This window comes from Myotis yumanensis, unplaced genomic scaffold, assembly GCF_028538775.1.
Source record: "Myotis yumanensis isolate MYYU_CA2020_CCGP unplaced genomic scaffold, mMyoYum1.0.hap1 SCAF_6, whole genome shotgun sequence".
Classification (NCBI taxonomy): Eukaryota; Metazoa; Chordata; class Mammalia; order Chiroptera; family Vespertilionidae; genus Myotis; species Myotis yumanensis.
In genome coordinates, this window is record NW_027223757.1 from 26,332,725 (window position 1) to 26,404,813 (window position 72,089).

Genomic DNA, 72,089 nt, shown 5'->3' on the forward strand with positions numbered 1-72,089 from the left:
TAAGGAGTCTTTCTATACCCGATTGACTTATAACCTCACCTTTATCATATATTTGGGTCTATTTTCTGTTCTATTTCATGATCTGTCTCTATTCATATTAGGGTACCTCCATTTCTTGACTATAGAAGCTTTATAGTGCACATTAAATCTGGTATGACTAGTCCCCTATCCCACATTCTTCTTTTTTTCTTCTTCTTCAGGTTTTTCTTAGCTATTCTTGCATTTTTAAAAAAAATATATGAATTTTAGAACCCACTTGACTAAATTTAGCAACAGTTATTGATATTTTTATTGGGATTGCATTACATTTATATATTTACTTGAGAACTTATTAATATCTTTGCAATATTGAGTCATTCTATTTAAAAGAAAGGGAAATCTTTCTATTTTTTGAAATCTACTTTAGTCTCTTTCAGGAGTAATTTAAAACTTGAAAAATTTCATTATGTAGGTTTTACATGTTGCTTGCTAAATTTATTCCTAATTATTTTACATTTTTTGTGGCTCCTGCAAAAGCATTACATTTTCTAATTGGTAATGGTTTTTATTTTGAAGGCCATTGAGTTTTATATGTTAACTAGAGGCCTGGTGCACAAAAATTTGTGCACTCGGGGGGCTGGGTGAGGGGGGTCCCGCAGCCCCGCCTGTGCCCTCTTGCAGTGTGGGACCCCTCGGGAGATAACGACCTGCTGGCTTAGGCCTGCTCCTGAGTGGCAGAGGGCACGCCCAATCCCTAAGTGCAGCCCCTGGTCAGGCTCAGAGCAGGGCCGATTGGGGAGTTGGGGCGCCACCTCATTATGCACAGAGCAGGGCGGATCAGGAGGTTGCAATGCCACCCTCAGTCATGCTCAGGGTAGGGCCGATTGGGGGGTTGGGGCACCACTCCCTGTCACACTCAAGGCAGGGTCGATGGGGAGGTTGCGGCACCATCCCCTGTCACGCACAGAGCAGGGCCGATCAGGGGGTTGGGGCGCTGCCCCCTGTCACTCACAGAGCAGGGCTGATCAGGGGATTGGGGCGCTGCCCCCTGTCACTCACAGAGCAGGGCCCATCAGGGGGGTTGGAGCTCCATACCCTGTCACGCACAGAGCAGGGCCGATCAGGGGGTTGAGGAGCTCCCCCCTGTCACTCACAGAGTAGGGCCGATAGGGGAGTTGGGGCACCGCCCCCTGTCACACACAAAGCAGGGCGGATCAGGGGTTTGGGGCGCTGCACCCTGTCACACTCAGGACAGGGCCAATGGGGAGGTTATGGCTCTACCCTGTCACACACAGAGCAAGGCCCGTGGAGGGGGGTTGGGGCGCCACCCTCTATCACCCACAGAGCAAGGCCGATTAGGGGGTTGGGGTGCCACCACTGTCACACTCGGGGCAGGGCCGTTGGAGAGGTTATGGCTCTACCCTGTCACACACAGAGCAGGGCCGATGAGGGGGTTGGGGAGGTCCCCCCTGTCAAACACAGAGCCACAGGGCAATCAGGGGATTGGGGAGCTCCCCCCTATCAGGCACAGAGCAGGGCTGATCAGGGGGTTGGGGTGCCTTCCCTGTCACGAACAGAGCAGGGCGGATAGGGAGGTTGTGGCCCCGCCCCCTGTCACACACAGAGCCGCAGGGCGATCAGGGGGTTTGGGCGCTGCCCCCTGTCATGCTAATCGCGGTGCCAGGAGCCTCACTGCTCCGCTGATCCCGGTGCTGGGAGGCATATTACCCTTTTACCATATAGAATAGAGGCCTGGTGGATGGGTAGGGGCTGGCTGGTTTGCCCTGAAGGGTGTCCTGGATCAGGGTGGGGGTCCCCACTGTGGTGCCTGGCCAGTCTGGGTGAGGGGCTGAGGGCTGTTTTCCGGCTGGCGAGTGACTAAAGCTTCCAACCGCTCCTTGTTTTCTTTTTTTTAATTTTTTTATTCTGGGCCAGCTTTAGCTCTGAGGCCTCGCTGCTGAAAACATCGATATAATGTTTCGGTCCGCCTGGCTTTCAGTCCGGCTGATTTCTGGGGTTTTGTTTAGCTTCTTATTTGCAACATAGTACATAGTTGCTTAGACTTGCAGCTGAGAGGCCGGCAAGTGAGGCGGGGAACGTTTGAGTCCGAGCAAGCAAGCCTCATGCTCGCTTCAGTGCCTGGCTGCCGGCCCCCATCTTGGCTGACAGTTAATTTGCATATACTCACTGATTAGCCAATGAAAAGGGTAGCGGTCGTACGCTAATTACCATGTTTCTCTTTTATTAGTGTAGACTTTGTATACTGATATCTTATGGAATTATTTTAGTGTTTTGTTTTATCACAAAACATTGAGTGGCTAAGGTTTCCCAGGGATTCCATCATGTCATTTACAGATAGATCATTAATAATAATTAATACAATAATAAATAATAATAATATTTTCTTTTCCAATTTTTATGTCATGTCTATCTGGGATCCTCCTCTGACCTTTTGTACTTTCCAATGCTGTTCTTGCTGTTAATGTAACTCAGGTCACCTTTGTCTTTTCTCTTTCAACAAGGCACTGGAATGAACACAGGGATGATACATTGCAGGCTCTACAGTCCCGTAGGCACGATCCCAGTGACGGCATTACAGAAAACAAGGAATGTGCCAGTATGTCCCCAGTGGAAGTTGTCATCTTCACCTCTAAATCAGGTCTCCCACTGCATTTCTAGGTATTGCCTGGGTGTTCCAAAACCTTGGTTTTTGCTCTGACTTTTATTTTTCCTTCCACCTTTACATCAATGCATCTGCCAATTCATGCAGATTTCACTTCAGCAAACTTTTTTCATTTTCCTACATCCAATGTCTGGTCTACCTGTGGGTACAAAGGTCCAGACCCATTGCTTCAACTGAAGGGTCGTTCCAGGTTCAGAAGCTCATCTGGGTTGGCTCTGTTCTCTGCTGCAACTGCATTTCAGTTTAAATTCTCTCTCTGCCCGGTCTTAACATTCTCACAGCCTAAAAGATGTTTCTGAGAGCACTCCTCAATAAACTTCCTTCATAATCTCGGAATCTCAATATATTTCTTGGGGAATTCCATCTATGATGTCTCCTTTCCATGCCCACTGCTACACCCAGGTGTATACCCCCGTTATTTCTTGCTTGGAATATTGTGAATGCCTTATCACTGGCTCCTCTCCTCACTGACTCCCCATCTATACTCAATCAACACAACTATAGACAAATTATTTATCCCAAAGCATAGCTCAAATCATGCTGTTTTCCTGCTGAAAAACCTTGGTGCTCCCTAATCCATCTTATTATCCTTATTGTGACCTTTCCTAATTTAGTCTCCACTGTTTTTATCTATCATCCTCTACTCCAGTTTGTACTCCAGAGCTCCATTTAAACTTAACTACATGCTTTTCCCCAGATCTACTACAAACATTTCTCCTTCCTGTTTTGTCTTAATTTTCTCTCTTCTATTGTATCTTCTTTATCAAATCCTAACCATATTTCAAAGTACATTTCAAAACACATTCTCCATGATTTCCCTTTTACCTCAATCAAATGTCATCTCTTCTTCACTAGTTATCCCAATGAAATTTGTACTTCTCCTTACAATGTACTTGATTACATTTACTTGTATATTTATTTTACCTTTTTATCTCTCCTCCCCATTTTGCCACCTGCACTGATAGAATATAATGTTCAGAGCAAGGTTTTACCTAAATTATCTTTATAGCACTTGAAGCAACAATTTCAATCCTTAATACTAAAATTTAACAAATTATTAATAAATTCGATGAAATGTGAGCTGCCAATTTTTTTTAAACCAGGGAAATGTAATATTTTAATGAGATAAAACTGTTTATTCAAAAACAACTTAAAGATATAGATATGACAACACTATCATATTCTTTACTGAGGTCATCAGTCAGTATAAATTGTAATTTTTCACAAAGTTGCAGTCAACCATATTTATCAAACTTTCAAATTATATATGTCATCTGGAGGAGTACTTCTCAAACTGGAGTTTGCATTAGGATCTTTGGAGGTCACATTCAAATGCAGATTCTAATTTATTCATCTCCGGTAGGGCCTGAGATTCTGCAGTTCCAAGAATCTCCTAGTTTACCCATTATTAGTCGATGTTGCTAGCCCATGGACTACACTTTGAGTAGCAGAACCTAGAACAGTGGTCATTATCATAGCCTTTTAAAGACAATATTGTTATATGCAATGTAGAAAAATTGCTGTTGAAATTTAGTTTTGATCATAGCAGGGCTGATAGTGAGACTTGTTGGTGAAATAAACCTTCTTCCTCTTTTTTTGTGGTAATTCATTGCTTCAGCTACCATTGTCTCTACTAAACAGTGGGTGCATAGCCCTGACTTTTGCCAGGGCTCAAGGGCCACCAGCATTCCAGGCTCCTGGTCCACATCTCTTTGCTAAGGAAGACAATAGACGGTTTCCCACATCTCCCCCTTTTCTTTTCCTTAAAAATCTTGAAAAGTGAATGCCGCCTAAAAGGGTTCGAGTCCTTTTAAGACTCTTCATTTCACATCTGCAGACTAGAAATAAACATATGAGAACAAAAATGACACAAGAAATAGTGGTTATGCTGAGAGGCAAATGTCATGTCCTTTTTAAATTGCTGCCAGGTATCCAAGGAATCAGCCTGTAGTAAGTTTCTTTCTGGGCCAACAGTTTTTTGAGTCCCCTTTCCAATGTCCAATAGTTTTTATGTGTACATGCCAGCAATGATTCTAGTTTTGGATGGTGGACAAAGGATGGCAATGCAGGTCCGACCTTCGGTGGCTAGGCCCTGGGCAATCTGCAGCGACGCACAGCTGCTGACTGTCAGTATGGCAAGGCGTCTTCACCATCTTCATCTCTGGACTGTTTCTCCTCTTGTCTTCGTGGCTGGAGCAATCTGGTCAGTTCCTCTCTGGGATTCATCGTTGCAGGAGTCCGCACAGGCTTGGAGGAGTTTTCTGGATAATCTACAAACATATTCTCGACCAGAGGTTAATAAAGGAATCTTTTTTATAAACTAGACTTGGGATTCTTTCTTTTCATTGTACCCAAACCATTTTCCTTTGGCTTATTTTGACACCATGTGTGTTTTCATGGGTGTCTTGTCTTCAGCATTACATGTGAAAAAATAATTTTAAAGTAAAAAATTTTCTTGATGTAATTTACTCACAGGAGATTATTCCACTATCCCCCTTCTTTTTTTTATTTAAATAATATTAAGAGGCTTTTGGAAATTTTACAATGCAGTCTTGATAACTTTTTAATTTTAATTTTCTGTACAGAAATATAACTGCTTTGGATTCATTGCATGTTAAGCAGTTTTTGAACTATGAGATAAACCATTAGTAAAAAATCAGTTAATGCTTCAGAAACAGTTTCCTCCCCAGTACAACTAAATTTCATGAGTATATATTTACTTTAATTAGCCAATTTAAATCAATCTGAATTAAGGTTTATTTTTTTAACTTTACTTGTCCTAGGTTATGGACAGTAAATGACGTTAATTAAATTTCTGCTATTAGTCTTTGAGTAACTTTTTTTTTTTTAATTTTTTTTTAAATATATATTTTATTGATTTTTTACAGAGAGGAAGGGAGAGGGACAGAGAGCTAGAAACATCAATGAGAGATAAACATCGATCTGCTGCCTCCTGCACACCTCCCACTGGGGATGCGACCGCAACCAAGGTACATGCCCTTGACTGGAATCAAACCCGGGACCCCCCAGTCCACAGGCCTACGCTCCATCCACGGTCAGGGCAGTCTTTGAGTAACTTTACATTAGCTTTGTTTAGGGAAGCAAAAACACAAATTACTTACTTTTCTTCTCAAGGCCTAATATATTGATTTTTTAATTACAATTAGACATTTGAAGGAAACCTCTTTTTATTTCCTTCCAGAGTAATATTTAAGCCACATTTTAGAGAGTTTCTTTGGAAACACACTTTTCTTTCTTTTTTTACACCAACAAATGTAACAAACATGGTTGCTTTTTAAGATTTTAACAAATACTGCCGCAAAGCCATATATTTCAAGTGATTTTACGGTTATGGTGACTGTAATTATTGTCAGATTTAGTATTGTAACAACAATTTTTAGTTTACCCTATAAATATTAGCAGAAGAGATTTCCAAATTTTAAAATTTCTTTCTTTTTTTTTTTTTATTAAGCTTAGAATTATATTTTTAAAGAGTATCCCCTTTTGCTTATTTGCATATACAGAGGGATCATGGATAGTCCCAGTAACTTTCAGAGGGATTTATTAGAATTTAATTGTTTATAAAAATATTGGCTTTTCATTTAGCTGAAATTATATGAAATCTTGATTATAATTTAAAAAGCTAATTTATAAAGTAATTAAAGTAGGTATCTTTATTAAAAAGGCAAAGCAAGTAAATTTAGTAAACTTATATATCTGATTCACAAGGCACAAACGCTGCCTCACCTCCAGCCTCTTTAAAATGCAGGCGGCTAGAGGCTTTTTGTCTTTTAAATTTACGCTGCTGAAAAATTTAGCTGTATTTAAGAAATATATTGTTACTTTATTTTGCCCTTTTTAGAAGCCAAAACCTTCATAACATTTAAAATATATGTATATAAGTAAAATATAGTTATTAATTTTTATTTGATAAAGCTTTCCATGCAATTTCAAGTATATTAAATTGGTTTAATTCAAAAAATATTTCCTTTAAGAAGAGAGAGCAAATTCTTTGAATCATTTCAGGGCCCATGAAATGCTCCAAAGTTATCCCAGGGTTAAAGCCTTGAAATTTAACTTGGAAAGACCATCAAATATATATAAAATAAATTTCTATACTTTAGGCATTTAGTTACCACAACTACATAATTTCTCCCAACTTAATTTGAACATTGAACTTTTAGAGCTGGCAAGTCAAATATTTAGCATTTCTTAGATTAAGCTGCTAGAGTTCGGTAGCCATACCAATGCAAATTAGTTACATTCTTTTTTCTGGAAATACGACCAGCCTCAAGGAGGGGAAGCCAGGAAGCAAGCTTGTCTTTAGAAGTTGCTACCAGCGAGGAAACTTACGTTTTGGGCAGGCGAGGGCCTAGCCCAGGGGTGGGCAAGCTTTTTGACTCGAGGGCCACAATGGGTTCTTAAACTGGACCTAGGGCCAGAACAAAAGCATGGATAGAGTGTTTGTGTGAACTCATATAAATTCAAAGTAAACATCATTACATAAAAGGGCACGGTCTTTTTTTTTTTTTAGTTTTATTCATTTCAAAAGGGCCGGATCCGGCCTGCGGGCCGTAGTTTGCCCATGGCTGGCCTAGCCGCTTGATTTTAAAATGACCATATTTTTTCTGCTGGGGGAAGGGCGACTAGCCCCTTCCTCCATTAGAGAGGCACAGCGAGTTTTCCTCCCGGGCTATTGGACCTTTATAATTAATACTAGAGGCCCGGTGCACAAAAATTTGTGCACTCGGGGGGGCAGGAGGGGGTCCCTCAGCCAGGCCTGTGCCCTCTCACAGTCTGGGACCCCTCGGGAGATAACGACATGCTGGCTTAGGCCTGCTCCTGGGTGGCAGAGGGCAGGCCCAATCCCTAGGTGCAGCCCCTGGTCGGGCTCAGAGCAGGGCTGATTGGGAGGTTGGGATGCCACCCTCAGTCATGCTCAGGGTAGGGCCGATTGGGGGGTTGGGGCACCGCCCCCTGTCACACTCAAGGCAGAGTTGATGGGGAGGTTGCGGCGCCACCCCCTGTCACGCACAGAGCAGGGCCAATCAGGGGGTTGGGTGCTGCCCCCTGTCATGCACAGAGCAGGGCCGATCAGGGGGTTGAGGAGCTCCCCCCTGTCACTCACAGAGTAGGGCCGATAGGGGAGTTAGGGCACTGCCCCCTGTCACACACAGAGCAGGGCGGATCAGGGGGTTGGGGCACCGCCACTGTCACACTCAGGGCAGGGCCAATGGGGAGGTTATGACTCTACCCCATCACACACAGAGCAGGGCCCGTTGGGGAGGGGGGGGTTGGGGCGCTGCCCTCTATCACCCACAGAGCAGGGCCGATCAGGGGGTTGGGGCGCCGCACCCTGTCACACACAGAGTCGCAGGGCTATCTGGGGGTTTGAGCGCTGCCCCCTGTCACGCTGATCCGGTGCCAGGAGGCCTCGCGGCTCCGTTGATCTCGGTGCTGGGAGGCATATTACCCTTTTACTATCTAGGATAGAGGCCTGGGAGCCGGCTGGTTTGCCCTGAAGGGTGTCCTGGATCAGGGTGGGGGTCCCCACTGGGGTGCCTGGCCAGCCTGGATGAGGGGATGATGGCTGTTTGCAGCTGGTCACACACCCTTCAGCCTCGGCTGCTGAAAGCTGGTATCTGGTTTGTTTGGGTTCTATAATCGAAACAATGTATAACTCCAGCTCTGAGATCCCGGCGGCTGAAAGCTGGTTTCTAGGGTTTTGTTTAGCTTCTATATTTGTTACAATGTTTCAAACTGCCAGGTCAGAGGCTGGCAGTGGCAGGTGGGGAACGTTGGAGTCTGCCAGTCACTCCAGCAAGCAAGCCTCCCTGTTCACTTCAGTGCATGGCTGCCGGCCGCCATCTTGGCTGACAGTTAATTTGCATATACTCACTGATTAGCCAATGAAAAGGGTAGCGGTCGTACGCTAATTACCATGTTTCTCTTTTATTAGTGTAGATATTATTTATCTATGTTTCAACAATTTGAGATTCTAGAGTTAATTATAATTATTTTAAGGCATTTTCTTTGGCAAATTTTTGTAATAGAGACAATTTACTGATTTTCTTGGTGTCTTTAGTGTTAACTTTTGAATGCAGTGCATGATTATTTAAATAAACTACTCTTTATTATGGAAATACCAATCTTGTTGCTAGAACCTCGCCCATATTTTTTCCCTAGGTCAAATCCGCCATCTTTCTGAGGAAAAAAACCAGTCTTAGGTTTTATTCTGTAGCATTCATAAAGAGATTAAGTTTAGCTCAAAACTATCTAATATCCAAAATCGAATGGTGTGTGCACATTTTTAAGCTAACTTCTCTCTTTACACAGAAATGCCAGACACATTTCTAATTTTTGTAAAACTTTTCATGGTGAGAAGGAGACTTTTCCTAGCACAGTTGGGAGGGGGACAGGATCACGACGTGTCTCCCTTCCCCACCTCCTGTTTGCTTTTCATAAGTTATTTGAGCATTCAGCCCAGTTTGTGTGGGCTTGCTCCTGACATTTCTCCAAAAATTCTCCCTTCCATAGTAAATAATCTCCTCCATCCAGAGTTGCACGGGCCAGAGAATACCAATCATAAGGAGCTAAGAATGCCTCAGAAATGTTATTCATAATTTCTCCTGTAATCCTTCTCGGATAGCTCTTTTCACAGGTGATTCTATTAATGGTGAATTAAACATTTCAGGATTAGAACATGGAGGTGGAGGGGGCCAAGAAGGCCATTCCTCTAATTTTTCTTTTTGCTCCTCTTTAGGAGTGGAGGGTGCAAGGGGAGGAGATTTATCCTCCTTAGCCTCTCTAAAAGGCTCTAGCAAATGAAATACTGTGTTCCACAAGGAGAAACAGTTTGGAGGCAAGTTTTTTCCCTGCTGCTGAGCTTTTTTCAAATTTTGACAAACTTTTTCCCAAACATTCAAGATCTAATGTACCTTCTTCAGGAAACCAAGGGTTATGTTCTATAACATCAAGCAAAAACTGTAAGAGAATACCTTCTGAAACTTTAATTCCTTAAGCATGCAAACCAAAAGTCTACAATAAAGTTTCTTACTTTTTAACCGAATTTTGCCCCATTAGCCTGGCTAAAAAAAGAGACGTTCCCACCTTACAGATCGAGATTTCTGCAGCTGACCATGGGCTTTGCTTTGCGTGCGGTGAATATCCCCCACCTATCTGGTGTCCCCACCTGTCTGGTGAAATCGTCTTCATTTTTTTTCCCCACTCTAGGTAGTATTTTCTCCTCCAGAGGTCCGTCGAGGCGCCAGATGTGAATGATCCCTGTCCCGTGTGGTTCAGGGTTCGGGCTCTGGAAGAGGGGCCGCATTCAAATGCAAGAGATGAGACAAGAAATAATAATTTGGAAATTGGAGGGCCTATCTGGTGGGGAAGTTGCTTCAGCTACCATTGTCTCGAGTAAACAGTGGGTGCATAGCCCTGACCTTTGCCAGGGCTTAAGGGTCACCAGCATTCAGGGCTCCTTGTCCACACCTCTCTGCTAGTGAAGACAACAGGCGTTTTCCCACACCGACTGTACATTTTTTTCTCTCCTGTTCTTATCCTGCAATTGAGGGCATATGGGTTTTTATTTTTTCATTCTGTTATTCAGGCTGTTTCACCCTTATCAAGATATAGCTTTTCTTTTTCGGTGCACTTTGTTTATTTTCTATGTACTCATTTTATTCACTGACACCTCTTTTCCGCCAAGTGAGAATAGTGATATTTTCCGAAGTCCCTCTTGATTGATATTTGATATTACTCTACAATTAGAGACAATAAAAGCAGGACACTAATTAAAAATAAGCTTTTGTTGTTAAGAATAATACTTAGGTAGGCAATCTGTAGAGAGAAAGAAATAAAAAATTGAATGGGATATCAAAATACATTTTTAAATTTTATCTATCTACTTATGTTCTACTTCTCAGAATCAGCTACTTATAAATAGTATTGTACTAGAAACGTTAATTTCTCCTGGTTGGGGACAGAGAATGAGTTTTCAACAAGCAGAGTGCGGTGTGGTTGGATAGAACAGTATAGGTTGTATTTATATAGAATCTTTTTTGAAAGAACTTTGAGTGCTTCATAAGGATTGCCTCATGAATCCTTCCATTATCCTTAGGCGATGAATGGAGTTATTGTTCCCACTTAACTAATAAAAAATTAGAAAAGAAGGAAATTGAGCTTCATATTCACCTGTGACCATACAAATATGAACTACACAGACTTGATTATTGATGCTAAAACTATACTTGTATAAATGATATATCTGTTCTGATTTTAGGCTATTGTCATTTTTCTTTGCCTTTGCATTAGACCTTTTAAAAAGTATCACATAGAAACTTTATGAACATTTTGTGTTATGAGATATCATCTTTAAACTTCTGCTGCTGTAATAATTCTATGGTAACAGGGCTTTGTTTTACCCCATTTATTTAGAGGTTACATTTCAGTTGTCTTAGCCACAATCCCAGGTTTGAATTAAGGCTGCCCTAGGTGGGGAATTGCTGTCACCAAGCCCATGAACCCTGCTCTGTAGAAGACAGAACTAGTTCAATCACCCAAACAATATGTGAAGAGTAAAACAAAGGGTAACAAGACACCTGTCCACTGATGTCAGTAAGAAATGACAACTGAAACAGGAGGGAGAGTTTCTAAAACACAGTTTGCTATGGATGATGAGATTATGTAGGAGATTTTGAATAGTCGCAGGGAAAAAAGCTGTTTAAATAACAATAGCCTAGTTACTGAAACTTGTTTATAATCCCTTTTTACAGTAATTTGGGAGTGTTTTGGGCCTTATTTATCACCGAGAAAGGAACAAAATGGCAGCGGTAAATATGCAAGGTTAATTTGATGTGTTGATAGATGTTAATGAGATTCAATTAGAATTAAGTTATATTTTATATCTCTATAAGACATTTGTAATTCTATTTTAAAGATTAATATCACAGATGACTAAGAAAGAGAAGTCCCTGAAGTAATATATATCAGAAAATTGAGTCATTCTTCCCCCCAAATAAGAATGAGTTGTCTTTTGTCCAATATAAGTCTGGAGCCTTAGCCAATCAGTGAGTTATGTGCTGGGCCTATGGCAGTTGTCAGAAGGTCTTGACATTGCTGCTAATGATCTGCTAACAAGAACACCTGGCAATGGCAACAGAGGTGAATGTTATCAGAGAAGCAGGTATGGGGGCCTTGCTGAGCTAGTGCAAGACTGTCAGAGAACAATAGGAATGGTGCCAGCCAGGCTTCACCCATTAATTGACCCTTGGATAGTTCCGGGCTCTAGGTTTTATGGACTCTACTTGGCATGGAATAAAGATGAACAGGGGTTCAGTTTGCTTATCTCCTTATATCCATACATAAATATATTCCAAGGAGGAAACCTAATTGTACTTTCCACAACCTTGCACCTGAGTCTTTCAGATCCCAGAATATTTTGGACCGGTGTTCATCGTATCATTTGTCATTATACCAAATAATTGTTGGCTCTCAGAGTACTTGAAAAACATGTTTTGGAGATTCTGTGTAACATTCTGGGTGGGGTGGTTTCTAAAAGGCTCAATCTTAAAAACAAAGCAGAGCTGTAAGACCAGTGATTAGTACTGATGCAACAGCTTCACAGCTATGCTGACTGTGCATGGTGTTGGGGACGCTCTAAAAAACCCAGGCTGGGCTGACATGTCTTTCACCGTAAGTTGACAGAAGAAGGCTAAAGAGTGTATGGGAGACATTTTTCATCTTTATCCTAATAAACTCAGTTCCTGCAAAAGTACTTTGATAATGAGAATTTACTTATATGTGTTTCTCTTTTTAAAAATTATAACTATTTCTTACATATAACAATAAATATAAAGTGAGAATAAATGATAGCAATAAAATGTATACCCCTGTGTTTACCAACCACCTAGTTTAAGAAAAAAACCATTTCTAATCTTCGTGAAAGTCTCTATAATGATTTCTCATTCTCCATCCCTGTAAAGGTAACCAGTATCTTGACTTTTTATTTATTATTCTCATTTTTTCCTTATTTTTTACAGTTTCTAAATGTATATAAATATGTCACATGTTAATACAAATACATATAGTGTATATATTTACTATATGCAAATAAATACAGTAAAATTATAAGCAAAAGTATATATATGTATCTCCCTAACAAAATAATGTTAGTTGGATACGTTTTCTAACTTTATATGAAAGGTATAATATTTTATGACTTCTTCCATGATTTGCTTATTTATTCAGAATTTTATTTGTGAGATTCATTCATGTGCATATAATTCATTGATTTTCTTTGTTACAGAGTAGTCAATTGCATAAATATACCACAAGTCATCTATTTACTCTGCTTTGATTGACAGCCGGTTGTGTCCAGCAGCCTATCAGGAACATTCTTGTATACATCTCCTGGTGTTCCTAGGATAGATTTTCTCTAGGTTATAAAAAGTGGAATTGCTGACGAGTGAATATGCACATCTGTAACTTTCTTACACGATGCCAAATTGTTTCCACAATCAGTGAATCAATTCACACGCCCACTATCAGTGGCTGATAGTTCCCATTGCTCCACATCCTCTCCAACCTTTGGGACAGTTAGACTTTCAAATTCCTGCCAATTCAGTGGGTGTGAAATAGTATCTTGTAGTGGATTTAGCATTATTTCCCCTTGTTTCTAAAAAGGTTGAACTTCTGATGATATGTTTCTGCTTTGGTGAAAGCATTTTGTATGCCCATTTTACTATTGGGTTGTTGACTTTTCCTGTCTGTTTTTAGGAGTTCTTTATGTATTCTGGACACAAGTCACAAGTGCTTTTTTTTTTTTCTTATTATGCATGCATGTTGCAAACACCTTCTCCCAGGTTGTTGTTACCTTTTCAATTTCTTTTGACACAGTCTGTGACTTCTTTAAAATTTGTACCAAAGTAAACAAATATTTTTTGCTTAACATATAATTAGGTAAAACTGGGTGGTAAAGGCCTGGGGAGAGGGGCAGGAGCAGGCTGGAGAGGTCAATGGGGAAAAAGGGGACATATGTAATACTTATTTCAACAATAAAGATTTAAAGGTAGATAGATAGATAGATAGATAGATAAATAAATAAATAAGAGGTAAAACTGGATTAATTATAATACTCAGAATGTTTATGCAAACATAAGAATCAAAGTTGGTGCAGATACATTTGTGTTTATTATTTTAAAAAGCAAAATGGCAGAGATGTTTCCTGACAAACTCTTCAAAGCAATCTATAGAGACAATGATATCTAGTCTTAACCAAATGGATTCCTTTATTTATTTATTTAACTGAGTCCTGTCATCATTTTGGGCATATCCAAAAAGTCTGTAAAAAAATAAAATATCAACACATCTCTCTCTTTCCTTCCAGCATCCAATTTCTGGGGAAAGCTGTTTATATTTTGTCTCCCCTTCCTTGTAATCACACACGCCTCTTCTGTGTGACTTGCTTGGAAACTGATCCTTCAAAGATTGCAGTGACCTTATAATTTCCAAATTGAATGGCCTCTTATTTAGAATTGCCAGATTTAGCAAATAAAAATACAGAACTTGAACTTAAATCTGAATTTCAGATTAGCAAATCATAACCTCTTATTATATGTATATCCCTAATGTCCTACTCTATGTCCCAAATATATGCCTTCATCCCTCAGCTCTGAACACATTCAGTTGAGCACAGGGTACTATTAATGCTTTAAGAATTTATATTAGTAACTCCCCTGTAGTATTTGGAATTCTGGGGTGAAACAAAGATATGGAAATGTTGGTATTTAGTTTGTGTGATACATTTATAGAACAGTGAGCTCTGATCACATTTCTTTCCAATCACATGCTATTCCACCAGTCTCCAGTCCTGAGATCCCCCTCCTTCTGCAGGATTCTCTCAAGGCAGTATGATTGGGAAGCAAGATTCAGGCTATCATATGTTAGAGAGAGAACTTTAGAGAATGTCTCTGACTAAGAGAATCTAACTCTGAAGAAAAAAGAGGTTAGGCTGAGGAGTGGGGGTGAGGAGGGTAGGGAAAACTTGCAATTGGGCCTGGGTCTTATCTCTCTCCCCTCCCCTAATCCTTCATCATACATTTTTACATTATCCCTAACTTCTCCTATCCTCTGCAAAGATATGCAAAAGACAAATACATATAAACCCCAGATACAGAAATTAAAGCAACAATAAAATATATTGGAAGGGTTTCAAATAGGTGAGGAAATACGGTCCAAAGCCTTCCAAAATAAATATACTTTTATTTGATGTGAACTTTTAGCTGCAGTAATAATTTCAAGAATAAATGATTTGAATTACAGTTTTCAATAACTTGGAAATAAGAGTAGTATGCCATAAACAATAGCACTAAAAATAGCCCCATATGACCAAAAAAACAAAACACAAAACAAAACAAAAAAATCAGAATTTCTAAAACCAGGAATCATTCTTTCCTTCAGGGTTCTAACTCTCTAGACATTGCTGTAGATATTAAAATTCAGTTCTTCATTCAAGATCCACCTCAATAGTCAGTATCTTCTGGAAGACTTCACCAGTCTCAGCAGTCTCAATCCCTGATTCAGAGTGAGTTTGCATTTCAATTCAGTACTTACTTTCCGTGCTGCTTCCTAAGTCCCTGTCCCCTCCTGAATCATCAGCTCCTTAAAGGAAGAGCCGATGCTTTTTTTGTAGTTATTTTCCCACTGTTTTTAGCACTGGATAGTGCTTGAAAACTGTTCGCTTGAACCTCGTTTAGCCTTAAAGCAAAGAATAAAGAATTCCTTTTGCTTATGCTTCTTGTAGGACAATGTTAGATCTGCATTAATAATAAAATTGATAATGTATTAATATCTCCAAAGTTATGCAATGATAATCTGTAAGTATATATATATTCAACTTTCAGAAAATATTGAAATATTTCAAAGGAGACAGTTGTGTACATGAGAGATAAAAACATTTAAAAAGCAAGGGTCTAAAAAATGCTTGACCCACTAAGCAAGGAAAGGTCATTTTTAAATGATGGCTTTTTCTCTTATCTGAAATGTCAGAAGACTTTTAATTTGTCTGCAAGGAGAAAGTTTAAGAAACAAGGAGTGTGGCCTTTCCTCCAAAGACTTCAGCTATATATTATCATGGACACAATTTATACATGTGGAAACTGGCGACATTAAGCAACTTGCCTAAAGGGACTCATTGACTAGAGCTGGGAAAAATCTCCCATCTTGTGCTGTAACCCTTGGACTGTGTTGACAGAAGTCAGGCCCTGCACACTGTTTTGTACGTGTAATACTAACATAATGTTAGCAAACAATAAAGCAACATCTGCTGCAGACACGGCCAGAGAAATCAGTTTTTTAAAAGCACAAAATGACCTGGGTGAAAGGAGATAAATCTGAGAAAGATGAGCCCTGTGGTTGCTAACATTTTTTTATTGGAGACTTCCCGAGAAATGAATGTTCATCCCCAAAAAGTAACTTGGGGGAACATCTGAGCCACCACAATGATTCCTGCACAAAACCTTTCTATTCCTTGCTTCTAAATGGCCTACTTGTTATCTGATATGGACACAGCTTGACTGAAATGATGAGGGGACAGAGAAGGAGCTGTGTTTCACACATGGGGAAAAGATGTATTGAAATACATGCTGAAGTAAGAAATAAGCCTGGCATCAAGAGAGTGTCTGAAAGAGTATTCCCCCATAATGTTTCTATGCAAAAAGTAAGCATATCATTCAGTGGTTCTCAACCTTCCTAATGCCGCGACACTTTAATACAGTTCCTTAAGTTGTGGTGACCCCCAACTATAAAATTATTTTCGTTGCTACTTCATAACTGTAATTTTGCTACTGTTATGAATCGTAATGTAAATATCTGATATGCAGGATGTATTTTCATTGTTCACGACCCACAGGTTGAGAACTGCTGACATTGCTAGAATATTAAATGGCCACCATAGGCTTTTCACAGTTTGGATAAAATATGTAAACAAATCTCCCATCTCAATCTCTTAAGACTCATTATGAAAACAAATATAGAAATTCCTTTTTCATTTAGGGCAGACAACCCAGAAGCACTGATCTAGCCACAAGAATGTGTCCTTATGGACATGACACCTGAGCCCCAGACTGCAGTGCTGCTTTATTTTGTCACACAAGAGCTAGGATTTGCATTTTACTTCAGATTCCCCACAAGGCTCTATTTTAAAGCTCTTAGGCAAGAGGTAATGTGGGGACAGCATTGTATTCATAAAGATTTCAAAAAATCCCACTGTTTGACCTATTTTGCCACTCATGCCTCATATATTGCAGAAAGTTTGATGCATACAGCAAGTTCATTAACACTTGAGATGTCTTATGTCTGTGCATTTATATGTGTGGGTACATTTATACATATAAACATTTTTTGGTGCAAATGCATACCTTTTCTAAACAACAGAATGAACAATCTGAATATCATCAATTATTTATGCACTTTGATATACACTTATAGTCAGATATCTTAAGAATTTACTTCTCAAATCCAGAATTTGTTAGGCAAAGAGAATTAGGTTTAAAATCCAAGAAAGATAACAGCAGTTAATTGTATAAAGTACAATGTGCCAGATTCTACTGGTATCATCACCAACTTGCTAGCCATGAATGAGAAATGTACTTTGGAAACTTTGTCAATTCTTTAAGGCCACTTATACATTAGTGTATTAATAGGACTAAGAATGCACCTATTAAAGAGTTAATTTACAATTTAAAGAAAGTTTTCTGGTGGCTGAATAAAACTCAATACAGTGTCATTGTCTGAATCTCATAAGAATCAGATAGTTTTCCAGCGGAATTTAAGGCAGTAATAGGGAATGGGTTCTACCCAACCATCTCCTGGTCATTTATTGATTCTTTTATTTGACTCATTTTTTCTCAAGTGCCTTCCTCTGAGCTAGGAACTGTTTTATGTGCTGGTATAGAATGTTGAGTAAGTTAGCCAAGTCCATCTTTTAGGAGCCTATATTTTAGTGAGGGAGATAGAACAATAAACAATTATATAGAAAAGTAGAAGATGATTTCCTCTAATAATGAATCATACAAAGAAAACTAAATGGGTCAACTTTTTGTAAGGGGAATCAGGGAAACCTTCTGAGGAAATAATATTTGAGCTGAGTTCTGAATGGTAGATATAAACCAGCTTCCTAAAGGTTCTAGAAGGCAAATATTCCAGGCAGTGGGAATGGTAAGATTTAGGCCTGAGGTAAGGCCTGAGACTGCCAGGCCTGAGTAGTGACCTAGAAGGGGGGAAGATGGTGACAGCAGAGAGGTGGGTAGGAGTTGGCTTTAGAGCTTATGGCGAGGAATATGGCCTTCTTCAACAATAACGAGCAAAAAAACCACTGGAGTGTTTTAAGTAGGCCATGAGCTTGATTTATGTTTTGAAAGATCACCCTGATTATTGGTGGAGAACATAGTTAAGGGACAGAAGTAGAAATGAGAATTTTAGATGAGAGTCTATTAAGGTTTACACTAGAGAGATAACCGTTGTGATGGAGAGAAGGATCAATAGATTAAATGGGTATGTGTTTGGGAGGTGAAGCCTGCAGGATATTGGGTTAAAGGGAAAAGCAGAATCTCAGAGGGCTGGAACATCGCAGTGAATGGTAGTTCATGAACATGGTAAATTGGAGAAAGATTGGGGGTGGGTGGGGAAGTTGCAGGTGAAGATGGGCTAGGTGAGAATGCAGAGTTCTGTTGGTTAAGTTACATTTGAGATGTTGGTGAAACATTGAGGTTGAAGTTAGTGATCAGGGAGAGAAAGCAAGGCTGTTTGTTGATTATCTGACCAATACACAGAGCACTGGGAAAAACCAGTGGTCAAAGCTTTGAAAGCCAGAAGTCAGAATTCCTAAAGCAACTTCCTCCTCGGATTTATCTTTAAAACCTTCTCCTTATCTTTAAAATCTTCGCCTTGCCTTTAAAATCCTCTTGATGCTCCAAACGGGGTGAGAGCCTGAGACTATTGACTTCAGGACAATTTGGAAATGTTCGTAGACTCAACTATAACAATACAGTTCCAGCACAATATCCCCATCCATCCCTTCCAGTGCGCCTCCCCTACCAGTCTGGTTTTCTTTAATCCACTCTGAACTACATTCCCGTGACAAATGTTCAAGGAAGAGAGCTGGTTGTACTTGTATTGCTCATTCCACTCATCTTTCCAGGAGAACAGGCTATGTTTATTACAAACCAGTAGAACTTTGGGTGGGAAATACCTCCCTCCCTGTACCTCTGTTATCAGAATGTAGCCAGACTTAAAGAGGACTGGTTATCTGTTAGTCATTTGGTATTCTAAACACGTGGGTGTGGACTCCCAACCTGGCTGTGGCTTGCCTGAATTGTAACCAACTTTGTCCCAATTATGTGGCTTAAATGTTGGAGAGGTTATGTTTTTTGGCAGTTCAACCAAAAGCCCAGTGCTTAGGCCAGAATATTAATAGCATTATAAATTCATAAAGATCAGACCTGACATTTTCTAAGAATGTAACAATAAAGTAAATGCTTTAAAATGAAATATATCAAAAAATATAAACTCAAAAATGAGCTTGGTCTTTTAAAGAATCATCAGAGAAACAAGGTTAATCCAAGCATTAAAATGTTTTCTCCTTTTTTAAAAAGACCTTCAGAAAAAGTTTTGGTTGCATAGATGAACATTCTTTTTTAAAACTGACATTTCTCATTTTTTATCAAAATTTGTTTATCCTTGTGGGGGGAAAAAATTCACAGGCTTTAGGGAATCACAGACCTGGGTCATATCCAGTCTCTGCTACATTCTGGGGTTATGACATTGGAAAGTATTTCTTTGAGCTTTCATGTGCTCTTTTAAAAATTAGGGAAATTATAACAGCCTCTGAAAATGTGCTGGCCTTGAATCCAGCAACTCTACTTCTAGGAATTTAACTGAAGGAAATGATCACAGAAAACCACAAAGACTTATCTATGAAGAATGCTGACTTGGAGCATTGACATACTGAAATTCTTTGAGTAGGTTTATGACGCATCCACATACAGGAATACCAAACAATGAGTAAAGATTATTTCGTAGAAGAAATTTAGTGACATGAAAAGCTGTTTAGAATATAATAAGTGAAAAATTATGAAGTTATGCAGACTGTGATTAATTTTGGGGGGAAAGAGCATATTTATATACTCACTCATAGAAGAAAGACTAGACTTGACCAATAACCACAGTAATGTCAATAGAGGTTGTTTTTGAGTGGCAAGACCCAAAGGAGATTTGTTTTCTTCTTTCTACTCTTCTAGATTTTTCAAACTTCCTTTAATGAACATATACTAATTTTACAATTATGAAAGAAGTAGTAAATGGGAACACTAATATCTACCTTAAATATTTGTGGTGAGAATTAATTTAGGTGAGATGGTTTATAAAATAAACTTAGTTTAGAGCCAGGCATGTGGTTGGTATTTTCAATTATTTTTACCCAATTTAATCACTCATCATAGCTTTGTCTCAAAATGATTTTCAACTTAAAACAAAATATTATGCTTTAACTGGTGAAGATGAAGGATATTGCAAAAGAGGTGTACCTGAAATGCTTTGAGCAATGGGGGAGACACTGAAATCTGCATTTAAACTTAGAGTGACTAACTTCTTTAGAGCATTTATCTGGACATATAAGCTTTGGATTGTTTGTTTAAAAACCTGTCATTACTGTATAGCCACATAGGGCACATAAACAGATGGAACAATATCTGACTCAAAGTGAGCAATTAGTCTGTCATGATAAATGCCCCCTCTTCTTCAGGCTGATAAAAAGTGTCTAGTCAGAGCCTCCTGTGTCATCCAGAAACACTGCATATGAACCCTGCTGCTCTCTCTTAGTAACATTTTTATCCTGCAGAAATGTAGAGGGAAGCTTTAGTGGGAGTGGTTGAAAGACAGCACATATTATTGCTCTCTCTCTTCCTGGACTGTTTATCCTTCTCCTTGTGGGCTGTGCTCCTCTCCCACCACCCAGGTCTCTCTCTCTCTCTCTCTTTTTCTCTACATACACACACACACACACACACACACACACACACACACACACACTCACACACTGTTTCCTATCTTCCTCTATCCCTTTCTATCTCCTTTTCCATATGCTGAGTTAAGAGCTCCTCCTCCATTTTTAAATCTGTTTTAGCATTTACTACAGAATGTTGTAAACATTAGTTTGCTTATCTCTCTTCTGCACTGGAGTTCATTGAGAGATCTGCTACCTTTCATCTCTCAGAGTATTTCTTTCTACATCTTAGCTTTTCTTTGGCTAAGTGGGAACATAATGCCTCATTTAAAGGTTTGTTGGGGGCATTCCATTGCATAATGGAAGTAGAGTTCCTGGCACATATTAGGCACCCAATAATGGAAGCTATTATAATGGTCAATTATATTATTTATTTGTGTTTGTATCCTCAGGGCCTGGCATGGTGCCTATTGTGTGATGGGGGAGAAATAAATTTCTGCCGAATGAATGAATTAATTTATAAGTTTACAGACTATGGCTTTAAAATAGAAGAATAATTTTTTTTGTAGTGTTTATAGACTTGAGCAACAATCCCACATGCTTCCCCTTCTCATTCCTTTCCCAAAATAACCTGTCTGGTACATGTCTGTGGGCGCTATCTTTCCTTGGGAAAATCAGTGGCTACTATATATGTAGAGAGTCTTTTGACTATGGCTTCACAGAGATAAGCAGCTTAGTCTCCCTTGGTCATCACCACCTTAATCTACCTAGTTTATTGTCCAGGGACCAGTTTTCCTTAGTTTCCTTCACCTCTCACCCTCTCTCTAAATCCAAGAAGTAGCTCAAAGATCTGACCAAGGTGAAATCAACTGTACTGCTGACTCCAGAATCCATCCTATGAGTTCCAATCTAGTCACCGCTCTTAGTGTTGACAAAACCTGTCAGCTCGTTGTCATTCTACCTCCTATCTTCCCCCTACTTCCTTTGAGGAATTATTTTAAGCCATTTGAGCCTCTGTGAAAGTTTAGTGTTTTTTCTAAGTCTTTGAGGAACAGCTGAGAAGGAATGATTCAGGGATGTGAACCATTTCACCATAATATGCCACAGAAACTATCAGTCTGGGTTACGTTTCAGCCTATTAAATTACTACATGCAATTGGGTCACTGTTGTCAGATACTAAATACTAAGGCACTCAGTAGCAAAATGCCTTCTTATGGCGCAGGTGAGACACAGCAGAAGCCATCCACTGTTGAAGAATATGCTGACCTTCCCAAGATCTCCTAAACACTCTGCCTTCTCTCTTTGCTGTTCTCTGCCTGGGTGCAGGGCTTTGTCCTTTGGCAGGACCGCTGTCTCCCTGTCTCCATCAGACTTCTTACCCCTTATCAGTCCTTGCCAACAGGTAGTCAGCTGCTGAGGCTTCCCCTCCTCCAGAGATCGTGTGGTGGGTCCCGGGCCGAGGGGGAGCAGACCTACAGAAGCCAATTACAAGGTGAGAGCCCAAGAGGTTGATTATCCCACTTGTTTTTAAGCCTTTCCTGAGACCCAGGCTCACCAACCAAAGGAAACTTCCCCGTCAAAACCCCTGCCGGTTTCAAGAGGTCTTCCCAGATTGTAAGAACACGGACTTAAAAAAAATTATCTTAACTCTTCTAGAACTTTATGTTGATTGTTCCCTTCTCAGTTACGCATCTAATACTGCCCCTGCTCCCTCTTTTCTTACTCACGTGTGTAGAAACCTGCACCTCCTCCATTAACTGTGCTGCTCACCATCTCTATGTCCCTGTCGCCTTGGTTCAGGGTACTGTTCTAGTAACAAACTATATTCAGTTAAACTGGAAAGACCTTCCTCCCTCCCTCCCTTCCTCCCTCCCTCCCTCCCTCCCTCCCTTCCTTCCTTCCTTCCTTCCTTCCTTCCTTCCTTCCTTCCTTCCTTCCTTCCTTCCTCTCTTTCTTGGCAATCAGAGAAGTGCCATGTATAATTATCACTTAGTAAATGCTTTTCTGTTGATAATGAAATGTTCCTTCATAATTATAGACTGTACCTTCCTGTAATCCAGGTACGACAGGTCATGGGGAAACAATTGGGGAGTGTTAAAGTGGATAAAACTTGGAGTCATATCTTTATTATTAACAAACTGAAAACTTGGATACAATTTTAAACAATCCCTTTATAGACACCAAACCAGCTACTATTAAGGGTTGGAAGAAAAAATAATTCCACAATTTTCATCATGGATTGTGGAGTTTGGATAAAGACAAAGAACTTTCTAAAATGCCAAGATTTCTTCAACCTTCAGGGAAATCACTACTCCACAATAAGGTAACACTTACTGATTTTTCTTGCCAGTGAAGACACCAGGTCTTTCTCTGTAAATATGTTTTCTCTTGACATATGAAATATTGAGAAAATCTACAAGTACGTTTTTGAGATGATGCCATAATCACTAGTTTCACAGGGAAAAGGATGACTGCACTTTGTTGTTTTCATTCCTGGCAATAATTCATGGCACTATTGAAGTAGGGCTTGAAGTTTTATCCAGACTTACTAGTAGCAGTAGGAATATAAACATGAGGAACTTTAAATTAGGTGCTAGAAGGGAATCAAGAGTACTTTTGCTTTTTAGGTAAGGAAACAGATCCTTAAAGAGATGACACTCGTTAGATGGCTAACCTATTGCAAACCCAGACCACTGGATCCCAGCCTAGTGACCTTTCCAGTAAATTGTGCTGCCTCTAGGAGCTCTTGGCACTGAAAGTGGGGCAGGACTTATGGGTGTTGCCTATTTTTAGAAAAGTTTTCATAGCGTTTCACTGGTGACTTCCCTTTTTACAGAGCTGTTGTGGACATAATTGGTATGTGCTTGGTGTATATCTAAAGAAATGAGACACTGTAATGAAACTTGAGTTCCAAATAATGTTGACCCATCACTCACCTAGCCCATAGGTGTCTGTGGGTAAAGAAAATTAAATAGGATGGCAGCAGATGTTTGATATGGGGAAGAAAGGCTGCAGATTGGAGAAAGGTGGAGGAAGGACAGGTTCTGGACTTTCTGCACCATGTTAGGCCTGGTGATTCCAATAGCTGTCCTCTGGGGTCCTGGCAGAGAGCGGCTGCCTCTCTTGTATTCTCTTCTTCCCATCCCCCTACTCCTCAATAGGGCTCCAGAAGTTCCTGTCTTCAGTCGAGGGGAAGAGATAATACCTCTCTTCCTGAAAGGAAAAGTTAAAAGAAAAAGAATATAGTACATAATCTTTTATTGACCAATTTCCTATTTTGTGAAGATGGTTGACCGTCTATTAAAAACAAAAATATCCCTAAACCTTTTGTAAACTCTCCCTCTTTTGAGTAAGTCCCATGAGGCCTTGGCGGTGCCCCCGAGGCAGTGTGGCTCCTGGGGCTCCTGGCACATCACCACAGAGTGACTGCGGGAGGCAGTTCCTAGTGCCTCGAAGGTCCTCTCCTTTGTGCCACTTGATGGAGCAATTCATGCTTTCCCTTCCCAAGGGACTAAACTGCATGTCTCTCTTCCAAAATTATGGAAACCTTAATTTGTAATAAAATGACATGAATGAGTTGTGGTAAGTTTTTGGCAGGATCTAGGAAATCATGGTTTCATTTAAGCATGAATCACTAAAACACAGATTTCTTAATGTAATTAACTCAAAGCAGCCCTTATTGTTAGAATTAAGAGATTTCCTCCACAAATCTCTTTGCCTTTCACAGACTTCTAGTATGGAGGTCTGGGGACTACAGCACAGAAAATTGTTTTAACAAATCTTCTGCTTTTCTCTCAAACATAGAATAAAGATGCATTCCTTCTCATTATCTTCTCTAAGATAACTTCTTAGGTTTCCAGAGTATTAATGGACTGACTAAGACATGCATAAATAGCCCTAGCTGGTTTGGCTTAGTGGATAGAGCATCACCCTGTGGACTGAAGAGTCCTGGGTTCGATTCCGGTCAAGGGCACATGCCCGGGTTGCGGGCTCAATCCCCAGTGGGAGGCGTGCAGGCGGCAGCCAGTCAATGATTCTCATCATTGATGTTTCTATCTCTCTCTCCCTCTCCCTTCCTCTCTGAAATCAGTGAAGGTATATTAAAAAAATAAAAAAAAAGACATGCATAAGTAAATGTATCAAAGGTGGAAAAAAAAGGAAAAGTTAAAGAATGTAATTCCAGTGAGGGAGATTTTTCAGTAACCAGGAGAGGAGCTGGGGGATTGCTATTGTTTGGAGTAGAGGGCACTGGGGTTGGGAATTTTGCTAGGATGGGAACTTAATGTGTACTCTGGTCCTCTTGCTCTAAACAGGACGGCCATTGGGTGCAGATGGGGGTTGAGCCCAGAGACGGGTTGAGAGTGCGAGGGTGTAATGATACATCATTCAGAGCTTTGCTTTGCTAATGCAACCAATTGTTACACAAAATTGCTTCTAAGTCACATAAGAATAAGTAGCATTTTTTTTCAAACAATATTTATTTCTAAACATAGGTAGACTTGACAGTGTTTGAGAAGCTGAAGAAAGGGAAATTGCTCTCCCCTCTGAAAACTTAAAATTTAAAAGATAACATGACTGGCAGCCTGATTAGTAGCTTTTATTTTTCTTTCCCAAAATAAAGGAAATGAAAAGACTTTTCCTTTTTATTCTCAGCCCCCCTGATACTGACTCTTTCTTTCTGTTGCAAGTTAGGGTTTGGAAATGAGGAAAAGTAAGGAGGTGTATGACTGTGCTTTCATTGTAGAGAAAAAGAGGCAGCTGATTAGACAAACAAGGTTGATTGGAGAAGGAGGAAGGGTAAGTTCATAAGTTAAATATTTTTTCTTTTAGGGTAGGATGGATCAATTATAAAACTTCCAGGCTTTCACATGCTAACACAGTCCATGTTTCCTATTAAGAAATATGGTAATAATTATTGGGTTTCATTCCATCTTTCAAGTAGGAACCTATGATCTTCTGAACTTCATATGGAATGCCTTTCAAACTGAGTAATGTCCAAGGAGCAGAGTGAAGCTTCAAGTCACTATTACTCCTATCTACACTAATAAAAGATACACATGCAAATTGGTGTCACTCCACTATGCCCACCAGCCAATCAGAGCGACCATGTTAATTAACCCAACAAAGATGGTGGTTAATTTGCATATCCAGGTGCAGAGCAAAGACTGAAGGCTCCGGCCAGAGTGAAGACTGAAGACTGAAGACTGAAGACTAAAGAGGCTTGGCTTCTCCTCTGCGGCTACAGCGGAGAAGCCAAGCCTTGCTGCGGCTGCAGCGGCAGGACCAAAGGCCTGGGTCCCAGGTGCCGGAGGAAAACTGGTGCCAGCAGCCAGGGGAAGGAAGGCCTATTGTGCGAATCTTCGTGCAATGGGCTTCTAGTATAAAGATAAATGCACAAAGTGGGATTGGTTTCAGAGGATACTTTAAAAAGTCATTTTATTTTTCTTTGCTTAGGTTAAACATACACAGGGCACATAATTCAGAAGATGCACAGTGAGAAGTCAGTTTCCCTCTAGCCTTTCACCCCAAAGACCATACTTATTATTTTGTTTTGTTGTTCTGTGGTTAGTCTATTAGTGGCTTCTTTATAAAACACCTTTTTAATCCTCTAATAATATCAGGTCATTATGTTCAAACATTTGCTACCCAGGAAAGTTGTTTGGCCCCTTTTTAGCAAAAAGAGGGGGTGTGACTTCAGATTTTCTTTAGAAAATGGTAGCACCTCATAACAACCCTGAAAGTTAGGTACAGCCAACCCCAATACCCAGATGAGGAAAACTGTGAGTATAGGATATTGTGTGATTTTTTTTCACTCAAACAGGTTGTTACTGGTAGGACCAAGTGTACCATGCTGGTGGTCTGGAGCACCCCGGTTTATTCTTTCCACCATGTAGTCGTGCTTGGCCAACACAGAGACTCCTCCCCAGTGGGTGTGCAAATTGGTTTGCCTCTTTTGAAATCATGCTCCAAAATAGCTTGTAAGAAAACTTCACTATTATACTACCAATATGCAGAGTTCCAACAAAATATTAGGTACATGAATAAAGATACACACAGGTCTACAGCCCTTCATAACCTCCTCACATCTCCCTGCCCAATTCTGATGACAAGTTTAATTGTTGCCATGATTCAGAGATACCCTCAGGAAGAGAGGCTGGGCTTGTCTCCTCCATTTGGCCACAGTAAAACAGGATAATAAACAGACTTTCTGCAAGTGCCAGGCAATTGTTTATCATCACTGGTCGTTCATATCTGCAAACTTGCCCCAACCCCAATGCATTCCATTCCTGCCTTGGGGTAGTATTTCTGGCAGCATCAACCATGAGGTATATGAGGTTGTTAGGGGCTCTTTCAGTTTCCAGTTGGGTTTCACTGGTTTGAGAATTCTTATTTCTGCACATCCTGGTCTGGTTATACATGGCCCAATATTTTTTAGGCCTTCTGAAAATTTGGTCATGATGGACATGCAGCATTTATTTTAGAATCACTTTTTAAATAGTGATCATAATTAGTTTCTGAAACATTAACAGGAGGACATGTTGTTCCCTGTGTGTGTGTGGTTTTTTTTACCATGCCATTTTGAGCTGTCATTAATAATTGTTTTGCATTATCTGTATCCTACTACCCTCACTCTCTAAGGATAATAATGTTGGCATTATTTTTAGTCTGTGTACATAGTTCTGAAAATGACCAAAGAAAGAAAGAGTACTTTTTTAAAGGAGATTGTTTATACACGTGGGCTTATCATCTGTTTTTACAAAGAATTAAGTGTTCTGCTGTTTATCCCTGATCCTGCAACACTGAGACATTCCTTAGAGCTCTAAATGGGCACCTAAAAATCAAAGCCCTCAATTATCAATGTATATAAGATGTCCTTTTCCCCCTTGTTATATTAAAAGCACAGAAACACATCTGACCCAGATTAGTATTTCTTAGAATTAGAATGAGTAGACTTTTAAATTGCTTTGTAACTATATTAAAGTTTGTTGAAAACACTATTAATTTTTTTTCTTTTCTCAGTCATGTAAGAAAGAAGGTTCTTAAGAGTAATATTCTTCATTTGTGATCTGAAAAGAAAAATTGTATATAGCATCTCAATTCTCCCCCAAGGAGGAATTTACAAGGTGACAAGAAATTTATCATAGAAACTCAGAACCACAGTGCATTGGTAGTTGAGGTTGAGCAACACTGGAGTCCCTTCTGCAGGCTACCACAGAAGAGGAGTCCTGGGACAGAGGCTGAGCCTGTCTCTACATCAGAGTCAGAGCATTGATTTGTGGTGTGAAAGCTCTGATCTTTACATACAGGACACATCATTTTCAAACATTCTCTGGTAGGATGTTCACATTTGATGTTACGGACTGAATGTGTCTCCCTAGAATTGATATGTGGAAGCCCTAACCTCCAATGTGATGGTATTGCAAGTGGGGACATTGGAAGGTAATTGCATTTAGAAGAGGTCATAGGGTGGGGCCTCTTATAATGGGATTAGTGCCCTTATAAGAAGAGAAAGAGAAACTAAAGCTCTCTCTCTTTCTCTCTCTCTCTCTCTCTCTCTCTCTCTCTCTCTTTCTCTCTCTCTCTCTGATATTTGTCTGCAAGCCAGGAACAAGGCCCTTAGGGGAATCACATCAACTAGCATCTTGACCTTGGACTTCCCAGTCTCCAGAACTAAACTAAATAAACTAAGTCAATGAGTTCCTGTTGTTTTAGTGACCCAGCCTATGGCATTCTGTTATGGCAGCCAGAGCTGACTAAGACAACCACTTACTTTAATGCTTCTCAGACAGTGAAATGTTGACTTATCATTTTAGTCCTTTACTCAGTGTTGCTGTTTGCTTTAATCTGGGCCAGTTCTTGCTTGTGACCTCGAGAGCCTATCATGTTATTCAGTGGAGACAGTTATTCTTCTAACATCTCCAAGTTTGTAGACTGGTGGTAGATTTCCCTAACCAGGGGTATTTAGCGTTCTTTATTGCATTTCTCTGATAATTAATTCATAACACTTGATCACCAATACTGTCTTCAATTCTATTTCGTTTCTTCTCCCTTATCTATGCTTCTCCACTAGCATCTTAGCTCTGTGAAAGTCAGGACTTGTTCTCTTTTGTTCCTCTCTGCATCTTCAGCAGCTAGCACAGTACCCAGCCCCAACAGGTGCTGAATGGAGGACTGAGTAAAGCACATTGCTGGGGTGTGATGAGGGTCTCTAGGTAAGAGTAACTCTGAGACAGTGTTCTCTTGGTCCCTGAAAAAAAACTAAGGGATTTTTTGGATGATGTTTTTCCCAGAGTGTCACTTTCCATCCCTCTCTCTGTTCCTTGTTTGGATGCTGTCAAGCTCATTTTCGTGGTTTGCTTTATTTTTTTAATATGTTTTTATTGATTTCAGAGAGGAAAGGAGATGGAGAGAGAGATAGAAACATCAATGAAGAGAGAGAATTATCGATCGGCTGCCTCCTGCATGCCACACACTGGGAATTGAGCCCGCAACCTGGGCATGTGCCCTGACTGGGAATCAAACCATGACCTCTTGGTTCATGGGTTGATGCTCAACTGCTGTGCCACACTGGCTGGGCTTTTGCTTTACTTTAAATGGGACATTCAACTGATCTGTGTCAAAAAAACAAACCAACACTGAGCTAGCAAAAGGGATTCCTCAGAGCCCTAAGGGAGCTAATGGAGCAAATTGAGAAACTGCTTGGCCACAACTGTAATATCAAATAGATTATAATTTATACTCAGAACCAAGAAGAAACCTAGCACAGACCCAGAAGATAATGACTCTGACTCTCCTCTGGTTTAGGTAGACCATAAAGCTAGGATCATTGAACACTTACATTTAGAAAAGGGGAGAAAAGATTCTCCATTAAGCAATTAGAAGCCCTAATTGCCTTGTAGTATGATGTAAATTTGCATACAGATAAGGAGGAAACTGTGGGTGGACTATATGTAGATTTTCATAATGTATTTGATAATTCAATTTTCAGTGGAGTACCCCAGTGGTTTGCTTACTGGGGCAAAGAGTGTGATTAGTCACAGTTGGAGAACCAACTTGCAAGCAGGCAGTGTAAGGTACGGTAAACAAGTTTAGATGGGGAAATGGAAAGGGAGCAGTGTACAAGTCCTTGTTATAAAAATTGTACTTACGAATGAGTTTTAGTTTCTAAATCTGTGAATGACACAAAACTTCCTTTGGAAAAAGACTTAGGGTCCTTAAAAAATAAACAAAACAATAGTTTAGGACTAGCCTAACTATTCTAGATACCAAGAACACAGATAAATTTCTTCCATAGTACTCACATAGAAAATATGTAACATAATAATAATTATATCCTCAATAGCATGTTTACAGTTAATAAAAAATATTTTTATGGGATTATGTTTATATTATCCTTCAACAGATAAATACTTCAGTGCCAAAGTTCAGTGCTTACCATTTATTCTTAGATTTCATGGAGCACAAGAGTAATCATACTCATCATTAAATGTATCAGATTTGTTGAAAAAAAATATTTTTGATTGGGAGGCAAGCTAAAAAAGAGATAAGTGCAGAACATTGCTAAATCTGTGTAAGTGGAGATAAAATCGGCAACTAGAACATTGGAGAGGTTTTCAGTCACAGCAAAAACTAATATTTATCAAGAGCTCACCATGTCCTGGCTACTCTTCTAAGCACTTGACATTTTTTTTTTTTTTTTTACTTTGCCTCCTAACCGCTATATAAAGTTGGTGCTATTCTTATCCTCATTTCATTAGTGATGGAGCTCAGATAATTAACTGGCTCAACATTATGCAAATAGTAAATGGTGGAGGTAGGTTTAAACCTAGGGAGCCTTATTCAGAACTGTGTGCCTTAGCAACACTCTAGGGGACCTCAATCAAATATGTAAAAGATGAAGGGAATAGAAACCAGGAAAGATATTAAAGATCCAGAATATTGTTCATTGAGAAAACTCTTCCAGGAAGAAAAAAAAAAAAAAAAGAAAAGAAAAAAAAAAAAACAGGGCATCAGGAAAAGTGCTGAAAAACCAAACCAAATGTTGTTCTGTTGGTTTAAAGTTAGGGTGCAATTACACCTGCATTTTTGTGGGCAATTCTGATCAACTTAATTTAAGAGGGACTCAATAGAAGAAGATTGGCAATAAAAATGGCCGAAGAGATGACAAGGGAAGTTTGGAGAAAGACTTTATAATAAAGGTTGAGAAAAGGCTGAGATTAATATCTATGAAATCATAACTGGCATGACTGAAGTGGATACAAAAATTATTCACGAAAATAGCTGGCAAAGTAAATATAGGACACAAAAAGGGTGCGCTGCACTTATTTAGTAGCAAACCCATGGCACCATTCCTCCAAGTGTTAGTGTGGGCAGAACATGTAACATCTATTGCTGTGCTTTAGCTGAACCAATATTAGAATAATTATAAACAGCCCCTGAAAATAGAGATGGATTCAGCCTGTGAGAGTGATGCCTGGGAAGGTCATCATGGGCCTTACCCAGCCAAGTGTTTCTCAAAACAATAAAAGAGAGACATAGAACTGAAGTGGTCAAATGAGGCTTTGAAGTCACACAGAACTGGGTTTAAGTTCTGACTCTACGGTTCACCAAGAAGTTATTTAATCCCTCTAAGTCATAGTTCCATCACCTGCCAACTGCATATAATCATACTTCACTGGGCAATTGGGCTTGGCACATAATTGGCACTGAAAAATGTTGGCTGTTATTATGATTAAGATGACCCATGTGTGTCTGTGTGATGTGCTAAAAACATAAAAAGCCTTTCTCTTCCGTTAGGCTGAGGATGTTGAGGGTTTTAATTTTTTTCTACCTTGAACTGAGATCCTCAGGCTCAGTTCTGAATTTCTGTTTGTATCTCTGATGCACGGTGGGAAATTGCTGCAACCTCCTTTCATCTTAGGAAAAGCATACCTTTGTGGCATTCCCTTATAAGTCACGGCAGCTTACATATTTATTTCTTGATTACCTTTCCTTAGTACCTTAACATTATATATTGATTTCCTAAATATCTTTTCTGTTTTTTGGTTACTTGGTTTGTTTCTGATGATCCTTCCGTGCCTATAGGGTGAAAGGAGAATGCAACTGTGTGTTTGCCTTTCTTGTGAAACTGGATTTTTTTGTTTACCATTTCTTATCTCCTAGAATGAGAACCCTTGAGTCTAAGGGCCAAACATACTGTAAGAGCAACAACAATCCTCAAACAAGCTTTCTGCAGTGGAAAAGACAAGCTGAATCAAAGGCGAAGTAGTGTGTGTTTGTTATGACTCACATGTTGTCCAGAACTTCAGTCCCTGCCCCATTTTGTTTAAATCAAGCATGTCAGGTGATCTGGCCACAAGACTGTGTGTGACACTGATGTATATTTCGCTGAGGCGAGGTCAGCAGTCAGAGCTGGAGAGCTACACTCTGGGGACTTCAGCTGTGACAGTTGCCAGAAAATTATCACTTATTCAATTATTTCCTAAATTTTAACAACATTTCTCATTCCTGGGCAATGTTTTTTTTTTTTTTTTTTGCCGGGGGTGGGGGGGTCTTTTTTTTTTTTTTCTTTTCTGTTTGCTTTGTGAGTAGGTGAGTCTTTTTCACTGACTGCAGTTAGGATTGGCCTAAGAGAGAAACAGGAAGAAAGAAGTTGTCCAGAACTTTGAAATTATGTATTTCCACTTCCATAAAATTTATAGTTTCAAGGAAGTAAATAGAGAAATGATTTTAAAAAGGGTGCAGTGACCAAAAACAATTGACGGTGGGAAGCAGATAGTTGATTAGAATTGAGATTATGGCTACTACTTTGTTATTTTTATAAACTGACGTCTACCTTAAATTATATAACTGAAAAAAATGTGTAAAATTAAAAACACATTGACAATAAAGCATGTGCACCCCATCCTCTATCTTTACTTCAGCTTCAAATTTTCTGGCTACAGTCATAAAAAGGAATGAATGGTCAATGCAGAACAACATAGTCTCCTTTAATCTTTAAAACTTCTTGATATACTTTAGCTGGCATGTACCTGGAGCCCGGGGCCGTCACCTACTTTGGGATGGTATGCAAGTTAAGTTTCAAATTCCAGGTTGCTTGTTCCACTTGAACAACAATCAAAAGTCTACCATAAAGACTCTCTCTCCCCCTTTTTTGTTTTGTTTTGCCTTGCCTTGTTTTTAGCCATCTAATTAAAGACTTCTTGATATAGATTAACTTCTCTCCCTCTTCAGCACTCCTACCCCATCCCCAACTGTTCTGATCGCCAGGGACTAAGCACTACAGGGCTTTAATGGATTTTCTACTTTGATGATAAAATCCTTGTTTTTCTTACAAAAATGATTTTCTCTGCTTCTAACAAATCTCTATTCCTGCCCTTCTGACTTCTGTTTCCCTGAATCCCTTCCCTACGTGTTTCAGGAAGGAGCAGTTAAGCAATCCTGCTATGCTTCTTCTGAGTAGCAAAAATAAGTCTGGTCTCTATTCCAGTAGTGTATAGTTTTAAAGTGCTGACTCAATAAATTTGAGGTTCCGGTTAGAATTTTCTTCTAGCAGCTTTTGTGTTTAAACTCATAGAACAAACCCCTTTTAACCTGTTGTATGACATACATAGAGTTTAAATTCTGCACCTTCTCCAATCCCTCCCCTCCCTCCCCCTTCTGCATTTGTCAAAACAATTACCGTCCCATTTCTTTTTGTAAAGGGCCCCTGGAAACACATTTTCTTTGGAGTCCGAGCATTTGGGCAGCTGTGGAAGCCATGTAGTTCTGTGCCCTTAAGTTCCCTGGGATTTATCCAGGGGAAGTGCATTGTTTGCCTGGAAGACCCATACCCAGGCCACACCTTCAGAGTCATGTGAGACTGGAGGTGAGAGAGAGAGAGAGAGAGAGAGAGAGAGAGAGAGAGAAGGTTCACAGAGGAAAGAAGTGATCCCCTTCTCTCCATTTACCAAGCACCTCCTTCCGCAGGTGGAGAGCCCAGGGCCTTGCCATTATTTCTCCTGATGAAAGGTATGTGGCACTTGGCCTGCTCCTCTCGTCTTCAAGACTCAGTAAAGGGTTAACACCCACTCCTACCCATCTCTGACTTCCAGATCCCTCCCCCTCCCCACCTCCCACCCCCTGTCAGTTGTTTTGTGTTCTCCCCTCTGTAGCTGGCCAATACACGATTGTACCACTTTCTTGTCTATCTCTCTCCAAACTGGGGAGCATTGCTTCTAGACATGGGATTCCAGGAGTCTTAGTAAATCTTTGTAGCCTCCTGTCTATACTTAGTAGATGCACAATTGTTAACTGAATGAGCAAACAAACTGTGGGAGCCCACAAAGCTCTTCTGACTTCCTGTACTACACCAGTCAGCCACATTTATGTTGAGCCAGACAGACCAAGCCTAATACTTCTTAAAATAGGAGATGCTTTGGAGGCGGGGGAGGAGGAAACCATTATAGAAGTGGTCTCCTGGTAAACAAAGTAGGAGCCTTTAAAAGGATCAGCAAATAAAAATGAGCTGGGAATCTCTGTTCTACTGCAAGTTGAGTATTCTAAACCCAGACTCAGGTCTGCCTTGCTTAATCAGCGTGGGCCAATCACAAATCCAGTTGTCTTAGGTTGTGCACATGTGTTTTCTTTCCAGTTCTGTGGTATAGTTGAAACCATAAAATGCTGCATGATCTATACCAATTGTCTTCAACATTTTTAACTGTGCACTTTATAAGTGAAAAAAATTTATGAGCTCACATCTTCTCTTTCTACATAAATTATACACATGCACCCTTAGAATGTATCCTGCACATTGTAAAACATCATACATATAAATTAAAAGATGAGATAAAAATATAAATAGGAATTCCAGGACTTTCTTCCCAGGCCTGGGTGGATCACTGTTGTCCCCTATGTGGAGAGCACACTCCAGTGTGGAGGTCAGTGCTGCAGCGTGACTTCTCCCACCTCTCCTACCCATGACTTGATGACTTGGACAAAGTTGGAAACCACAGGAGTGTGCTACTCATTTTTTGTCTCCCTGCCTAAATTTACCTTTCCTCACCACATAGCCTTGTTTATCTCCCAGAAATGTAGAGGTCAATGGGTGGTGCACTTTAAGAACAAGGTCATTCATTTGGTATATTGTATATTAATTCCTTTTAATTGCTAATGTTTTCTGGGAATATCTGATTTTATTAAATCATGTTGATTCTTCAGTGAAGTAGGGTTTTAGAGTTATCTTCATCTTTGAATTGTGGAATTTTAGCAGTTGGAGGAATTTTAGTGATGACTTCTAGTCTAGTTATTACTCAGTGACACGAGACAACTGAATAAAGAAGACAGGAGGTTCCTTCAGATGGCAGATAGTCCTTGTTGCCTGAAAAATTGACCTTTCCTCCTTTTCCTTAATTCTGTTTACCTTCCACTGAGTGGTCACATACTTGAGGGCAGGCAGAGACTCGTCTCCACCCTTGAGAGTGCATCCTGATTAAGGTAAGTCAGTTGTGGAGATTCTGCTCATGAGCCTTGCTGTTGTGGAGATTCTACTCATGAGCCTTGCTAAGTGATTGAGTTTATGCTTAGGTCTGTGGCATGGTCTTACCAAGCTTCTTGGATAGTTTCTTTCACTTTAGCCCTAGCCAGTTTGGTTCAGTGGATAGAGCATCAGCCTGTGGACTGAAGGGTCCCAGGTTTGATTCCTGGTCAGGGCACATGCCTGGGTTGTGGGTTTAATCCACAGTAGGGGGTGTATAGGAGGCAGCCGATCTATGATTCTCTCTCATCATTGATGTTTCTATCTCTCTTTCCCTCTTCCTTCCTCTCTGAAATCAATAAAAATATATTTTTTTAAAAAAGAAAGTTTTTCACTTTAAAAAAGGGACACAGTTAGTAGACATTCCCTTGCTTCCTCTAGATCTCATGTATCCATGTATGTAACATGGATACTTTAGCAGCCACCTGAGGACCATGGAGGGATCTAGCCTGCAAGGACAACCTGTCCAGAATGTGTGACAGAGGAGAGAGAAGGACAGTTATGGAGCTGTCAACTTAAGCATACTGGTGCTTTCATAACTCTGGGTTTTGTGATATGAAAAATAATAAATGCCCTCATTGTTTAAGCCATTGTTAGTTGCATTTTCTGTTATTTGTAGCCAAACACATCCTAACTGATACACTTATCCAAGGGGGTTAGAGATGTCAGAAATGGAACAAGAATCCAAAACTCTAAAATAGCAAGCACTATGTACTGCTTGGTTTTTATTTACAAATAATAGCTTAAAAGAATTCATTCATCCTGCAAGGTAAGTTTGTTCCTTTCACTCCAGGAACATTAGTGCCTGTAAACTTACAAGGTTCTGAGAGAATAAAAAGTATTTAATTATAAGGATGCTCAGCTTTTTTGCTTCCATTGGATGTCCAATTCTGGTGACATCTGAATGGGCTTCTTGTGGGAATACATACTTATTTTTCAATATTGAGATCCTCATGCAGGGATATCCAGGTATACTATAAATTTCATCCATTGGCAAATATAATTTGCCTACAGAGGCCTGAGCCAACAAATTTCTCAGTGAATTAGTGGCAAAATGCCTGAGCGTAGAATCAGGGTTTTTATACATTCAAACTGAAACTCCATCCAATGCCCATCCAGGCTGCTTTTACTGCTGCCAATTAGCTGGGACACTCAGAAATAACCCAGGAGCTTAGAAAGGTAGTGAGTGGTTTCAAATCACCCATAGACACCCATAGTAAATGGAAAAGCTTTTGTCAACATCTTTAATGGTTTGAGTTGGTAAATTATTAACAGAATCTATGTGGAGTTCTCAGCATTTCAAATATACTTACTTTCGGAACAAGAACATTGGAAAACAGTCTCTCCTGCCAACTCCCAGGCTGCAGGTGTCCACTCTGCTGTCCCTGCCTCCGTCCCTCCCCCAGATTATGTTGAGTCTTCCTTCTATTACAGAAGGGGGCTTCCTTCTCTCCACTTGGCCATGGGCTCTTAGCTTCTCGTGCAAGCTTACCCTTGTCCAGGCCTTGTCATGTGACTAGTTTAATTCCATTCAACTCCTCCTCTCCTGGTATGTGGGGGAAAGATCACAATTTGAAAAAAAAAAAAAAAAAGCAGCAAAACTTGGAGTCTAGTGAAGGCTTTTCCACTTACTAACTTTCAGTAAATCACTTAACTTCTTAGGCTTAATTCCTTCTCCTGTAAAGTGGGGACAGTCATACTGTGTGTGTGATCTACATCTCAGAGATGTTAGAATCAAATGATATAATCCTTGTGGATAGGCTGTGAACCCTATGGTTCTCAATATTTACAAACTGTACTGTTTGTGTTGATGTTTTTCCTTCTTAGGAGGTTGACACACATTCACTCAAATGTTCCAATTCTGACTGACTCAGGAGGCAGGAAGAGCAAGTCCACAGGCCAGTGAATAGAATGACCAGTATGACACATATGCTGGGAAATATAGAGTGTCGTGTTGTTTTTACACAGACAAACACTAAGAAGCAGATCCTGTTATTATTTTCACCACAACGTTTCCTGACTTATACCTAGCATGCTGGGCAATGTCCATAAGCTGGGGACATTCATTATTCATGGGAAAAGGGGAAAGGTTCAGATGAATGAAGCAAGGGTGGGTGGAAGAGATGGGTTATACGTTATCAAGATTTTTTTTAAAGAGCACTAGCTAATACATTGTTATGATTATGTCTGTGGGACAGGAGACACTGTCCTGAATCAGAAGACAATAAAATGTATTGTCTATTGCCCCACGGGTGTGACTCAGTGGTTGAGCTTCAACCTATGAACAAGGAGGTCATGATTCATTCCCGGTCAAGGCACATGCCTGGGTTTCTGGCTCCATCTCCAGTGGTGTGCAGGCAGGAGGCAGCTGATCAATGATTCTCTCTCATCATTGATGTTTCCCTCTCCCTCCTTCTCTGAACTCAATTAAAAATATGTAGAGATTTTAAAGTTAAAAAAAATGTATTATCTATTACTGTCACTAACTTGATGATGCTGGGCAAAATATGTAACTTCCCTGAGCTAAATTTTCCCCATTAATGAAATGGAAATGGTACCTACCTCAGAGGATTGCTGTGCATATTAAATGGGATAACACACAAAGTAAGTAGTGCCCAATGATAATGCTGTGTGTGTGTGTGTGTGTGTGTGTGTGTGTGTGTGTGTATGCGCGCACACACACTTTAATATTACTGTTTCTGGTTCATTGAGGAGTGCAGATTCCACTGATGACTTATTGATCACTTGTAAATTACAGTACTATGCTGTGAGGCAATGAACTCTGAAGGTACTTAGAATCTAGACAAAAATATAGAAAATATTTTTAGGTAGAAGCAACAAGAACAAAGGAACAGAGTGGCTAGAATGGCGAGCCAGTGGGCACTGGTTAGATAGCAAGGTAGTGTCAGGCAACCTTTTCAGGAATGCTGCCATTGGCTTCAAACCCATTGAATCTACAGGGGCATTGCTCATGAATTCTTGTTTCTTAAGGGAGCAACTGCAATGAGCAATGCCCAAGGACACCTCACTAACATGGCATGTACAATATGGTCTGGCCTCTCTTTGTAAAGAATTTCCTGTTGATCAACAACTTCTACTAGGTGGTTTCAGTATTAGCTATCAAGAAAAGTTTTCAAGATACCTGACCAGAGAAGATCATTCTAATTATAGGATAAAACACACATGTAAAGAGAAGGAATCTACAGAATAGATGAGCTGCATGTTTTAGGAAAGAACACCTTTAAAAAAATGGTGACATTCTGTGTTGTTGAAAAGGTGGGGTTGTTGTGAGGTTGGTGTATGTGCAGAGTAACGTTTGGAAAACCTGAAACCGTGATTTGACTGTGCTTTCCTGATGCGTCAGAGGCCCACTCAGCCCGGGGAGCAGTAGGCATGCCACAGGGTTTCCTGTTTGCCTGGCTGGTTACCCATCCTATTCTGATCTTGCTCCATCAAAGCAAGAATGAAGTGTTCAATGATTTTTTTTAAAATCCTCTTGCTCATCTCCTTTTGTATTTATGGATGGTGCATCTCCAGTTATTCCTCCTCAACCTGACTCCTGGTGAAAGTTTAACAATCCTCCCCTCAGTTGCCCAGGACTCTTTCTCCTCCTCACAAAGTCCATGACATTCTGGAGGAGGACTCCTGGGTGTCCTCTGCCCCTTGCTAAGTGTTAGGGCAAACAAAACTCTGACAGGCAAGTTGGCTGCAGCTGCAATTTAGAATTAGAATGAGAGAAAATATCAATGTGAATGCAAAAAAATGGTGGTGTTTTTGGAAAATGAGGTTGAATCATAGCTATATAAGGTTTTTATATGATCATAACACATCTGATAGAAACAAAGAGAGCCACCTGCTTCCCATCAGATACCTGCCAAGTCTTCAGGAAAATGAGGAAGACGATGAGGGTGGTCCAGGCAGGAGCTTCCACCAGTGGGAGCTCCCTGGAGGTAGGGACTGTGTCTCAGATTCCTTTGGCCTGTGCAGTGCTGGACACATCGGAGATGCTCAATCAGAGCTTTATGTGCATGAATAAGTGAACCAACTCCAAAAAGGTTTCACAGATTACAGGCCCCTTAAAGCAGATCCAGTGTTTTGAAGCCCAACTTCTAGATTTAGCAGAGAATCCTTGTGGCTCTGTAATGTCCCTGGACTCATCAAAGTTTTGGTAATTTGGTGTTTTCTTTGGAAGAAAACCCTTAGTTGAGGCCTGTGGCCAGAAAGTACCAGTACAGCTTTTGTTCAAGAAATACTATTGGTGGTTGCAGGGTCTTTTTATTCTCAGACTTTTCTTCTTTCCAACCCCTTGCCATTAACATTAGATGTAATTTTGAAATACCTTCAGAATTTTAACATTTATATTTTATATACAAATTATAGCATTTAGCATGTGAGCTACAAATATATACCTGTTTACTTTCCAAATAAAATATGTGTAATTTCTCACAGGGATAGTTAGAAGACAGTATTACATTTAAAAAATACACATTGTAACTTTGTCATAGTAATGTTGTTGGGGCTAGCATTGTTTCTAAGAAGAAAAAAAAAGATCTGTTTGTCATTCTGTCTAAATAAGAATGGGTGGAGGATGCAGGCACCTTCTTTGATTACAGATGGTGTCACTCAAGCATTTTTCTCTCTTTCATTTCTACCAACCCAAGAAAACAAGACAAAAACTCTAAAAACAAAACAATTCACAACGAAAGCAGAATAACAAAAACAACAACAAACAAAAGGATGTAGGTAGAATGCTACCAAAATTAGACCAGCAAATGAAGTTTTGGAATTTCATGTAGCTTGTATAAATCTAGGAAAGAGAAGCTTTATGTGTTGTTACCAAAGGGAAATGGGAGATAGGGAAAAAGGAGAGAGAAAAACAAGGAAAGAAAAAGTTGGTGTCTGAGCCAGTGTTTTTCAGCAGGGGCATTTGGAGGGAGGCGTCAATCCTGTTTTACAAATGCAATGCAGAATTCTGATAGGGACTTAAAAATGGGCTGGGCTCCTCTTGGTTGATTGTACATTTTATTCCCACTTCCAAAATCCCTAAAGTTTTAAACTTTGAGAAAGAGGATTTCTTCCTGTTACAGTTTATAAATGTCTTCAAGTGTGGGTGTATGGCAAACCATTCCAAATTTACCCTCAGAGAAATATTCTTTAATTTTAACTGTTCTGGTTCTCCATTTGATTTCTGTATGAGAATCCTCATCTCACTCTGCATGCCCTTGACCAAGAATGGAACCCTCAACCCTTCCATCTGCAGGCTGACACTCTAACCACTAAGCTATTCACTCTCCCTGGGTGAACTCATTAATTTTCATGGTTTTGACTGCTGTTTATGGCCTATATTTTACTGACATTTCAACTATTCTTTGGTCCTATGTCTTAATCAGGGATAAGATCTGCATTTAGATCTATTTTTCTCATTTAAGAAAATTAGGATAAAAATCATACTTGGTTCCCTTGATAAAATCAATGATACCATCATTTGTTAAGTTTCTTAATTTCACAAATATTTACTTGCCAATTATATACCTATTATGCTACGGTCTAGTGACCAAATAGGCACAGTCCCTGATCTCATAATACAAATATCTAATGACTAATAAAGATAATGGCTGTGGTAAAACTGCAAATTCCTGCAAATAGGTAGTATGAAGACCTTAGTTAGTCTGAACATCTAAAAATGACTTTCCAGGCAGCACTTCCTTTAACTTCCATTGGCTGCATCCCCACTTTTACCGTCTCAACCCTACTGGGGACCCTCTATTTCTGACGTTTGGCTTACTCCAATTGGATCCTCAGTGGACTGTATTACAGACCATCATCATATGGCTTCCACATTAATATTTTTTTATTATTTCTTTTTAGAGAGAGAGGAAGGAAGATGGGAGGCGGGGGGGGGGGGGGGGGGAGAAACATTGATGTGAGAGAGAAACATCGATTGGCTGCCTCTTGCACACACCCTACTGGGGATGGAGCCTACCACCTGGACATGTGCCCTGACTGGGAATCAAATCAGAGACCTTTTGGTGAATGTCGCAACACTCAACCAATTGAGCCACACCAGCCAGGGGAATATTCTTTCTTTCTTTCTTTTTTTTTTTTTTAAATCCTCACCCAAGGACATTTTTCCATTGATTTCTTCTTCTTTTTTTTAGAGAGACTAGAAGGGAGGAGGTGGTGAGAGCGAAAGAGAGATCTCCAGAAACAACGATGTGAGAGACACATTGACCGATTGTCTCCTCCACAGGCCCTGGGGAGTGAACCCACACCCAGGTGCACGCCCTTGACCAGGAATTGAACCCATAACCCTTTAGTCCTCAGGCTGACGCTCTAACCACTGAGTAACATAAGCCGGGGCCAGGGCAATATTCTTGAATGTCCATTTTTATCACTCACTGCACAACTTAAGACTCTTCAGTGATTCAGGCGGATTACTTTGCCTAAATGCTTTCGCTGTGCTAATCCAAAGCATTTCCATCACCACCTCCTTATTCGGCTTTATCTGGCACCCTCCATGCCCAGAGTGCAGCCTCCTTTCTCTTCTGTACCTTGCACCTTCTAGATTTCAGTGATTTTCAAACTGCAAACCCTTATTAAAGAGAGGGAAATAACAGGGGAGGAATACTAAAAGTGCAGAGAGGTGGGCTCTGTTTTATTTCTGTGTACATTGGATTTCCGGGTACGATTTCATTTGAAGACAGGGGTCTAAAGTGAAAGCACACTTGAAAATTTATGTATCACTTAAGTTTCCAGTTAAGATTCATCTTCCCTCAGCTGTTGTTCCCTATGAAGCCCCTGCCCCCCACACTGACTTTCCCCTCTGCCTTCAACACTGTCCTCCTAGGTGTGATGTGCTTGCTTAGCTATTGCCTTGTGTTCTACTCTTAATAAATTTGTCTCCTAGAGCCCCACTTTTCAAAAAAATCTCTTTTGTATTCCCTTAAGTGCATTACCTTGGTATAAATGAATGAATAAATCAATAGACACGCCATGAATACTCTATGGTTCTTTCAGCTAGTGGAAATTTTCTGTTTATAAAATTCTGTTTTTAATCTAGTCTCCATTTTCAGCAACACAGTAAATAGAAATAATCAGTATATCAAAAGTGACATTCTGTTTGGGTGTTACTGCCATATAAGAGTGAGCCCACATAGATGACCAAAAACTAAGAGAGAGGGTGTGTGAGTATTCGCTAATCTGTGTCATATAGGTTCAAACTTTGTTTCTTATATCTCTTAAGGCAGAGTGGGAATCTTTTTTAGGACCAAGGTCTGCTTTGTTAAGCTGGGCTAATGTGAGTTTAATTGGATCACAAACATTGTTAGCACTTATTATTCAAGGCTGTCCCTGAGAAGAGGACCCTGACACATCCCAAGTTCCCACTGGGAACAAACAACAAAGAGAACAAGTCCCTGCAGTGGCTTCGCCACTGAGCCCAAAAAACCCACATCTGATAAGCTATATAATTTGCTATAGCAATTTGTGCCAAAAATAAAGGCACACTTTTGCAGAGTCGCACATTTCTAAGAAAAAACTGAATTCTGCCTCATGCTAATCCAACTCTTTTTCTTTCTTTATCGAACTTGATGTTCATGGATAGAAAACACCAGGTTGTATCTTAGGTCCCATACCATAGATGTCTTTTGGCTGAATGGCTGTGTCCATCCTTCCATAGTCACCCCAAGCCACTCTTGCTGTCACACTGAAACCCGAAAGGGTGAGCAAAGGCAACAGCAGTGGTCTGTTTTACAACACCCCAGTAACATGATGTTTTTAACAGCAGAGCAGATTTTTGGCCGATGGCCCTGGTTAAAGGAAGAGAGGCACAGAATCTTCGAAGTCATCAATTTTAATGAGCACTGCAGCCATTCCAGTAAACTAGATCCCTTTGTTTTTGTTTGCCTGACAAAGAAACCTGATCCATCCAAGACATTTATTCCCTTTTAGTTCAGCACCAGGACAGGAACTCGCTTTTTCGCCACTAGTATTGGGCACCCATTGGTGATCCAAATTCTTAGGCAGTCTTTTGGAGGAGAAGAATAAAAGAGGCTACAGGGGGAAAAAAAACAAAACAAAAAAACAACAACAACCACAGTAATACATACAAACTTCTGAAAAATTCAGGCTCTTTTTGGCTCAGAGGTTAAACATGAATTGTTAGAGTTCCCTTTCAAAGTTGGAGTCTGCCAAGGTATCACATACACTTGGATAGCTTTGTGGATGTTACAACAGAAATAAGGAATTTCACCTGTATTTTCAAAGGCAGGGAATACTTAGTGGTGGTGGTGGTGGTGTGTGTGTGTGTGTGTGTGAGAGAGAGAGAGAGAGAGAGAGAGAGACAGACAGACAGAGGCAGAGACAAAAGAAGATGAGAGTTTAACTAATTTATTTATAACTTAATGAAATTTGAAGGAATATTTCTGCATTTTCTGGAACAGTCACACTAATTTCCAAGGTTCATGCTGAGATAAGCAGACAGGTAAATTGCTTAAGAGAAGATGTTTGTGTATCAGAGAACACAACCCAGTCTTTGCTTCTAATCTTTTTTTTTCATCTTTGTGCAAACTCACTGAACTCTTTCTCCAGATCTGAGGGCAACAGGCAGGCATTTGTTTTTAACTCCTCAAACTAAAGTGGAAAGTTCTTGTACAATTTGCTAAATTATCCTCCTCGTTAGTATAGAATTCCTAGGAAGGGCAAGCTGCCCTTCTTATGAATTTTTCTATCAAAAGAAATTCCTTCTCTTTCTTCTTTTTTTTTTCTGTTAATTTATTTTTTAATAGAAGGGGGGAGAAAAAGCCAACCCAGAAAAAAATTACACAAATGGCAAGGTAGTGACAGGGCATCTATCAAAGTGGCTCTGGAAATTCCAATTTTTAAAGTGCTATAAAAATATCATTATTAATGATGATTGACTGGCTTTTCAGAGCCAAGATATTTCAATGCTGCTAAGTTAGAGTTGAGTGCAAAAGAGGGGGTGCTAAAACGGCTTCAGGGTTCCCTCACTTTGTTTCTTCATTGATTTTTAAGTAACATATGAGCACAGTCAAATTGATGATTTTCATTTTGAATTAGTTTGGCCTCTGTCATGAAGAGCCTTCCATCTTTTTCCGACTGTCAATGTCTAATTCATCTTCATCAAGTCCCCAGCAGGAAGATTCAGATGTTATTACTTTTTGTTTTACAGTTTTATCATTTACAGGAAATTGGGGCACCAAAAAATAGAGCGGAAGCTACCCATGTTTTCAATAGAATTACTCAATGGAAGAAGATAAACTTTCATTGTGGGCCTAGCAGAAACTCCTGGATTGTGGCAGTCCTAGGAGGTAGGAGAAAGAGGCAGGACTATAATCCAATTTTTTAATTGTTTTTTGTTGGTGGTGGTGATGGTTTCTTGTTTGTTTGTTTGTTTTTTTTAGATTCCCGAAAAAGCTTAGCTCACAGTCTGTGTAAATCTGATAACTTGTACCTACGGTCCGTATAAACCTTGCTGTGCTTTCCATTTCACAGATGGGAAACCTAAGGTTAAAGACAACCATGCACCAGATTGACAAAAACTGCATTAGATTTCAGCATGGTCAACTATTTCCCTGAAAGTTCTGTGTTTTGCACTGTTTTCAGTCCTTGCCAAGACTGGGAAAAATGACAAGTATGGTTTTTTAAAGCACATTTCTAGAATGTGCTTGAAAAAGATCAAAAAAATATTGTCCTGTTTAGGTAAGGCTCAATCAAGGCCCAAGTTAGAGGACTTCTTTAAAGGACATGGAAAAAAACATGAACACCAACAAACCCAGTCATTTACTGAGCAAAATGGTCCCTTTTCTACCCCCTGAAGCCCCTTGATTCTCACCCTCTGCTTTTCACAGCTGGCATTGCCACATTCCCTCTGAACACTCACTCCGTCTCCAGCCCTCTGGGAGGACCAGTGTGTCCTCTGACAGTGTGCCAGAAGTGGAAAAAGGAAGAGTTTAAAAACTGTCAACCAGGAAAATTTTTGTTTGTTTGTTTTAAAAAAAGAAAATTTGCTAACCTAGCCAAGAAATTTGGTCGAAGTTACAGACTGTCAGTCTTTATAATCACTCTTTGTTCCTTTTCTTTTCTGAATCCCACGTTTTCACCGAGAGTAGATCATCTTTGGCATTATCCTCCCTGGCTCAGCTTAGCTTTCACTCCCATGGGGTCCTGCTGACTCTCTAAACTTTCAACTCCTAAATCCAGAGCTGGCTCCCCCAGGAAAGAAAAAAGCAAATTGAACAATAAAATTCAAGCTGTAGCTTCCGTTGTGACTCAAGAGCAGAAAATGTTTTCAGTGGCCAAGAGCACATAAGTGCCATTAATCACCAAGAATTTATTATTTCTCATTGGGGGCCCCAAACAAACACCATTTTGCCCAACTCCATTACCATCTGGGATTTGCAAAGCTTTTCTGATTGAGTATTTATTTACCTAGGATTGAAGATTTCAGAAATTCTTTCATAGAAATTATATATGCCAACGAGGAGAAAGTAACACTTTCTCTTCCTTTCTTTTCCTTTTCATTCCTCCCTCGTGTTTCTCTTCCTTTCCTTAGCAACCCTTTTGCTGTGTCAGCCTTTCTATGCATGATCAGTTTGCTGTGAGCTATGGAAAACCCCCACCTTAGGAATCTGAAGCCTAGGGTTAAGTCTTTTTATTTGTTGAGTCCAGGCTACAGATTTTTGTTTAGAGAAAGCCACCAATTTTTATTCTTTGAGCTGCATAGATAAATCAGAGCATTTCTGGGGAGGGATTTTTGCAAGCATATTGTCAGGAACACTTTTCTAGTGTGTCCCTAAAATATTAACTATTTGCATGTCCAACAAGTTGAGGAGATGCCTTTGCTTTCCCTTTTTTTCCCCCCTGATGTTTCTAGAGCAATAAATAAGTGGGTCAAAGAAGGGGTTATAAATTCATTTGTTGGGGATTCTTGGAATAAATTAGAATAATAGATTTGGGGAACCTAGGTAAATGTTTATCATAACAAACCCACATTTCTAATATTATGTGGAAGAGAGCTGCATTTTCCTTCATGCACAGAGATCAGATCAAAAGCTTGGGCTGAGCAATAGGGGATCCAAATTGATTCTCTGGTCTTGGGGGCATATAACTTCATGGAATAGCTGGACTATAGTTTAACTAGAATATTCAGAATGTGAGTAAAAATTAAAAATTATGATTCTTCTTTCTTTGGGTTGAGATGAACAGCTTTAATAGTGAAGAGCATTGTAATTTTATATGGTCCCTTCAAATAGAAAACTACAAAGAGAGGACAACTGCATTTGATGAACGCCTATGGTATGCCAGACAGAATATATATTTTCCCCATAACCCTGTGGAGTCAGGGGCAGGGGCATCATTATCCTATTTCAAAGAAGAAGAAACAGAGGCTCAGAGGGGTTAGGTGACCTAACCTATGTGAAACATAACAGTAGCAGTGCTCAGGTTTATGCGACTCCAAACCCATATTCTTTTCTGTTATAATCTATTGCCTCCAATATGTAGGAAGGCTAATTTGATATCTACCATAACTGCCTACCTAGACAGATGTATTTCACAGAGGATACTACCTCTTCTAATGATCTGCCAACCAGGGCTGGGGGACCATTGCCTTTAGCTAACCTGACTCTTCAGGAATCTTGAGGATGAACAAAGTGTCTTCTCTTAACTCTCTATATCACCCACGAGAAATGGGCAGCTCAGAGAGGCCACTCCAGAATTTCAGCTAATATCAGAGTTTTCAGGGTGAGGAGAAGATGAAGTAACACAAGCACTGTTGTATTAGGTGTAGTCTAATAAGCCCACATCAGCCTAGGGTTTTTCTGTGATCACCAGTTTGTGGCGCTCTCATAGGCTATTGAGTAATACAACCTCAACAGACAAGATCAGAACAAGTTCTCGGCGGCATGGTAGTGATTCTGGCCCTACATGCAATTGTAAAATAAGTAGGTTTATTTTCTTTCATCTCTATTATGCAAATTCACCTTTCATCAGGCACCCTGGACCTTCATACTCGTTCCACTTTCCCTTGAACACAATCTGCTTTGATGAGCTATCACTTGGAAAGAATCTAATCAATTACATCACCACTTGCAGGAATGACTGCCGTGATGGAATTTCAGGAATCAAGGCAGGCCAGTGCAGATGACATTTCAGAGCAACCGAGGTTTCCTAACACCCTTCAATGTATAGGGCATCGGTGAGCACCCATTCTTGGATCATTCATGGGTAAGGCTAATCATGGAGGGAGATGGAGAAAGACTAATGTAGATGGTGAAAGGTGCTTGACCAGAGTGTGCTTCTGGAAAAAACAAGTGTTCTCTTGCTGGCATGTTGTCACCCTGTGATCTTCCAAGTCTCTCTATTATGAACTCTGTCCTTTTTATTGAGGTTGGGGCAGGGGGAGCATTTTCTTTCCTGTAGCTGGGTTCTCAGCCTTTAGAGGAAGGCCAAGGTGGCTCTTTTAACCATTGTTAACTTGATCAAAATTTTTTTCTAGAAATGAAAGAGTAATTTTGAAAACCAACAGCTTAGGCACTACAGTGTAAAATGCAGCATGTTTTTTTAAAATTAGTCTGTTCATTGGCTGTAGTGCCAAGAGAACCTGATGAAGTTTTCCTAAAGCTGTTTCCATGTCTGTTTTTTAACCTTTTTGAATGGTAAAACTTGTACAATTAATTTTGGAGTTGAGGGAGTTTTCCTGGAGTGTCAGTAACTTGCCTATTCCGTTACTTATTATAGATACTCACCTAGGGCAATGCCAGTTTATAACATAACCCATGGAATAAAAAAATAGTTTCTAGGAAGGAGGTTTCTTCCACAGCCATCTCAGAAGCACTGCTAGTTTATCTAAAGAGTCATATCCTGAAAACAAAAGGACTGTTGCAATCTGTGGCAAGGTAGCTAGATATGTGTGTGTTTTTCTTGAGGAATTAGCCAACAAAGTTTACAGTAATTATCACTTGCTTCTCTCCTAAAGGAGAAGGTGAAAGTGCTTGAGGAACACCTCTGTAGATTCCACACTGCAAGAAGGATGTGTTGAAGAACACAGAAAGTAACCAGATGAAAAACAAGAAGGAGAAGGGAACTCTGTGTCAACAAGTAGGTATAATGAACTAAATAACTTTTTTCCATGTGAAGAAATTAGGCAAATTCATAATTACTTTTGTTTTAGTTGCATCCTTCTAGTAGAGCTTTGTTCTCTAAGGTTGCCTACCATTACTCAGTTATGAACTACAGGAGGGCATGCATCTTCTTTATTTTTGTGTCACTACCATCAAACATGCTGCTGGGCACAGAACCACCTTTCAAAAAGTGATTATTAAGTAACTCAATTTATTTTTATATTATAGCATTTTTATTCTAAAACAATAACTCCCTGTGAAATTGGGTACTCTTATGAGTCATCTCAGAGAATTTTGGGATAAGTGGAACCAACAGCCTGACCTAAGTAGGACTATATTAGTGACTAGTAAAGAGATGTCAACCTTGCTTACTGTAAATTGACTGAATCTGAAACATGAATATGGTGGAGCCAGAGGGGATGCCTTGAAGCAACATTGAAGACTATCACAATAACAACGTTCCAGAAAGACATGTTTCAGCTTGTCTAGCTTCATGAGAGTGCAGCCTATGCATTTGCATAGACTCCTGTACTCAAAGGGTCATGCATTTGTTTTGATGCTCTCCTGTTGAAGTCTTGAAATTTTTAGTATCTTTTGAACAAGGCATCCACAATTTCATTTTGTACGGGCCCTACAAATTAGGTAACTGATCCTGGCGCCTAGTATGATGATGGGATCTACATGGGCCAAGATCAGAGAAGCTGTACCCAGATAGTATCTGAGAACTGCAGGTGAAGCAAGAATTGGCTGTAAGTAGAATTCAACTTTTACCTGGCTGTTGAGTATGCTGCAAGCACTATAGAGGGCAGATTTCCCAGAATGGTGAATGATAGACTACTGGTCAGAAAGGACAGGCATCCTCATGGGGAAGAGTCTTCAGGGAGCAAATAAGTAAGTCTCCCTTTCCCCTCGAGTGATAGGAAAGACAAAAAAAACTTACTGAGTTGGAAGACTAGGATAGTCTCAGAAGAGTGAGGACCTACCTGCAAATTCAGAGGGAAATAGCCTGACATGCAGAGAAGACATCTTTAGGAATTCCTAATCTTTGTCCCCAAATAGGGCCCCCTTTGGAAGGTCAGACTGGTCACCTTGGGAAGCCCCACACAGGGACAGAAGATATTAGAGTGTTAGTTGTAGAAGGCACTTCAAAACCCATAAAACCTCACCTTGTTTTCTGAGTATTCTAAATGAAAGTCAGTAATTATATGCCAAGGAAAACAGCTAGGATACCTCTTAGACCTCTTGATTTGGGGGAGTAATTTTTTTACATTTCTTGTCCTTATCTCCATCTAATTCTTCATATTGATTGATCACACTGACTTAAAATGGACGGGCCTGTGTGCTTATTCTGAGGTGTAACAAGAAAGGGAGGAGGTGGGAGAATAACTTTGTACTCTGTTGTCTACCTTAGGGAGAGCCTACCTCGGGGAGAAACAAGTCATAGGACATAGAGTAGGAGAGGATAGTTTTTATGTTTGTTTTATAAGAGAAGATTAAATATATGTTGTCCATAAGAAGAAGATGTTTGGGACTGTAGCGTGACTTCGGGGTTGTCACTGGGAGTAGTTTGGAGGACTGTGACACAGCTGAGGATGAGCCAGAATAAATTAGTCTGCAAGGAAGCTTTATGAGGTTCTTCTCCTAGAGGGCAATTTCAGGCATATTCAAGAAGAGACATTATCTCAGCCTCGAAGAGATTCCCAGGCATTCAAAAAATGATGAAACTGTGTTATCTCAATCAAATAAAAACATACATGTCATAATGATTTGATAATGTACTTTCTGCTGGCTGGGAGGAGGTGGCCTTGTATGAACTTGGCATGGTCATGGATCTGTGTGCTGGCCTTCTTGGAGCAGGATTTTAGAGAGCCTGCCAAGATCACCAAACTCACCAATCCCCTTTACTTTGATTATTTATATAGGAACAAATGCTGCAGTTATAATAATTCCTCAATACATCTTTCGGACTAGGTAGGAAAGTGAAAAAAATTTAGTGGTTGGGTGAAAATGTTGTCCTCTCTTCTTTCTGTTTGTAGTGATGACTCTGGAAGAGAAAGGTGGATAATAGTTGATTACATAGGAGGCATCCAAAGGAAGAATTTGTCTTCGGGATCATGACAGGAATGTCAAGAAGATATACTATTGAAAATGGAAAAGGGCAGTGGATCAAAGTGGAGAAGATATTTAACAAGGATAAATGGATGCAGCGGAGGGAGAAAAATTAAGACCAACTACCAAGTAGGTAGTACAAACAGTGGGTGTGACAGAGAAGGAATTTGTGTAGTGGATGTGGTCCCTAGTAATTATCATTCTTTCATTCATTCAACAAAACAGAAAAGTTCAAAGAATAATATTTATGACTTTAAGAAACTATACATGTCAATACAAAGTAGGGGGTGATAAAATAACTCAGTTTTAAGTTCAAAAAATGTTATTGAGAACACTGAGAATTCATGGGATAAAGCACCCTAAAAATATCAAAACTTATCTAGGAGAAGGAAAATAGAATAGTATTATGTATAACTGAGGTATACATCCAGATATAAACCAAGCTAAAGCAAAGAAGGCATACGAGAAATGAACCAACTCTACTACCATGAGAATACAGTTCAAACCCCTTAGGAAGAGGAAAAATATGGATATTATATTTTTGGTGTTAAATCTTGGTGTTACTTGCCTTTTGCAGTAATGGAGAATTTTATTCTCTTTTGGAAAATTAATTTTGATAAAATTAAAGTATTTGATCAGCTCTTAACTTTTAACATTGATATTTTTAATCTCTAAAAAAAGAGAGAATACAAGAGAAGTATATATCAATATGGAAATCCTAAGGGATAATAATGAGGCAATAACCAGAATCTTGGAGTTCAGACTATTGTAAAGGTGACATATGTTCCCTTTGCCCTCTGTTCCTCAAAGTGTGGTTCTTGGTTAGTGTGGTTCCACAAATTGTTGTTGGTATGCAACAAGATGAAATAGGTATTTGGAAACTTTTATAGCAATTTTCATTATCACAACATTTAAAATTTTATTTTACAAAATTAAAACTGATCTCTTACTATAGATGTTTTGAGAAGCACTGTCCCAATTCATGATAAAATAGTATTCAAAAAGTGTACTATTGCCCTGACCAGTGTGGCTCAGTTGATTGGAGCATTGTTCATGCATCAAAAGGTGGCAGGCTCAATTCCTGATCATGGCATATACCCAGGTTGCAAGTTTGATTCCCGGTTGGGGTGTGTGGGGCAGGTAACCAATTGATGTGAATCAATCTCTCTCTCTCTCTCTCTCTCTCTCTCTCTCTCTCTTTCTCTACCTCTCTCTGAAATCAATCTATACAGAAAAAAAAGTGTACAGCTCTTTGTCTTGAAAGGAATACAGTTTATTAGGAAAAGGAATCTAAAGAGAAAAGGAAAGAACAAGGATATTTGAGCATATATTTGGAAATTATTCCAATGGGCCAAAAGAGGAAAGTCATGTAAAAAGTAGTGTGATTTTATTAGCAGCTCTCATGATGAGAAAAAAAGGGTGAAACCCATTTATTGAGTATCAGTTTTATATTTTTATTTCAATTATCTTATTTGATCTTTACCCTTCAGATAAGTGATATTATTGTATATTTTATTGAAGGGGGCATGAGGTTCAGTGACCTTAGTGGGTTGCATGGTGGACCCCAAAAAGTTATGTCCATATCCTAATCCCTAGAACCTGTGACTATTACCTTATTTGGCAAAAGATGAGATTAAGCTAATGATATTGAGAGCAGGAGCTTATCCTAAATGGGTCCTACATGCATCACGCGTTGCCTTATAAGATACACACTCAAAGGAGAAGACGAATGAATAGAAGAGGCAACATGGCCAAGGAAGCAGAAATAGGAGTGATGTGTCCACAATGCCTGGAGCAAGAAAAGACAAGGAAGGGATTGAGCCTTTGGAGGTATTGTGGCCCTGTTGATGCTTGCTTTTAGCTTCTAGCTTCCAGAACTATGACAGAATACATTGCTGTTGCTTTAAGCCACCCAGTTTGTGGTAATTTGTTAAGTAGCCTTAGGAATCTAATACAGTGACCTAAAATAAATTCTAGAAAATGAAAAATTTGACTTTTAACCTCAGCTCTAACTCCAAAGCCTTTTGCTACAAGCTATCACATAGCACTCTTCCAGACTTTATAATGCCTGGATGAAACGATTAGAATATGAAAGGATAGGGAGAGCACAGAGAAATAAAGATGCAGTCTCATGTCAGGGGGCTGAATCCTGGTTCCTCTATTTTCTGTACTTGTCTTCTTGAAGTCTCAATGTCATAAACCAAATTAACAATGTTACAGTGAGGGTTGAGTACAATGCCATCTGTGTAAATTTCTTTGCAAATTGTAGAGCACTATTCAAATGCTAATTACTGAGGGTTTTTTTCTTCCCCTAAGAGAGACTGAAGAGATGATGTTAGCGGTAACCTTTCCATCAATTTCTAACTATCTGTGCAGGTGCAATGGCACTGGTTGCCCACCTTTCTGCCATAGCAGAGAGCAAGGTGAGCACCCTGGTCTGCCCAGATACATGGTCCTAACATCACGTGCCTACAGGAGCAACACGAAGCCACCTGAACCTGTTGAGCAATTTCTATTTGAAAGAAAACCTCAGCAGCTACCATGCCAAAAACAAAATAGTTGTTTTTGGCAGATAATTTTTTTCAGTATTCAGATGGACAATACTAAATAACTCTATTCAATAGACCAGTTCATTTTTACTTGTTTACTTACACCCTGCCTTGTTCCAGAAAGGATTTAAGGTGGATTACCTATTAATACCACAGAAGATAAAGTGAAAAATAAGTGGTGAGGAAAGTAGGACAACAGGAAAATGAGACTCAGAAAAATAAATAAAACAAGGAGCATATTAGACTATTGTGCTCTATAGAGTCTTTTCCCCTCACCAGGCTTGGCCACTGAGTGTGTCTCCAGGCTTTCTTACTGTGAATATAATAAAGAGCTCTAAGTCAAGGTCCCAACAACATCCCCTCTAGGAAGTTATTTGAGTCTGCCCAGAGCACCAGCTTTGGAAGATGAAGGCCTCAAAGATCTTGACACTGAGCATAATCACAGTCATTTTTAGCTTAGGTTAAAAAAAAAAGTCAGTAAAGCATCCATGAAATTTGTATCTTAGAGGAACATAATTTCCTGATGTACTGTCTAATAGAAATTAGCTATAAAATTCTTATTTGCAGAACTGTTGACTAACTATACAAGATGATTAACTATAAATCATGTAAGCAAAAGGAAATGTCTACCAAAAGAAATGACTTTGGTTTCAGAACCATTCATCTGGAACATCCCCCCACACCCACCTTTTTTTTTTGGCGCCAATCAACTGGTCAAGCTTGATTAGTAGCCACTCTCTAATCTTAGTGTCTGCTTATTAGAGAATGTCTATTTTTCTATTCTCTAGAATCAGGGGAAATTCATCCAGTTTATAGCAAAGTGTCATTATATTATGAAGATTCAAATTAAAAGGAAAAGATCAGTCAGAGCATATGTCTCTGTTTTTACTCCACTGAAATCACTACTTGAAGATGAATTCAATTAACTTTTTGGAAGTGAATTGTGCAGCAAATTCATAGGGGCGAGACCTTCATGATGCTGCGATGCTAAAATGAAAGAGTTTACAAGAGTGATATTAACAGAACTGTCTCTCTTTGTTCTCTGGCCGGGGTTGGCAAACTTCTTCTGTAAAAGGCTAGATGGTAAAGATTTTAGACCTTTGGAACCCTATGTCTCTGTTGTGACTATTCAACTCTGCTGTTGTGCAAAAGCAGCCTTAACTATCCCATACGTTAATGGGTGGAGCTAAATTCCATTAAAACTATTTATAAAAACATAGGGCAGGAGATTGGCCCCTGAGCCAGTTTGCTGACCCTCCTCTATGTGAACTGTCGGGTTTTAAGTCCTCATTTAACATTCTCACTGTATTCTAAACTAGTTACCAAGAGAAGAGAATACTTTGGTTTGACAGCCTATGTCCCTGAAAATGAAAGAAAGGACCCTCCTTTCAGGCAAGAAGACCTTAATTTTTGACATAAATTATTGCTACCTACAAACCAGTTTTCTAAAGCATGGAGCTTTCCATTCCATCAATAAGACAGGAAAACTATGTTCTCAGCTTCTAGTCTAGCCTCAGCTTCTATATATTAGCAGCCTAGTCCCTTGACATGGTCTGGCTGAAACACAGATAAAGGAAATCACTTAATGGGCACAATAATAATTCATTACTCTTGATTTTAAACATTTCAGCCTTGTACAAGCCAGGTTATAAAAATATTTGTATGTACACATTGTTATCTACCTTTTTTAGAAGTACCCTCACAGAATGACAGTTTGATATCAGTCCTTCATCTTTTATTAAGGACTAGTAGCCCGGTGCACAAAAATTTGTGTGCTTGGGGGGAGGGGGGGTCCCTCAGTTATTAAACATTTATCAGCACAAAACTGACCAAATTGGTGGTGGTGGTGGTCTTGTCAGAATGTGTTATATTATGCAGATGAAAATCTATTTAAACAGATTTGACGTAGATATTTTCAAAGATAGAAGAATTGTCCCTGTCAACTATTTTAGTTGATTCATATCTTCAGTAATTGTCATCATTGCAAAGTTTTCAGTCCCCATATGGATTGCTGGATATAATAGGTCATGCGCTGTCCCTGTCCTTTGTAGCCTTTGTTATCTTAAGGACTTTAGTTTTCCATTTATATGTTTAAGTACCAACCTTACCGGCTTAAAAATGTAAGCTTTTAGCACTGCTCTCTCTGTTCTGTATCCTTAGCAGCTGCCTCTTCCCTGCCCCGCCTGGCTTCTCCAATCACCGGCCGGGGGGCAGGCAAAGGCGTCCCCGGTTCTCCGATCATGGGCTGGGGGGCAGGGCAAAGGCGGCCCCCAGGGCCACCTTTGCCCTGCCCCCCGGCTCTCGTCTGCCACCTGGGTTTCCGATCACCGTCTGTAGTAGGCGGCTTCTTCTGTCCTTCCCCTTTCGCCTCCCAGCATTGTGCCTACGTATGCAAATTAATCGCCATTTTTGTTGGCGGTTAACTGCCATCTTTGTTGGCAGTTAATTTGCATATTTCCCTGATTAGCCAATGAGAAGCGTAGTGAAGGTATGGTCAATTACCATGTTTGTCTATTATTAGATAGGATTGCATATAAAAGTAACCATTTGGAGAATGTAACCATTTGGAAAATGCTGTTGGAGACATTTTCCGTTAGGTTATTTTGTGTTCTTTATGTAAAATTCTATCTGTGATATCTCTTAGAGTTTAGAGGGACAGACAAGTGTGTTTCTTGTTATACTTCCTGTTACTAACCAGAGAATGCCCTGTAACTCCTCTTGTACCACACTCCAGTCCAGTGTTGTTTTTTAATCTGTTTCCAAAAAGTACAGATAAGTATATGTTCCATTGCACAGATGTTTAGCTGAGGTTTTCTTACCCATCCATCTCTTCCTTTTATTCTTGGTCTCTTCATCTTTTATTGGTTGCAACTGATTGTATTTGTATCTGTTTTTTTATTTTTATTTTTAAATCATCACCTGAGAATATTTTCCATTGATTTTTAGAGAGAACAGGAGGGAGAGGGAAAGACAGAGAGAAACACCAATGTGAGAGAGATACATCGTTTGGTTGCCTCCCACATGCCCCTGATCAGGGCTGGGAGCCTGCAACCAAGTGATGTGCCCTTGACCAGAATCAAACCCGGGACCCTTCAGTACATAGGCTGACACTCTCTCCACTGAGACAAACCAGCCAGTGCTGTATTTGTATCTTAATATAAAATACCATTGGGGAATAAATAACAAATGAAAAATAAAGTTTGAGCTTGTTGAATGTTTAGGACCACAAAAGGAGCTTTTCTTCTGTATCAGAAACTGGAAGAACAAGAAAGTGATCACCCAGCTGCCTGGGGGACAGATGGTATAATGATAACAGATAATAAAACTTATTAAATTCATTTTTTGCTTTTAAATTCTGCAGCAAGGAAAGTGGTCTTCAGGAAGGACAAAAACAAAATAACACCTTTAATTATTTTGGGTGGTTCTTTGTCTGTTGGCATGTGTTTTTTGTTTTGTTTTGTTTTTAACACCTGTCTCATTGTATTTTCACCCTGTGAGGTAGTCACAATAGCTATTAACCTACTTTACTAAGGAGGAAATCATGACTCAGCATTAAGTGCAAAAAGGGAGTTGACTGTAACTCTAAGTAAATGAGTGAACAGTAAGACAAAGCCTGGTTACTTTAATGAACTCTAGTTGCCAGCACTGGGTGTAAACTATGCCAGGCAACTGAGAAAACTGGGGTGTGGGACAAATAGTAGATGTTCAAAATGTTCTTTATGAATGAGTGAATGTAAGCTTAGGATTAATCTTAACAATTACTAAGATATTGCAGAGACCAAAAGATAAATAAATAACAAAAATGCCAATCCATTTTTTTAAAAAGAGATAGATTCCACAGTCCGTAAACAAGTCAGCTATTCTCAGAGATGACCCCAGAAAAATTCAAGAGTAGATTTTTAAGCTAATGGTTTGGAAGTATTAAAAGAATGTAGTGGTTTGATGTAGTCCCATTTGTTTATTTTTTTCCTTGTTTCTCTTGCCCTAGGCAATGTATCTGTGAAAATTCTGCTACTCGAGATGTCTGATATTTTGCTGCCTATGTTTTCTTTTAGGGTTTTTATGGTTTCATGGCTTACATTTAATTCTTTTATCAATTTTGAGTTTATTCTTGTGTATGGTGTAAGTTGGTGGTCTAGTTTCATTTTTTAGTATGCACCTGTCCAATTCTTCCAACATCATTTATTGAAGAGACTGTCTTTACTCCATTGTATGCTTCTGCCTCCTTTGTCAAATATTAATTGAGCATAATGACTTGTGTTGATTTATAGATTCCCTGTTCTGTTCCATTGATCTATATGCTTATTCTTGTGCCAGTCTCAGGCTGTTTTGATTATAGTGACTTTTTAGTATAACTTGATATCTGGTATTGTGATCCCTTCAAATTTGTTCTTCTTTCTCAAGATTGCTGCGGCTACTCGGAGTCCTTTTTGGTTCCATATACATTTTTGGAGTATTTGTTCTAGAGGGAAATATGCCTTTGGTATTTTATAGGGATTGCATTAAGTCTATAGATTGCTTTGGGTAGTATGGCCATTTTAATTATTTAAGAGAGGAAGGGAGAGGGAGATAGAAACATCAGTGATGAGAGAGAATCATTGATTAGCTGCCTCTGCAAGTCCCCCACTAGGGACCGAGCCCATAAACCAGGCATGTGCCCTGATTAGGAATCAAACCGTGACTTCCTGGTTCATAGTTTGACATTCAACCACTGAGCCACATTGCCTGGGCCATATGTGGCCTTTCTTATGTTAAGGTATGTTTCCTCTATACCTACTTTGTTGAGAGTTTTTAACATAAATGGATGTTTAATTTTGTCAAATGACTTTTCAATATCGTGATGATCATATGATTTTTATCCTTTTTTGTTAATGAATGCTTTGTAGATGTTAAATCATTCTTACATCCCTGGAATAAATCTCAATTGATCGTGTGTATAATCTTCTCAATGTGTTATTGATTTCAGTTTGCTAACATGGTTGAAGATTTTTGTATCTATGTTCATTAGGGATATTGGCTTGTTATTTTCTTTTCTTGTGATGTCCATGTTTGGTTTTTGTATGAGAATACTACTGGCCTGGAAAAAATGAGTTTGGAAGACTTCCCTCTTCTTCTATTTTTTGAAGAGTTTGAGAAGGATTGGTATTCATTCTTCATTAAATGTTAGGTAGAATTCACCAGCACAGCTATATGATCTTGAATGTTTCTTTATTGGGAGGTTTCTGACTACTGATTCAATCTCCTTACTAGTAATCAGCCAGATTAAGTTTTCTATTTCTTCATGATTGAGTTTTGGTAGGTTGTATGTTTTTGGGAATTTATCCATTTCTTTTAGGTTGTCCAATTTGTTAGTGTATAATTGTTCATAGTAGTCTTCTATGATCCTTTGTATTTCTGTGTTATCAGTTATAAGATTGCCTCTTTCATTTCTGATTTTATTTATTTGCGCTCTCTCTTTTTTTCTTGGCGAGTCTAGCTAAAGGCTTGTCAATATTGTTTATTTTGTCAAAGAACCAGCTCTTAGTTGCATTAATCTTTCTTTATTGTCTTTTTAGTCTATATTTCTACTCAAATCTTTGTTATTTGTCTTCTTCTACTAATTTTGGGCTTCATTTGTTCTTATTTTTCTAGTTCCTTGAGGTATAAAGTTAGGTCATTTATTTGAGACTTATCTTTTTAAAAAATTTATCTTTATTGTTGAAATAATTACAGATGCTTTCCTCCCTCATTATCCCTCATTGACCCCCTCCTCCGCACTCCTGCCCTCTCCCCACGGCTTCACTGCACTGTTGTCTATGGGTTATGCATATCTTGATTCTTGAGGCATTTATTGCTATGAACTTCCCTCTTAGAACTGCTTTTGCTGCATCCTATAAATTTTGATACGTTAGATTTCAATTTTCACTTGTCTCAAGATATATTTAGATTATTTTTATTCTTCTTTGACCTATTAATTATTCAGTAGCATGTTGTTTAATTGCCACATATTTGTAAATTTCATAGTTTTCTCTATATAATTAATTTCTAGTTTTATATAATTATTGTTGGAAAAGATGGGTGGTAGGATTTTAATTTTCTTAAATTTATTAAGACTTGTTTTGTGATCTAACATGATCTATCATGGAAAATGTTCCATGTGTACTTAAGAAGAATGTGCATCTGTAACTTTTGGATGGGATGTTCTATAAATATCTCTTAAGTCCATCTTGTTTAACATGTTGTTTAAGGCCAGTGTTTTCTTACTGATTTTTTTTAAAATTTATTTTTCAATTACAGTTGACATACAATATTATATTAGTTTCAGGTATACAACATAGTGATTAGACATCTATATGCTTGTGAAGTGATCACCCAGATAAGTTTAGTCTTAACTGATTTTATGTCTGGATGATATATTAAATGATGTAAGTAGAGTATTAAAGTCCCCTACTATTATTGTATTTCTCTCTTAAGGTCTGTTAATATTTGTTGTATATATCTAGGTGCACTATTGTGAAGTTGTAATGCATTGTGGAAGGAAGAATTCCCAGGGGAATTCTGAGAAGTCACTCTTACAAGTCAGGTAAAAAGTGAAATTATAATGAGTTATCAAGGTTTATTCAAATCTAATGTCATTTATAAACTCACTTTAGATTATTCCTGTTTGGATTTTCATTTAGCTCCAAGCAATGACTGGAGTACAATAAATGCTAGATAACTATTTATGTAAATGAATCTTCAAAAGGGAGAGGAAAGGATTAGGAGCTGGTAGTGAAATATCTATCAGAATATGTCACTCCTGACATAACACTCCCAGGATCATTTTGCAATCAGAGGCGTTAGTGAGAGGTTTTCCTCTACAGTGTTTGCACTCACTGTGCCCTTTGCTTAGAACATGTTTCCTCTTGGATTTTCACCAGACTCAGCCTCTTACTTTAGTCAGGTCTATTTAAAAGGCACTTCATCAAAGAGATGTATATCTGAAGTAGCAATCCCTTAAACTTCATCACTGCACTATACCCCTATTCTGCTTTCTTTCTTCATTTTTCATTTTCTTGCACACACACACACATACCACACCAAAATGTCATTTAAAGGTAAGCTTCTTGGTTGCAGGGATTTTGTTTTATTCTTATTTGTTATGAATTGAATTGTTTCCCCTCAAAATTCATATAGTGAAATCCTAACCCTCAGTACCTCAGCATATGGCCTTATTTAGAAATAAGATTGTTGCAGGTGTAGGTGGTTAAGATGATGTTATACTGAAGTAAGGTGGGTCTTAATCCAATGACTGATGATATTATAAAAGGGGAAATTTGGACAGAGACATGCACATAAGGAGAATGCAATGCTTCTACAAACCAAGGAATGCCAAAGATTGCAAACCACCAGAAGCTAGGAGAGAGGCATGGAACAGTTTCTCCCTCACAGCTCTCAGAAGGAGCCGATCCCACTGATACGTTGATCTTGGCTTCTAGCCTCCAGAACTGTGAGGCGATACATTTCTGTTGTTTAAGACATGGTGCTTTGTTATGGCAGCCCTAGCGAACCAATAAACTGTATCTCTCGAAAACTGTGACTAGATATAGTAGGCATTCGATAAACACTTTTCGAGTGAATGTCGAATGAATGAATAAATGGGTGAAGGAATGAATATATGTTACATCAGGAAAGTAATCTATCCTTTCCTGATGGAAAATGACAGCCACTACAGTTTAGAAGCTTTATTTAGTTCTTATCTGTTCTCCTACATTCGGAAAAAAGAACTCTTATGACAGAAAAATTGATCATATATTAGGAGTCATCAAGAAATCTTATTTAATCTGAATCGCTATTAAAAAATACAGAGCGACATGGGTTTTAGGGATCATTGAAATTTTAATTTGCCCTGAGGCAAAAGTCTAAAATGAATAATTTCCTGAGGTTGCTTTTAGATTTTGATTCTGTGTTTTTCCTTGACGAATTTATCTATTTATAGAAATCAGGTCAGTGAGACTGTGTGAGTTATAGGCAATGTAATTTCATTGCACTCCAGGCTCAACTATGTTTCAGAGTAGAATTTTCCTCATGGAGAAATTGGGCCATCAGCAAAATAACGGTATAGGAAGCAAACCAGAGCAGAATGCAGAAAATTCTCTTTATGGTTCAAATGTTTGGGTTTGTTATTACCTGAGATGATATTATATTTATCCATGTGCCTTCAGATAATGGCCTTTGAAGAAGGAGCTGGATGAACAGACAATAATTAGAACTTCAGAGAGTGATCTGGATGTGACTAGATTCATTAGTCTGGATTCTATCTGGAAAGCTCCATCTGGCCAGAGTGAGGTTACGTTTTCAATGTGTCAATACTGGCCTAGGTGAGCTCTCTTGAGCTAACCTACAGAAGTGGTGTTTGGAAAACCACTGTACAGAGTCCTTTTTAGGTCCCCTACCTTCCAAAGAAACTGCAGGGTCATATTCTTTGTTTCCTGGCATTCAGAGCCCTTGACTTCTCCTGTATGAAGCTTTCCCAAATGTCCTATTATTGTGAGTTAACAGCCTCCACTTTACTCTGTCTCCTTCTCCTCTTTAGAAACTCAAATTTCCTAAGATAGATCTTCACTCCAATACAAGACACTGTTACCTTGCTGTGAAAAACTCATGCATTCATAGGGGATGGGTAAGGAGGGTACATAATTTACAGCTCCAAAGAGAGGAGTTAGATTCTTCTCCCATTCATGATCTGCTGAGCTCTCTGGGGAGAATATTTTGAGCTGGAATTTTGGTCCTCTTGGCTTCCCCAGCTCTTGGGTTCCTCTAGCTATCGTCGCTTAACTTAAGTCCAGAAAGCTCACCACAATGTTAAATATATGAAATCAAAATCAGCAAAGAGCAGAACATGGCTTCTACTTTCTCACCCCTACCCCAGTTTTGCAAATGGGTCAATAAAAATAGTGTCCTTGATGTGGGCAATGGCGCAAATTAATACAGTGAAAACTCAAATAGAAAACAAATTCCCAGAACAGAGGCTATTTATATTTAAAGTCTTTGAATTGTGGAGAATAGTTAGAGAAAAAAAAATCTTAAATGTCATCTAATTTAATTCACTTACTTTACAGATTAGGAAAAAGGATGCTCTGAGTATGAGATCTTTTTCTTTGCAGATCCTACATTCTTCATGTAGTTCTTTATTTTTATATCTTTAAGATTAAAAAATAAATTATTCCAGCCCTTGACAGGTATTCAGTTGGTTGGAGTCCCATGTATCAAAAGTGATGTGGGTTTGATTCCCTGTCAGGGCACATGCCTGGGGAGAGGAGGGGGAATGGTGTTTCTCTTTCTCCATTTCTCTCTCTCTCTCTTTCTCTCTCTCTCATCAACACCATATTCTTGGGTGAGGATTTCAAATTTTTTAAAAAAGTTAATTCCTCCTTGCATTATCTCTGCCTTATCTAGGGCAAAAAAGGTTTCTAAAATAAGAGGGTGAGTGAATTAACCAAGATCATAGAGCAAAATGAAAGTAGAAGTACTTGGATGAGAGCAGGTATCCACTGGATCTTAGTTCAGTGCTCTGTAATTTGAGTATTAAAGCAAATTAGGACTGAGTGAAGATTAGAATTAGTAGTCCCTACACTCAGGTAAAATGGGCTGCTGTGTTATTCTCTATAGTTTAATATTTACTGTTACTCTATGGCAGCCGTGGGCAAACTACAGCCCGCGGGCCGGATCCGGCCTGTTTGAAATGAATAAAACTAAAAAAAAAAAGACCGTACCCTTTTATGTAATGATGTTTACTTTGAATTTATATTAGTTCACACAAACACTCCATCCATGCTTTTGTTCCGGCCCTCCGGACCAGTTTAAGAACCCATTGTGGCCCTCGAGTCAAAAAGTTTGCCCACCCCTGCTCTATGGCAATGATTGTCAATTTCTTTTGGAGGATGGAGTAATGGTCTCCATTGAGAGTCTGAATATTAAGGGTCTTCTTTTCAGAAAAATGTACACTCACAATTTTCACAGAAGTTCAGGTGATTCACATAACTCCTTAATTTAAAAGCAGGCCCCTAGGCTATGAACTGATGTTCTAAATATTAATGTCAGCTAATGTTTATTGATTGTTAGCTATGTCCCAGGCATTATTCTGAGTACTTCATGTGTGCTACATTATTTAATTCCTGCAACACTTAAAGCAAGTTTCAGCTTTATCTCTATTTTACAGAAAGATTAGAGATATTTAAAGAACATCTATTTATTTAACAATATTCATTGAAGACTGATGGATGCCAGCCAGGTACAATGCTAGGTGCTAAGAATTAAATGGTGCAAAAAACAAAACAAAACAAAACAATGATGGTGCTGTGCCTGCCCTCAGTAAGCTGGGAATCCAGTGAAATAGACTAACTGCATGTTTACATAGAAATGTGTCATGAAGCAAACAGACATGGTGAATATGTTGGGCACATTAATAACACATACACATGGGGTGTTGGAAGAATGTAAAGAAGGAAGTCATGTCTAGACCACCAAAAAAAAAAAAAATAGGTGCAAAGGGCACATGATGAGGGGTTGCAGAAGTGGTGAGTGTGCCAGACAAGGTGAGTGTGGGCACCTTGGATAGAGGTCAATTTCAAAGGACACATCCTAACTCAAACCAGGTCTATCTGCCCCCAAAGTCAGTCCCTGCCCCATGTTGACACCTTTTAGTTCTTCTAACTACAAAGACTCCTGATGGTACTTTATAGCCTATCTTGGTCTCTTCCATGCCCATGGGAAGTACACCTCCCTAAAATGCCCAAGTAGTGTGTCTCGGACCACCTGTGAAGGACCAAGTTTTAAAATTTTCAATCTGTCACTTTGTGTTCTGATTCTTTTGTCTTTACTTTTTGCCAGAGAATCAACCTGTTACACCCCCTCCCTTAAAGCCCTGGTTCCCAAGCTTGCCTTCTATATCTGGATAGGCTCTAAGTAGGAGTGCAGAGAATCCTGGGTAATCATAGGTTCATGTTTAGCCATTTCCTGCCTCATCCTAAATTTTGAGAGATTATGCATCCAGACTGTTGTTTTAATTTGGTAAAAAAAAATTTTTTTTAAATCTATAAATGTATTTCTAAAAACTTAACTAAAAGTTTTTAGCTCTCACCATTGCCTCTATATCTGCAGAGCCCTTACCCAAACAATCAGGCCTTTATTTCTTCTTTCTAGAGCAATAGCTTGCTGACATACATGAATCCCAGGCCATGTGCTGGAGCCCTGCCCAGAGTGGCAGGGGTAGGTACCCAGGCTACATATGACATGTAGACTCCTGTTCAGCTGATATATTTGGTATGCCACCACTGGTGAGCAGGCCAACACGACAAACAGGAAAACACTGCTACTTTCAAGATCTATTAGAATCCCAAGGCCGTAGAAGAAATGGTTGATAGATAGAAATGGTCAGAATTGGCAGGTTAAGAAGTCCTATTCTAAAATCTTCTAGGGTGTGCTGGCAAACACTGGGCAATAAATAAGTATACTTTAGGATAATAAAAATGTACTTGACAATGTGCTTCTGAGTGAGCACAGTGAGGGAATGAAGGGACAATCTGTGACCGTGATTTTCACCTCTCACTATCCAGAAACCGATCAGGTTGGGCTGAGAACAAGCATCCGTGCATTCAGCTATCGGAATGCAGAGTGTTCCCAACTAATATAATACATTAATAACTTTCAGCAACCTTCACTTCTGGACATGAGGTAATTAATTTTTGAATCAGGGAAGCAAGATGGTCTGCGGTCTGATATTTTCATTTGAAAGTAAGTGGGAAGACAAAAGCAAAGAGGCTTTTTGGCTATGAGAGAATGAATGACCTTCCAAGTAAGGAATTTAAACTGGAGCTTTCAACTTTTCAGGGGAATGAGGCTAGAGAACCTTTTTGGAGCTGAAATTTAAGGTAGAAAAGTGGTTGTGGGTTACATTGTCCCCCAATGCCCCCTGAGCGTACGCACCCTTTCCCATGACACATACCACTCTCAGGGCTCTGGTGTCTCGGAACCACTTTTGAGCAGGAAAACATTATTGCGAACAGTCTTTTCTTTTCTTTTTTTTTAAACAGAGGGCTGGCATGCCAGCACATGCTTGAATGCTCTCACAGTTACATATAAACTTTAAAAAGAGGCCCCTTTCCCCCTAGCCTGACTCATACTCCATGCATCGTATAACCAGTGTTTGCAAAGGCTACGAAGAATGCTTGTGGCAATTGGATATCTTTTGTCCGATTGGGGGAGAGATAAAAACAGGTGATGTAGAAGGGGGTGGGAGAGTAAAGTTGTGGGGGGGTGCATGTAGGGTGGGGAGGGGTCATGAAAGGCAGAGTGAAAGTTTCTCACATGTCTTGACTATTCTTTAGGACATGTAAGATAATAGAACCATTGTATTAAAAAAAATTATTGCTGACACTATTACAGATGACCCCCCTTTAGAACCATTGTATTTTAAAGATGGAGGAGACCTTTGAAATCTGAAATGAAAATTCAGAAGTATTAACTTCCAGTGCAAATCATGCAGCTGGGAGAAGTCGTGGGAGCCGGCCTCTGAACACCCTCTGAACAGTGCAGTCCCCATTTCTCAGCACAAAACTCATTTGAGAATCTGTAAAGCCTGCAGGCACTTTCCCCTGGAAAAAAAACACCCCAAAACAAAAACTACACATAATGTTCCCTGTACAATTTCAAAGGATTTATGGACTCCTTAAATTTGCCTGTGAACGCCAGGGTCTGATGAATTCTCCACTAGGGTTATTGACTGAGCATGTAAATAGTGTTCAGCCACAGAGGGGTTAGGTCCTTCTTTCTACTTACTAGCTGTTTGAGCACCAGCAAGCATGGGATGCTTCCTAAGCCTCAGTTTCCTGACATATGAAATAGGTATAATCGTATGAGTGTAGCACCTATTCATAGGAGATCATGAATATGAAGTATGATCATGGGTTTAAGGAACTTGGATTAACAGATAACCTGGCGGGTGGGAAGGACAAGTATTCCAGTTGTTTCTAGCCTTCTTCATTGAGAACATGGCCTCTGTGGTTAGCTTGCTGATGGGCTACTCCAGACCCGGGTCTCTGAATTTCTTCCTACTCCTTTGCCTTTTGCTTCCTTCTGGCCTAAATCTATTTGCTTCCTGGCCATTTTCCTCTCCTGAAGGGTCTCTCCATCTCACCACATGAAAGGTAGCCTGTGTTCAAATGTCTTGAGAAATTTGTGGTGCAGAAACCCATTAGAAGGAAGTACTAGGAAAACACGTTTGCTTGAGAAGAAAGCATGCTGGTGAAGTGCTTCCATTCTGTAATGGATATCACACAGTAGAACAAGTGGAAATAACAAGTCTGTAAGAACAGTTTTGAGCCTGTGTTATTATTTCATCTTCCCTTTAATAATAGTGGGGCAAAGTGGCTCGTTTCCTTCATAGAGTTTATTTTTTAAAAGTCTAAACCTTCAGTATGGAAAATGCCTATGTTTGATATCAATTTTCTTTGGTTTCGGTACTTAAATTACTTGTAACTTCTAATGCGTTCCACCTACCCCGGCCTCAATCTCCTCAAATCCATGTTGAGAAGCAGAAAGGTAGTTCCAAGAGGAGGAGGGATAACTGAGCAGAGAGAACCTGCTCACACCACCCTCCTTCTAACTCAAGTTGTCCATTTTTTAGAGTTGGAAGTTCTGGGAACTGGTACAGGGTGAGTTAGACGAAGTCTTAAAAAACTGAGCCTCCAAAGCTAGTTCAGTGTAAACCTTGCAACTTCCCTTCTACCTGACAAAGGTGGATCAAAAGACTGATAAACTCTGTTGGCTTTTCGTGCCAGTTCAACTCCCACACACTTACCATTGAAAGTAAAACTTCAAGATACTTTACCACAAAAAACGGAAAGGAACCTTTAGTTTCAGAGCAGCAAAAGTCTGCACTCTCATTAAGCTAACTAGAGTTTAACTCTACCCACATAAGGATTATATGAGAGCCAAGAGAGTGTGTTTCTGGCTTTCTGAAGCTTTGAGAATGAAAGTGAAGTGCAAGTGATGATCTTAGAAACCAAGTCTTCCTCTTGGTAAGGATAGCGGTCATGTGACAGTTCTCTAAAGAGCTGCAATCTCAGGGGGCATAAAATGAAGCTGCTTAGCCTTGGGAAGCAACCTGTTTTAGAGGGGCAAGTCCATCATTCTCTCTGCTCCTAACACAGACTTGGGTTCAAAGCATTTGTTTGCTATATACAAACTAAGGAGCCTGGGCAAAATACTTATTTATAGCTTTGTAAGCTTTGTTTCTTTCTATGTAACTGACAGAGCCATTGATTGAACCAGTCCATCTATAGCAGTGATGGCGAACCTATGACACGCGTTTCAGAGGTGACACGCGAACTCATTTTTTTGGTTGATTTTTCTTTGTTAAATGGCATTTAAATATATAAAATAAATATAAAAAATATAAGTCTTTGTTTTACTATGGTTGCAAATATCAAAAGATTTCTATATGTGACATGGCACCAGAGTTAAGTTAGGGTTTTTCTTTTTTTTTTCTTTTTTTTAAATATATTTTATTGATTCTTTACAGAGAGGAAGGGAGAGAGACAGAGAGCCAGAAACATCGATGAGAGAGAAACATCGATCAGCTGCCTTCTGCACACCTCCCACTGGGGATGTGCCCGCAACCCAGGTACATGCACCTGACCGGAATCGAACCCGGGACCCTTCAGTCCGCAGGCCGACGCTCCATCCACCGAGCCAAACCGGTTTCGGCGAGTTAGGGTTTTTCAAAATGCTGACACGCCGAGCTCAAAAGGTTCGCCATCACTGATCTATAGTGTCTGACACATGGCATGTACTTTCTCATCTTGGGACAGGAATTTTGTCTTGGCTAGTGGCTAAGTGTATTGAAGGATGAGAAAATGCACTCCCTTGTTTATTGCAGCATTATTCACAATAGCCAAGACATGGAAACAAACTAAGTATCTATAAATGGATGAATAGATTAAAAATGCGGGATATATATACACATATTATCAGCCATGAAAAAAAAAAAAAGGATGCCCTAACTGGTTTGGCTCAGTGGATAGAGCACCGGCCTGTGGACTGAAAAATAAACTTATTTTTGAATAGTGACTTAAGCTCCAGAGTTAGAGGAGATGGCAGGTTTGGAATTGGAGTGTGAGTATGTTGAGAGGTAGTGTTTATACTCATTGAAGATAATAAACATTTTTCTCTAACTTGTCAAAAATATGCCAGGCTCTTTTTTATCCTCTTTTTCTCAATGTCTAATAAGAGTGTATACAAAGAAATCAATTAAGCTGGTATGATGACAACTCACCTTTGTCATCCAGGTGATTAGTTAACAGAGTCATCATCAAGTTACTACCCACTTCAGCATGATGTGCTGAAAAGAAAAATGAACTGGGTACTACATGGAGAAGCATCTACTCCACAAATACATATTAATCCCTACTCTGTCACAGGCTGAGGGCTAGGTGCTAGAAACCCAAAGATGAGGGAATCCAACATCACACTGTTGCATGAGTCTTGATGTAGAATTCTCAGGATTGAAAGAGGAACTCATTTTGTGTTGTTTTTGTTGTTGTTGTTGTTGTTTTTGTGTGTGTGTGTTTGCTTTTGTTTCACTAACAAAATTTAATAGTCATTTTACTAATTATAAAGGCAAAACGTATTTCCCAACTTTATTGAGATAATTGACATATAACATTATGTAATTTTATAGTGTATATTGTGTTGATTTGATGCACTTATTTAAGACAGCAGATTACCACCATAATATTAGCTAACACTTCTGTCACAGTCACATAATTACCTTTTCTTTCTTTTTTTTTTTTTTTGGTGTGTAATGAGAACATTTAAGATCTACTTACTCTCTTAGTAATATTCAAGTATATAGTGCAGTTCTATTATCTATCATCACAAAGCTGTGCATTAGATCTCCAGAACTTACTCATCCTCTATCTGTCAGCTTATACCCTTGACCAACAACTCACCATTTCCTTCACCCCCCCAGGCCCTGGTAACCACCATTCTACTCTTTGTTTATACAAGGTTGACTTTTTTTAGATTCCACATATGAGTGATACCATGCAGTATTTGTCTTTGTCTGGCTTATTTCACTAAGCATAATGTCATCAAGGTACATCCATGTTGTTGAAAATGGCAGAAGTTCCTTTAAAAAAATATTTTTATTGATTTTTTACAGAGAGGAAGGGAGAGAGATAGAGAGTTAGAAACATTGATCAGCTGCCTCCTGCACCGCCCCCCCCCCCCCCCACTGGGGATGTGCCCACACCAAGGTACATGCCCTTTACCAGAATCGAACCTGGGACCCTTCAGTCTGCAGGCCGATGCTCTATCCACTGAGCCAAACCAGGTAGGGCATCCTTTGTTTTTTTTCATGGCTGATAATATGTGTATATATATCCCACATTTTTAATCTATTCATCCATTTATAGATACTTAGTTTGTTTCCATATCTTGGCTATTGTGAATAATGCTGCAATAAACAAGGGAGTGTAGATATCTCTTTGATATCCTGTTTTCATTTTCTTTGAATATAAATACAGAAGTAGAATTGCTGGATCATATGATAGTTCTATTTTTAATTTTTTGAGGCACCTCCATACTGTTTTCCACAGTGGCTGCCCCTATTTACATTCCCACCAACAGTTCCCTTTTCTCCATATTCTCACCAACATTTATCACTTGTCATTTTGATAATAGTCATTCTAAAAGGTGAGGTGATAACTCATTATTATGGTTTCGATTTGCATTTCTCTGATGATGAGTCATGTTGAGCACCTTCTCATGTACTTGTTGGCCATTTGTATGTGTACTTTATAAAAATGTCTATATAGTTCCTTTGCCCATTTTTAATTTGATGTTTTTTGCCATTGAGCTATATGAGTTCTTTATATATTTTGGTTATTGACCCCTTATCAGATATATGGTTTGAAAACATTTTCCCCCATTCCATATGTTTCCTTTTCATTTTGTTTATTGTTTCTTTTGCTGTGCAGAACTTTTTAGTTTGATGTTGTCCCAATTATTTATTTTTGCCTTTGTTGCTTGTGCTTTGGGTATTAAGTTTAAAAAAATCATTGCCAAGACCTATGTCAAGGAGCTTTTCCCCTGTTTTATTCTAGGAGTTTTATGGTTGCAGATCTTACATTTAAGTCTTTAAACCATTTCAAGTTTTTCTTGTGAATGGTATAAGACAGGTGTCCAATTTTATTTTTCTGTAAATGGTTATCTAGTTTCCCAGGCAAAACATTTTATAACAATAACTCAGATATGAAAGATATATCCAAAAATTTTGGATTAAATTTGTTAATTTGATAACTAGGGATATGCTTGCCTGTTCTCAGAATCCTCAAGAAGTTTCTTTTCATTTAGGCTACATACATTACCAAAGGAAAACACTGGCATGAGGGAGCTAAGTTTTTGCATTCTGTAGTATCTAACTAGGTTGTGTGTGGTCTCAGCCAAGGTACTCATTTAAACCCCTTGGACCTCAGGATCTTCCTCTTAAGACAAGGTGCCTGGATCAGGTGAGCTCTGATGCTCTTCTAGCCTAAATAGTCCATGCCTCTATGACTGTCCCCTCAGTGGATTGTGACCTGGATTTATTTGTAATTTCTGGTTCAGAGGAGAGAACATTGGCTGGACTTCAGATCTATTCTAATTCTGCCTTTAGAAATGATTGCTAAAAAAACACTGATGGAATATTTTTCTTCTTTATGTATAGGCTTTCCATCTGAGGGTTGAAAATGGTAAACTCACAAAAAAAATACTTGAAAATAATTGATAAAACATACTTGGAATACAGTAGCAATGATAGTATGAAGATGAGCCCTGCAGTGACACTAAGTGAAAGGACAAACTACTATCTCTAAGTTAATTAGTCAAGATGATAGAGGTTTGCTATGGCAACAAAACTCCCAAAGATTTACTTGCACTGCAAGTCAGTGCAAGTTGGTGGGGGCTTTGCTCCTCATAATCACTCAGGCTGTTTCCAGCTCCATGTAGACTTGCTCCCAACACCACTAGAGGAGGGAATATGCAAACTACACATTGTCTCTTATTCAACTCATTGGCTAATACAAGTCACATGATTAAGCTTAAGTTTACAGGGAGTAAAGAATTGCAATTCTGGTTGTGACCAAAAGGAGCATATTTTGAATACTTGTGAAATTATTATGATACTAGATTTTCACAAAGAAAACATTAGTATTCTCATTTTTGAATTTGGAGACTAAAATCCATGTTAGAATTCCAGGCAGTGATCATTTTAACATGCAAAACAATGAACAAACTCAAGTTGATTTTGGATTTGACCACACAAATTTCTCAGAAGAGGAAGCTTTCCTAGGCAGGATGCAGGAAGGAGGATATTTGGCAGCTGTTGATTGGTGGGTTGCCCACGATAGGAGAACTGGCAGGTAAGAATTCTTAGCAATGAGAATGTGCAAAAGGAACAAAGCAAAATTAACTGACGTTAAAGTTCATGGAGCATGAAAGAACACAGGTAGAACTGTGATCAAAGGAACAAGTGGTTTATGACAGAACTTCTTTTATTAAGGACTCTGAGGTGGAAGTCACATTTGTGTTTAATGTAGAATAATCCTATATGAGGCTTGGGGAGGCAGGTTTGGAATAAAAGAAATGTGTTCAAATTGGAAGAGTTGTAACAAACAATAGGAAAGTCAATAGAAAAAGTAGAGTGAATATTTGAATGTCTATGTTGGTTCATACAGATTGGTTTTACCGGTGGCATATGGTAACATTCAGTACTTACTGAGATTATCACTACATAGACCATGCTAACCCAGCAGAAAAAATGAAAAATCTAAAAGAGAGGGATATTTTAATCAAACTTGTAATTACTTGATTGCCTGCTTTGTAGAGGTAACAACAACTTTGCTTTAATGTGGTACTCTGTCGTGGGTCTGGGAGGCGAGGAGTTCTAAATAGAGCGGTTTTATAGGTCCTTTGAATACAAAGTTCTTAGAATGACATAATGATTTAGAGCAGGGGTCCTCAAACTATGGCCCGCAGGCCACATGCGGCCCGCCGAAAACATTTATCCGGCCCGCCGGGCGTTTTTGCCGCCGCTGCCTGTCCTGC